Source organism: Protomyctophum bolini (genome assembly GCF_963924005.1).
Source record: "Protomyctophum bolini genome assembly, contig: SCAFFOLD_172, whole genome shotgun sequence".
Taxonomy (NCBI): domain Eukaryota; kingdom Metazoa; phylum Chordata; class Actinopteri; order Myctophiformes; family Myctophidae; genus Protomyctophum; species Protomyctophum bolini.
The window spans coordinates 39,706-111,794 of record NW_027665464.1 but is presented as its reverse complement, the minus strand read 5'-3'; the positions used below and the strand labels follow the sequence as shown (position 1 = coordinate 111,794).

Here is a 72,089-nt window from a genome sequence, read left to right as displayed (position 1 = left end):
GCACAAGGTGCGAGATCAATACAATGGGCCTGACAATACACCATATGCCCAGCGCCTAGACTTGGGCTGGGTAATCGTGGGAGAGATTTGTTTCGACAGAGCCCACCAGCAAACTGACATTAACGTATACAAGACCAGTGTGCTTCCCAGTGACCGTGATCCAATCCTCGCTCCATGCACTAACAGTGTTCCCGTTAAAGAGCAACTCAGTGCACCATCCCAGCAGTATGTGCCTGTCTCCAGTCATACAGAGAGCTTAAGAATCTCCAGCACTGATTCAGACAGCCTGGAAGTCACCCTACAGCAAACACTCCCAAAACACTTTAACACGCCTTCAGGACATTTCACTCAGCCACACCTTATCCAGACCACATTTCTGCCTACCCTCCTGAAGACCCATCACTCGTCCGTTGGCCCCATGGTCCTGAATGCCAACGTACAACAAGACCATCCACAACCAAACACAGCTCCTCTCCAACCCAAGCCTACACAAGTTTCATCATCTCACCAGCGACGCCATCCACACTCCAGCTATCTAATGGTCCAGTCACTGGGTCAGCAATGGATTCCATCTACTCCATTCGGCCCTCCAGGCCATCGCCATCAGAACAGCCGATCCCCTCACATCTCACAGACACATGTTATAGACAGAGCAGGAACGTCCTCCCTCGCAGATCAAGCACACGTTTGGCCTACAGTCTCTGCAACTTCAAATGGATAGAATAACTAATAGTGGTATAATATTAATTATACCAAGCGGGGAGTGTTCTGTCTCCAAAAAAGGAGAAAAGCCAAAATATGTATTATGTTTTAAATGATCTTGGTGTTTTGTTGTAACAATCTTTGTGGAGGCGTTCAAGCATTATTGACGTTTTAACTGCGGTACCAAATCCTGTCAATAGATGGCAGTCTCGTCTGTCACTATACCTCACAGACGCTGTACTAGAGAGTTGCGTTCTCTTCCTGTCTGTCCGCCATTATTTCTGAGTCACGTTGAATGCAAGCAGTGTGTACAAGGTCCCAGAGTTGTTTTCTGCGTCCCAACCTTGGAGCAGATTTATTCGTGAGTGTGATACACAGTGCAAATGTGGATTGTTTCAGAGTGTAAAATATTAGTTTTACTGAAGAGATTTCTTGTTGTTATGTTGCCATATCTCACAGTTACTCTTTATTTTATCATTGCTGCTGGTAATGATTACCTATGATGGATGTCCTTCTGGACTCTTGGAAATATAATGTATTTACAGTATTTACATTATTCCCACTTCACACTATATTTTATTATGGTAAAATTATCCTGCCTTACGCTGTTCAGTGATATATGTATATTTTCTGTTTATGTGTTACAGTTTTACAATTTTATGAAGAACCTCCCAGTAAAGCCATACTTTGAGGAAAACGGTTGACTGGACCTTCATTTTGTTATCTGTCTGTCTAAGCCTTGCTAGGACGCAACTGCTAGGGCAGAACAATAATTAATAAATGATAAAAGCTCCATTCGAATGGCAATTTTAGCTTTCGAATATATATATCTTTTTTCATATTCGAATTTCTTTCATATTATGAAATTCATAATATGAAAGAAATTCATAGTTACTGGTCAGTGATAGTTACTGGTCAGTGATAGTTACTGGTCAGTGATAGAGTTACTAGTCAGTGATAGAGTTAATGGTCAGTGATAGTTACTGGTCAGTGATAGAGACATATTTACTGGTCAGTGATAGTTACTGGTCAGTGATAGTAGACAAAGTCATCAAACATAGGTATGGAAAATAACCCCGGGCAATTAGGGTGTATCGTTTGGCCAGGTGTGTATGAGGTCATTAACATGGTGTATCGTCCCACCAGGTGTGTATGAGGTCATTAACATGGTGTATCGTCCCACCAGGTGTGTATGAGGTCATTAACATGGTGTATCGTCCCACCAGGTGTGTATGAGGTCATTAACATGGTGTATCGTCCCACCAGGTGTGTATGAGGTCATTAACGTGGTGTATCGTCCCACCAGGTGTGTATGAGGTCATTAACATGGTGTATCGTCCCACCAGGTGTGTATGAGGTCATTAACATGGTGTATCGTCCCACCAGGTGTGTATGAGGTCATTAACATGGTGTATCGTCCCACCAGGTGTGTATGAGGTCATTAACATGGTGTATCGTCCCACCAGGTGTGTATGAGGTCATTAACATGGTGTATCGTCCCACCAGGTGTGTATGAGGTCATTAACATGGTGTATCGTCCCACCAGGTGTGCGGATGCTGCGCCAGGACCCCACGGAGTGCCTCTTCTCCTTCATCTGTACGTCCAACAACCACATCTCTCGTATCCAAGGCATGGTGGAGAGGCTGTGCCAGGCTCTGGGCGGCTCTGCCCTCGCCACCCTGGACGGAACCAGCTACCACCACTTCCCCCCCATGGAGGCCCTGGCAGGTAGGTGGCGCTGTGCCAGGCTCTGGGTGGCACTGTGACTGTCCCATGGAGTGTATGGACTGTAGGTGTGGAGGTTTAACTGTGTTATTATATTATCTAGGGGTAGGTGTGGAGGTTTAACTCTGTTACTATATCTAGGGGTAGGTGTGGAGGCCAGTCTCAGGGACCTGGGGTTCGGCTACAGGGCTCGGTTCCTCCAGCAGAGTGCCCAGAACATGGTTCAGCTCCATGGAGGAGCTCAGTGGCTCCACAACCTACGAGATGTTCCCTACCTGGAGGCCAGAGACGCCCTGAGGACCCTGCCTGGGGTGGGGGTCAAGGTACCTACTCTACCCTACTACCCCTAAACCTACCCTAAAACTATAACCCTGGGCTGGGGGTCAAGGTACCCATAGTAATCTAGTAAGAGAGTGGCGGACACTATCGTTGACTCCCATTGTAACAATGGAATGCTGGAAGTGCTCATTCTATCTCAATGGGATAGTTCCAGTTATTGTAACAATGTGTGGAACTATAGCCCATAGGGAGATCAAAGTGTGTCGCTGCTCTCCTACTCTACAGTCTGGGTAACCCTAAACCTAACCATAACCCTCCTAACGCTGCCTACGAGAGGTTCCGTACCTGGAAAGGTTAAATTACATTTAGATAGCATGTTATTTAGACACCTGGCGTTCTATACTTTCTGGATCTTCAATGCACAACTTATTATCTGTTTTGAGGCGCACTAGCCCCTCCCCTAGCCCCTCCTATATACAGCTTGTGGTGTTTGTCCACAGAATGTGTCCTACACAAAGATTAACTTCCCGTTGACAATTAATGGAGAACTTTACGTCATTCATTGAGGCCTGTTCGAGCAACCACAACCACAGGGTTAATCGTAGTTGTTTATGTCTGTGTACGGATGTCAGGATGGACAGTTCACTTCAGGAAAGAATAATTACTTTTTCTGTTTGTGCGTGTGTGCGTGCGTGCGTGTGTGCGTGCGTGTGTGCGTGCGTGTGTGCGTGCGTGCGTGCGTGCGTCTGTTTGTGCGTGTGTGTGCGTGTGTGCGTGCGTGCGTGCGTGCGTGCGTGTGTGCGTGCGTGCGTGCGTGCGTGCGTGTGTGCGTGTCCAGGTGGCAGACTGTGTGTGTCTGATGTCTTTAGACAAGGCTGAAGCCGTTCCCGTTGACACGCACGTCTGGCAGATCGCCAAGAGAGACTACAGCTGTTCTGGAGGAGGCGGAGCCAAGACTCTGACTGACCGAGTCCACAGAGAGATAGGTTAGTTACTATAACCCTAACCCACAGAGAGATAGGTTAGTTACTATAACCCACAGAGAGATAGGTTAGTTACTATAACACACAGAGAGATAGGTTAGTTACTATAACCCTAACCCACAGAGAGATAGGTTATAGTTACTATAACCCACAGAGAGATAGGTTAGTTACTATAACCCACAGAGAGATAGGTTAGTTACTATAACCCACAGAGAGATAGGTTAGTTACTATAACCCACAGAGAGATAGGTTAGTTACTATAACCCACAGAGAGATAGGTTAGTTACTATAACCCACAGAGAGATAGGTTAGTTACTATAACCCACAGAGAGATAGGTTAGTTACTATAACACACAGAGAGATAGGTTAGTTACTATAACCCACAGAGAGATAGGTTAGTTACTATAACCCTAACCCACAGAGAGATAGGTTAGTTACTATAACCCACAGAGAGATAGGTTAGTTACTATAACCCACAGAGAGATAGGTTAGTTACTATAACCCACAGAGAGATAGGTTAGTTACTATAACCCACAGAGAGATAGGTTAGTTACTATAACACACAGAGAGATAGGTTAGTTACTATAACCCACAGAGAGATAGGTTAGTTACTATAACCCTAACCCACAGAGAGATAGGTTAGTTACTATAACCCACAGAGAGATAGGTTAGTTACTATAACCCTAACCCACAGAGAGATAGGTTAGTTACTATAACCCACAGAGAGATAGGTTAGTTACTATAACCCACAGAGAGATAGGTTAGTTACTATAACCCACAGAGAGATAGGTTAGTTACTATAACACACAGAGAGATAGGTTAGTTACTATAACCCACAGAGAGATAGGTTAGTTACTATAACCCTAACCCACAGAGAGATAGGTTAGTTACTATAACCCACAGAGAGATAGGTTAGTTACTATAACCCACAGAGAGATAGGTTAGTTACTATAACCCACAGAGAGATAGGTTAGTTACTATAACCCACAGAGAGATAGGTTAGTTACTATAACCCACAGAGAGATAGGTTAGTTACTATAACCCACAGAGAGATAGGTTAGTTACTATAACACACAGAGAGATAGGTTAGTTACTATAACCCACAGAGAGATAGGTTAGTTACTATAACCCTAACCCACAGAGAGATAGGTTAGTTACTATAACCCACAGAGAGATAGGTTAGTTACTATAACCCTAACCCACAGAGAGATAGGTTAGTTACTATAACCCACAGAGAGATAGGTTAGTTACTATAACCCACAGAGAGATAGGTTAGTTACTATAACCCACAGAGAGATAGGTTAGTTACTATAACCCTAACCCACAGAGAGATAGGTTAGTTACTATAACCCTAACCCACAGAGGGATAGGTTAGTTACTATAACCCACAGAGAGATAGGTTAGTTACTATAACCCACAGAGAGATAGGTTAGTTACTATAACCCACAGAGAGATAGGTTAGTTACTATAACCCACAGAGAGATAGGTTAGTTACTATAACCCACAGAGAGATAGGTTAGTTACTATAACCCACAGAGAGATAGGTTAGTTACTATAACCCACAGAGAGATAGGTTAGTTACTATGGCCCTCATTTATCAATCGAGTGTAAAATCTGCCACAGATTCGAGTGCAGGTTTCGTAGTACACCCACGTCGCCACGGCATTTATAAAGTGATCGCAAACCGCTGATCCTTCCTTAATTTCGTTCTGACGTTAATAAATGTGACGGCTGAAATCTATCTGGCACGCCCTATGAAATCAAGCCTCGCCCTCGTTTTTGCGACATGAACAATTGCAATACGACGGCTGGTAAGTTTGGTAACCAGGGTTACAGGAAAAAATAAGTTTCTCCCGTGCCTTGCTGCCCGCCTCACCCCCCTCTCTCATACACACACACACACACACACACACACACACAGACAGACGCACACAGACGCACACGCAACTTGCAAGCCCAACTAACTGGTGTCTTGTTAAATAAATAAAGAACGAACACCTGCATGAATTAAATAAAGTTGTAGGCCTACCCTGTCTGTTTCCCTCTTACCTCGCTTGCCTTGCTGTCATGTCCACGCACGCACACACCTACATGACACATCGACATCGCCATGAATGGAATTAGTTTGTAGGCTGGCCTATATTAATTTTACCCATTCGTGCGCAGTGCACGGCGAAGACTGCGCACTGCTGTGATATTAAAGTCCTGTAAGTGACTCAGTGATGCCTGCATGAGAGAGGCTATCATGTCGTCAAGGCAGTCATAATCAACGTTTATGTAGTGATTTGATCATTGATGAACGAATCATAAACATATGGATGAAGGCTTGCCGCGGTCCCGTCCTCCCGACCCCCGAAAATTATCTCGCTTTTATCTGAACTGTCAAAGCACTTATTTAAATGGTGAATGATTAAGCCCCTTACACCTATAGCCTGCTACTTGCAAATAGGCAAAGACCTCCATATAATTATGGTCCATGCCTGTGTGAAAAGTGGGAGTGATTGGTGCAGCCAATGATGAGATAACGCTCTGTCAGTGACAGACATTCAGACATTCGCTGAATTATAGTATGATGACAATACCATGTCATACAACAAATGAAAGCTAGAATCCTCTACTTTCACCAGGAAAAGAGATAACATTTCTATCGTTTTCAGTTTTCAAAATATAGGCTTTTGAATGAGTCCAACACTTTAGAAAAACATCTCAAAGTTTTGACCAGTCACATTTATATACACATAGCATATTTTTGTAATAATGTGAACATGTCACGGAATATACAGCATATACAGAGCATTTCCTCTTTACCCAGAAAAAACAATGTTTGTGTGTGTGTGTGTGTGTGTGTGTGTGTGTGTGTGAGATAGATAGAATGTAAAACACGTTGTTTCAAAGTCTTTATAGTTTTGACCAGATTTTAGTTTGTGTGTGTGTGTGTGTGTATGGGGGGGGGGGGGGGGGGGGGGTTATTGTCACGTCACTATGGAGCAGACAGCCGTGCTGCTGAAGCAAGTCCAGTCTGAAATTCACATCGGAATATTAATATAACGGTGCGTGAGCCCCGCCCGGCCCACGGCCCGTTGGTCAGGGACAGAGACGGCCCGGCCCGACGGGCCTGCAGGTCTCTACTATTATGGGGTCCTTATTACTCACACTGTGCTCAATGTATTTCTACACAGGCGATTTCTTCAGACAGCTATGGGGTCCTTACGCCGGCTGGGCTCACTCGGTGAGTTTTTCCTTCACATCCTACTGGTTGTCACGGCGATAATTATACTGGTGACCGCAGGTCGCATTCACTATGCACAGTGGTTCAATCTGGTCCTTGGTCTGCCCGGGGTCTCCTCCCAGTGGAGATATAATCCATCTGGTCCTTGGTCTGCCCCGGGGTCTCCTCCCAGTGGAGATATAATCCATCTGGTCCTTGGTCTGCCCGGGGTCTCCTCCCAGTGGAGATATAATCCATCTGGTCCTTGGTCTGCCCGGGGTCTCCTCCCAGTGGAGATATAATCCATCTGGTCCTTGGTCTGCCCCGGGGTCTCCTCCCAGTGGAGATATAATTCATCTGGTCCTTGGTCTGCCCCGGGGTCTCCTCCCAGTGGGACGTGCGTCGAGGACCTCCCCAGGGAGACGCCCGAGAGGCATCCTAACCAGATGCCCGAACCACCTAAGCTGGCTCTGTACAGAAGCTAAGCTGTGCATAAATGAAATGAAGTGTTTTTGTTCTCAGGTGTTGTTCTGCGCAGACCTCAAGAAGTTCCAGAAGATGAAGGAGAGTGTGTCTGTGAAGGAGGAGGAGGAAGGAACCAGGAAACAGAAGAGAGAAGGAACCAGGAAACGGAAGAGGGAAGCAGGGGAGACGATTCAGAAGAACATGAAGAGAGAAGATAAGAGAACAGTGAAGAAAGAGAGAACAGTGAAGAAAGAGAGAAGAGACAGAACGGTGAAGAAAGAGAAAGTGTGAACGTGCACAAATAGACATCAAAGGGGGCTTCAGCCCCTGCCCTTTTACCCGTCTGTAAAACAACTGCTCTCTCCAGACTAGAGACTGACACGGGAGTGGATTTCCACTCCTGTCCTGTCCCAATCCTGGACCAGGGTTAAAAAACTAATCCTGTCCTGTCCCACTCCTGGACCAGGGTTAAAAAACTAATCCTGTCCTGTCCCACTCCTGTAGAATGATCCCATCCCGCTCCCACTCGAGATGACTCCCACTCCTATCCCGCTCCTGTTTTTTTTTCCCTGATGGATTATGGGTATGTGTAGTTCTTTTGACTTGTTAACGCAAGTCAAAAGAGCGTTGTCTCACTGAAAGATGACTACAAATATGGGTGCTTCTGTTTTTTTGGTTGGCGCCACGACCAGCTGAAGATGATCATTATGATTCTAGATAGATGTCATTCCCGCTCCTGCACGCTCCCGTTGACTTTCATTCCCGTCCCGTCCCGATCACGGGATTAATAAAAATGTTAATCCCATCCCACGGGAATCCCGACAAAATGTCACTCTCTACTCCAGACCACGAATGAAGCATTTACTACATGGTGGAAGAAATGCAAAATGCCCTCCTCTCCTCTCCTCTGTTCTCCATGCCATGCCAGAAAGGCATTCAGGAGATTTGCTTCTGAACTTGGAACGCAGTATTTTGCGTTAAACAAATTTTACAAGACGACGTTTCCATGTGTCGTTACGTCTTCGTCAGACGTCAATATCGCTGTATACTCACAGTACGGTTGGGGTTCTACTTTTACATTATATTATATATTATAATATTATATTATAATATATCTGTATACTGTATTCAGTACCAAAGCAAATGTTCAACATTGTTTTTGAAACCTTTTCTTTTAGTAATTTAAATCTACGTCGAATAGTTGAGTAAATGAACTTGGTTGTTTTGATCAATACTTCATGTTGTAAATTATAACATGAAGTACTGATGCTGTATACTATTATAACTTATAATACTATAGTGTAGTATTATAACTTATAATAGTATAGTATAGTATTATAACTTTTAATACTAAACTAAACAGCATAAATAATTTATGTTATAATGCTCTCAACTGTATCTTAATCTCATAAAATATCTCTACAAATGTACAATTTTCTATAAACATATAAAGCATTTCTAATGGTTTTGTATCATAAAATATGAGTATTTTCTTATAGGTGGACTGTGTGTTCCTAGATCACTCCTTAGAATCATCAGATTGTATAGATAATATAATGTACAGTTTTATTTTATTGATGCAACTTTTCAGTCCTAGGCCCAATCCCAAATGGCTCCCTTGCTGACTCAATGAGCCCTCACTGACTTAGCTGCGCGTTCACGTGAAGTCTGCGAGGGCTTGAGGGGTGTCCCATTTGAAATCGGTAAGTCAGTGAGGGCTCAGCCCCGCCCCTTTATGTGCCCTTTGCCAAAGTCAGCATCGATGCTGACTTTGGGCTGACTTTAGCAAAGAAATTACCCACAGTTCATAGCGTTACCAGGGGAATGAGGGGGATCCTCCAAACGTCAATCATTTAAATATGCAAATTAGTTATGTATCGCGATTAGAATGTCAACAAACACAATAGTGCTTTCTCACTGTTCTTAAAAGGAGACGGAATGGAAGGATATAGGCTATATATTTAATAACGATAATAATAATAAGGGAAACATGATGAGAAATGACTAATGAGCAAAGTAAAATAATATGGAAATGAAATGTATAATGAATATTATTATATATGAATATTACAACCCATATCACACAGGAAAGTGTATTTATGAAACTAATAATAATAAAACGATCAGCTTAAATACTAAAATAGACATGATAGACATGTATAAATAGGCCAAGCATGTAGGTAGGCACTGGCTGTGAATATGGAGATTTTTTATAAAGTGTCATGGACTCATGAATGGCGGACTCATCTTCAAAGTGCTGTCCCATTTCTTTCACAACAATGTGGAGCCCTTGCAGCCTCTCACCCTCAAGCCCTTACAGCTGACGTCACTAAAGTCAATGAGGGTCCAGGGCTCAGGGCTTGAGGGAGGCATTTGGGATTGGGCCCTAGTATGAACTACCATAGACTTCCACTTGTATTGACTAATTTTGTCCACACGAGGGAGACAAATCATAGGTCATAGATCACAGGTCAAGTCACATGTATTTATTTAGCACAGGGTGGCCACACTTTTATGACTTGACTACTACTTTTAAAATGACCAAAACATTATATTATATAATTAATATTAATTATCCCATTGCTGAAAATACTGTGAATTGTAAATGGTGTGTAAATAGTAGTCTCCGGTTTAGTAATGACAGATGTCGCTGTGAGGTGAGATTCAAAAACAAAGAAACATCAGTGTTTTAAAGATGCAGTAATTTATATCCTATCCTGTATTGAATCCTAGATTCCTCCTATTTCAGATTAACAGCCTTTTTTTATGATATTTTTTTGCGGCTTACACCTTTTATTCTTTTTTTTGAAGGGACAGACAGTAGGCTGACAGGAAACGGGAGAGAGATGAGGGGGAAGACATGCAGTAAAGGCCGTGTCGGGCTCCGGAGTCGAACCCACGGCACACTGCGACTGGATTACCAGTCGGGTGCCCAGACGGTTACGCCACCGCCTGGGCCGATCAACAGCTTTATTAACAGGTCTGTAGATGCAGTTCACAATTTAATCATAATCCAGAGCGCTTACTGTACGTACAGTAAGCAAGAACAACAACATGGTAACGCATCATGAATCATACGTAAGCTAAGAACCCAACAGTGAAATATAATGGAACTATGAGTCTGCTGTGTCTAATGGTAAATTCATTCCATAGTTTAGATTGGGAGTGAGTGCAGTTCTGACTGCAATGGGAAGTGCATTCCATAGTTTTGGAGCCAGATGGGAGAAGAGTTTGGGATGTGTTGTCCCGGCGTTTTTAGTGAAGGTACTTCCAGCTTCCCTGCGTTGGCTGATCTGAGTGCGCGGGAGGGTTTCTAGGGTTCGATCAGACATTGAAGATACGGGGGAGCCATACCTTTGGTTGCATCAGGGTTAGGGTCAGAGTTTTGTACTCCCAATGGAGGGAGCGGAGAAGGGGGGGAGGCATGTCCATGCTGTTCATAACAGCCTATCCTATATTGAATCCTATATTTATCCTATTTTAGATGGCTTAGTTACAAAGTTACAATTACAATTCAGGCAGCTGACCATGCTGTTAATATAATATAGACATCTAAAACAGGATTAGCTAATGCTCTTGTGGTTTGTGATTCCCAGCACAGTAACACCCTACATTTAAATAGGCCAACCATAGTAGGCCATGCTGTCTGTCTGTACATAGCATCTATATCTATATGCGTAATTATTTGGCAGTGTCAGCTTGGTCTGTTTATAGCCCAGGGTTGCACTTATCGTCCTCAGTGGCCTGACTGGGCGAGAGGCACCCAGGGGTGCTATTGGGCTGTCACTGCTGTGACTGTCCCCCATGTCAACATGCTGTGACTGTCATCCATGTCAACATGCTGTGACTGTCCCCCATGTCAACATGCTGTGACTGTCATCCATGTCAACATGCTGTGACTGTCCCCCATGTCAACATGCTGTGACTGTCCCCCATGTCAACATGCTGTGACTGTCCCCCATGTCAACATGCTGTGACTGTCCCCCATGTCAACATGCTGTGACTGTCATCCATGTCAACATGCTGTGACTGTCCCCCATGTCAACATGCTGTGACTGTCCCCCATGTCAACATGCTGTGACTGTCCCCCATGTCAACATGCTGTGACTGTCCCCCATGTCAACATGCTGTGACTGTCATCCATGTCAACATGCTGTGACTGTCCCCCATGTCAACATGCTGTGACTGTCCCCCATGTCAACATGCTGTGACTGTCCCCCATGTCAACATGCTGTGACTGTCCCCCATGTCAACATGCTGTGACTGTCCCCCATGTCAACATGCTGTGACTGTCCCCCATGTCAACATGCTGTGACTGTCATCCATGTCAACATGCTGTGACTGTCCCCCATGTCAACATGCTGTGACTGTCCCCCATGTCAACATGCTGTGACTGTCCCCCATGTCAACATGCTGTGACTGTCCCCCATGTCAACATGCTGTGACTGTCCCCCATGTCAACATGCTGTGACTGTCCCCCATGTCAACATGCTGTGACTGTCCCCCATGTCAACATGCTGTGACTGTCCCCCATGTCAACATGCTGTGACTGTCATCCATGTCAACATGCACTTGTCTTAACACATTTAGGCCTGACGTCGAAATAAAAAGAAATGTCTTCTAATAAAATCATGACAATTTTCTGAAAAACCTCCCTGTAGCCTAAGGTTGAATATTAGACGGAGTCTCACGGACAGCAGAGAGACAGTATAAATACCAGCCTGCTCACAAACAGGAACACTGACCACTTAAACCCTTAGTTAGTTACTGACTAACTACTGACTAACTACTGACCACTTAAACCCTTAGTTAGTTACTGTGAGATTCTAGCCAACATCATGAAATAAATAATACAGAATACATAAGTAAATCATATTGTAGACTAAATGTTTTACTTATAATGCATGAAATAAATAATACAGAATACATAAGTAAATCATATTGTAGACAATTTACAATTTACAATTACAATTTAGGCATTTAGCAGACGCTCTTAATCCAGAGCGACTTACATTAAGCAAGAACAAAAAAAAAACATGGGAATACATCACATAAAGACATTTATCATGAAACATGCGTAAGCTAAGAAAGTAACAGTGGAATATCTATAATGAAACTATACATATAAGCTATACATCTATACTACTATGCTACACATATGTACTATGACGTGCTATGACTACATACAATGCACTAGACTAAATGACTAAAATAGACTAAAAGACTAAATGTTTTACTTATAATGTAACGTAATGTAATCTAACCATAATGATGTCATGTCCAAATAAGGACGGTCGGTAGGAAGTGCTGCAGTTTGTCACATCTGTGTTTGTGTGTTTGTGTGCATGAGCATGACATGCATGTCGCCCTTTATTAGTGGCTGTGTGCGTGCGTGTGTGAGTGTGCGTGCGTGTGTGTGCGCATGCGTGTGCGTGCAGCCGTGTGTGTGTGTGTGTGTGTGTGTGTGTGTGTGTGTGTGTGTGTGTGTGTGTGTGTGTGTGTGTGTGTGTGTGTGTGTGTGTGTGTGCACGCGCGCGTCTGTGTGCGTGCAGCCATGTGTGTGTTAATGAATATGTGAGTCATCTTTCAGTTGGACACAAACAACCTCAGGCCGAGAAGATATAAATAGAGAAATGAAAGGATGAGCAACATGTGAAGATGAACAGATAGACGTAAAGGGGTCAGTTCACCCTGTCACGACAACAGACAACTACACAACCCTTTGTAGAGGGTTTATTAAGGGGTCAGTTCACCCTGTCACCAGGGCTGGGACAACAGACAACTACCCAACCCTTTGTAGAGGGTTTATAAAGGGGTCAGTTCACCCTGTCACCAGGGCTGGACTGGGACAACAGACAACTACACAACCCTTTGTAGAGGGTTTATTTGTCACTCACTGATACAGGTATACAGTGACATTATCATGATGGCACTGGCAGAATGGCCTGCCGCCTATTGGCCATTTGGTCTGCCTGTCCAAAAATAAAATAAAAACATGGCGGCCCCCTACGGTCGCGGCCCACCGGCAATATGCCCGGTATGACCTGTGGCCGGTCCAGCCCTGCCCACTAACCACTGTAGAGCACGGGTTCCCAAAGTGGGGTCCAGGGACCCCTAGGGGTACTTGAGGGAGTTCCAGGGGGTCCCTAGCTCAATTAGAGATATAAGGAACCAAATGGACCCTTATGAGTCTGTAACTCAGAGGGTGTACAAATGGACCCTAACGGGTCCATTTGGTTCCATTTGTACACTCTCAGAGTTAAATTAACAGTGGTTTTACAACATAAATTGGGGTACCAGAGATAGAAATGCCATTAAATCAGGGGTCCGTAGCATAATGCGTGTGAATTTGGTAGTCCATTAAATGAATGTGTTTCGGAATCACTGCTAGAGCCGTAAAGATCCTCCCTTATGTTGGTCACTGCTGGCATTATGTTTTCAAATGGGGGTCCGTGGTCTGATTTTGATTGATTGATTGAAATCTTTATTAACAGTTTGCAGAATTACAGTACATTTCAAGCACAAACTCAATACAAAGACTGTTAACTGTGAGTGGACGACCCAATTAAGCCTTACACTTGTTTACAACAGGGTCCACATTGTTCAATTCATCAAAACATTTAGAGACAAACAAATAGACACTTCTATGTAGTTAAAGAACAGAACAGGAATTCATCATATAGGAAGCGAAAAGGGAAAAAAAAGTATATATACAGTGAGGGGAACAGGGGGATAAAAGAAAAGAAAACGAAAGACAGAGTGTAGGGCGCCTGCACACAACACCATGCGTTGATGCCATGTGTGCATATGTGCAGGCACCCAACACCACGTCCATACAAAAACATAGTACAATCCATAGTACAAAGACAGAGTGTAGGGCGCCTGCACACAACACCATGCGTTGATGCCATGTGTGCATATGTGCAGGCACCCAACACCACGTCCATACAAAAACATAGTACAATCCAGATACAAATTCAGCTTTTACAGAGGCCAGTTTCGAATTGCAGCCATCCGTAGGTGCCCTTTGAGAGCAGTTTTGAAGGAGCCAAGGGATTCACATGTCTTAATGACTGTTGGTAGGGCGTTCCACATTTTGGTCGCATAGGAGCGAAAAGAATTTAGTCCCTTGTTTGTGCCGAATCTGGGTTGTACATGGTTTGTTGCACTCCCTCTGGTGTTGTGGGTGTGGACTTCGTTTACATTAAGGAAGTATTTAGACAGGTACATGGGTATCTTGGTGGTGTATCTAATCTTGTGGACCAGACCCATTGCAAGATGCTGTACTCTGTCGTCGACCCTAAGCCATCCCAGCCTGTCAAAGTGGGCAGGGGTGAGGTGGGTTCGGGGGGTGAGGCCAAGTAGGAGCCTGACCAGTTTGTTTTGGGAGGTCTGGAGCCTTGTTTTAAGGGCCTTTGAGGTGCTGTGGTACCAGGAGGTGGATGCATAGTCAAAGAAACCTTGTACAAGGGCTCCTGTTAAGGTCTTCAAGGTGTTTTTGTCGACCAGTGAGGAGATCCTGTAGAGGAATCTTGTTCTTTGATTGACTTTTTTGATTACGTTGGTGGCCATCTTATCACCGGAAAGATTGGCCTCCAGGATGGAACCTAGGTAGGTAATTTGATCCTTCCGTGTGATAATATCATCACCAACTCTAACCAAGAAGCCATCTGCCTTTTTGAGATTACTATTTGATCCGAAGAGAATGGATTCAGTTTTTCCCAGGTGTAAGGATAGTTTGTTATCAGCGAGCCAGGTGCAGATTCTACCGAGTTCAGAGCTGAGGGTCTTTTCAACCTGCAGTTTGTTCCTGTCCGAGACCAGCAGTGCTGAGTCGTCTGCGAACAGGAACAAGTTGCAGTCACAAGCTGAAGTCATGTCGTTTACATATATTAGGAACAGTAAAGGCCCTAGTATGCTTCCTTGTGGGACGCCACAGCTCACTGGGAGGGGGGGGGACAGTGTTCCGTTCACTTCCACCATCTGTTCTCTCCCCTCCAGGTAGGATTGCATCCAGCTCACTGATGTGCTATCAAAACCAATAGCTTTAAGCTTGTTAACCAGTATGGAGTGGTTCACGGTGTCAAAAGCCTTTTGGAGGTCCAGCATGACCATGCCGCAGTATTTTCCAGCATCCACCTCGTGTTTGATGTGGTCGCTCAAATAGAGAAGGCATGTGTCAGTGGAGTGGGATGTTCTGAAACCAGATTGGAACTCGTACAACAATTTATTAGTGGCAAGATACTTTTCAACCTGTTCATAGACTATTTCTTCCATCACTTTCGAGATGGAGCTTAGAATAGAAATAGGGCGGTAGTTGCCGGGTTCTAATTTGCTCCCTTTTTTGTACAGGGGGGTTACTTTGGCCAGTTTAAAATCTCTGGGGACCTGTCCTTGTTTGATGGAGAGGTTAACTATGTGGGTGATGACTGGAGCTATGGAAATGGCTGAGTCTCTGAGAAATTTGGATTTGATAAATGTTGATTTGGGGGTCCTTGATACGGAACCACTGCTATGAAGACGTTGATCTACAAGCTCGTAGATCAGCTATTTTTGGGGCACAAACCAGCACTCTAGCCAGTGGAGATGCGGTGTGTAACAACATGGATTTCTAAACAAATGTGTTCAAAGCAAAATGCTGTGTTCAAGTTCAGGAGACTTTGGAGGGGGAAAAAATCTATTCTCCTGGAATGCTGCCTTCCAGTAGCTTATGGCATGGAGAGGGGAGAACTGTTACATGGTACATGTTCTGCCTGCAGCAGAGAGTGAATCATGCTAAAGAAAGGCCAGTCATTGAACAGAGCTTCATGTTACATAAAGGAGACGAATGACTCCAGGCAGGACTTACTGTACGTCACAGCCTGATAGAAATGATTATATTATTCTGTAGTTCCAGGCCAGCGCTTTGACCCAATCCAACACCTGGGATCCAAACCCTATGGGGTTCTATATAACCCTGCATTATTCTGTACTTCCAGCTCGGCTTTGACCCAATCCAACACGATTATATTATTCTGTAGTATTCTGTATTTTGACCCGATCCAACACGATTATATTATTCTGTAGTATTCTGTATTTTGACCCGATCCAACACTATTATATTATTCTGTAGTATTCTGTATTTTGACCCAATCCAACACTATTATATTATTCTGTAGTATTCTGTAGACTTTGACCCGATCCAACACTATTATATTATTCTGTAGTATTCTGTAGACTTTGACCCGATCCAACACTATTATATTATTCTGTAGTATTCTGTAGACTTTGACCCGATCCAACACTATTATATTATTCTGTAGTATTCTGTAGACTTTGACCCGATCCAACACTATTATATTATTCTGTAGTATTCTGTAGACTTTGACCCGATCCAACACTATTATATTATTCTGTAGTATTCTGTAGACTTTGACCCGATCCAACACTATTATATTATTCTGTAGTATTCTGTAGACTTTGACCCGATCCAACACTATTATATTATTCTGTAGTATTCTGTAGACTTTGACCCGATCCAACACTATTATATTATTCTGTAGTATTCTGTAGACTTTGACCCGATCCAACACTATTATATTATTCTGTAGTATTCTGTAGACTTTGACCCGATCCAACACTATTATATTATTCTGTAGTATTCTGTATTTTGACCCGATCCAACACGATTATATTATTCTGTAGTATTCTGTATTTTGACCCAATCCAACACGATTATAATATTCTGTATAGTATTCTGTAGACTTTGACCCGATCCAACACGATTATATTATTCTGTAGTATTCTGTAGACTTTGACCCGATCCAACACTATTATATTATTCTGTAGTATTCTGTAGACTTTGACCCGATCCAACACTATTATATTATTCTGTAGTATTCTGTAGACTTTGACCCGATCCAACACTATTATATTATTCTGTAGTATTCTGTAGACTTTGACCCAATCCAACACGATTATATTATTCTGTAGTATTCTGTATTTTGACCCAATCCAACACTATTATATTATTCTGTAGTATTCTGTAGACTTTGACCCGATCCAACACTATTATATTATTCTGTAGTATTCTGTAGACTTTGACCCGATCCAACACGATTATATTATTCTGTAGTATTCTGTATTTTGACCCAATCCAACACGATTATATTATTCTGTATAGTATTCTGTAGACTTTGACCCGATCCAACACGATTATATTATTCTGTAGTATTCTGTAGACTTTGACCCAATCCAACACTTGGGATCCAAACCCTCTGAGGTTTGGGATCTTCTGGGATTCTAAATATAACCCCGATATAAATGATCATATTATTCTGTAGTTCCAGCTATAGGCTTTGACCCAATCCAACACCCCTCTGTGTCATTACCCCGGGCAGACAGCAGAGGGCAGAGACACTAGACTAGAGTTCCAGCTGTATCTAGTATATGATTATGAAAATGTTTGAATGATGTTGAAAAACATTTAACACAAACCTTCTCTTCTAGCCGAGATGGGGGTCCCCGGGGGTCCCTGGCTTCAGATGGGGGTCCCTGGGGGTCCCTGGCTTCAGATGGGGGTCCCTGGAGGTCCCTGGCTTCAGTTGGCGGTCCCTGGGGGTCCCTGGCTTCAGATGGGGGTCCCTGGGGGTCCCTGGCTTCAGATGGGGGTCCCTGGGGGTCCCTGGCTTCAGATGGGGGTCCCAGGGAGTCCCAGGGAGTCCCTGGCTTCAGATGGGGGTCCCTGGCTTCAGATGGGGGTCCCTGGCTAGGGGTCCCTGGCTGGAACAAAACTTTTTCAGATGGGGGTCCGCGGGCAAATACATAATTACCGCAAAACAGTAGTCAAGTCATTGGTCCAAAAAGAGAAGAATGACGTTGCGCTGTGGCCTTGTCTGTCTAAGGTATACTAAGGTATACTATGTTTACCCAGGGTAACTGGAGCCAACCTATGCTATCAGAGGAGAGTCATCCTGGGCCCTAGGCCTGGAAGGAGGCGTATTAGTTTGTTTTGGGAGGTCTGGAGCTTATTTATGATGATGTTGGAGAGGCATATAGTCAAATAAGGGTTAGGGCCGATTCATACTCTGGAGCTGGAGCTTATTTATGATGATGTTGGAGAGGCATATAGTCAAATAAGGGTTAGGGCCGATTCATACTCTTATAACAGTCGGTTCGGCTCTGTAGAGCCTACAATGTGACGTCATTTGGCTCTGTAGAGCCTACAATGTGACGTCATTTGGCTCTGTAGAGCCTACAATGTGACGTCATTCGGCTCTGTAGAGCCTACAATGTGACGTCATTCGGCTCTGTAGAGCCTACAATGTGACGTCATTTGGCTCTGTAGAGCCTACAATGTGACGTCATTTGGCTCTGTAGAGCCTACAATGTGACGTCATTTGGCTCTATAGAGCCTACAATGTGACGTCATTTGAGGTTCGGGGGGGGGGGGGGGGGTCCTAAAGTCATCTCTTCGGTGCTACTGAAGATTTCTGGCGAGCCGAAATCATTTCGGCACTACAGCGCCGAAACAGCGGTAAAATAGGACTATGAATCGGCCCTTAGGGTTAGGACATTGAGATGATGTTGGAGAGGCATATAGCCAAATAAGGGCTGAATAAGATGACGTGAAAAGCATTGAGAACCATTAATGGTTTAGAGACTGTAGACTTTGACCCAAGACTTCTTTCATACTATAACATTCTGTAGTTCCTCATTTAATCACTCACTACTTCCCCCCACCCCCCCCCCCCCCCACACACACACACACACACACACACACACACACACACACACACACACACACACACACACCCACACCCACACCCACACACACACACACACACACACCCTGGAACAACAGGCCATACGCACAAACAGCCCAAATATGGAGACTCCTCTCTGCGCGGCTATTGCATCTTTACCTATTAGAATATGATCCATTCCATCTTTACCTGATGTAATCCATTCCATCTCTACCGAATAAGCTAATATAAACCAAGTCATGGGCTAATATTGTTGCACATGTTCCACATTACATACGTGTGCAGTTTAATAGGATGTGTATCTGCTCTGCACTGCCTTAGATGGATAAAGACACAGAGATGGTCTTATTGCTTAATGAAGGAGGGCTTATTATCAAATGAATCACTATTCATCACAGTCTGATGGATGGCCCCGCAAGCACGCACACACACACACACACACACACACACGCACACGCACACACACCAGCACCATGTGTAGGCTGGGAGGAAGGAAGGGTTATTTAGACAGCCTTTTATGTAGACACAGCATTCTATAGTGTATAAACTGTATAGTCATATAGTTTCATTGTACAGATATTCTACTGGTGATAGGTTCATATGTTTATATATTCTACTATTATGTTCTATAGTTTACTGATGATCCTAGAGGACTATTTATATGTTTATATATTCTACTATATGTTCTATAGTTTACTGATGATCCTAGAGGACTATTTATATGTTTATATATTCTACTATATGTTCTATAGTTTACTGATGATCCTAGAGGACTATTTATATGTTTATATATTCTACTATATGTTCTATAGTTTACTGATGATCCTAGAGGACTATTTCCAAGTATTTGATGTGTTCTTGCTTTATACTGTAAATCCCTCTGGATTGAGAGCGTCTGATAGATTAATGCCTACATTGTAAATTGTAACTTGTTATTCCAGGGTCCAGTGAAGGGTCCATGTGGTTAAATAAAGCGTGAACCCTGATATATGCTCTAGATTTACTATTATTAGCGCTGGTTGCTCGTGACTCTGAAACATATAGAAGTTGTAACTCCAGACAGGCTGACATGTCTGAGTGGTGAGTCAGACGGGTTCGGGTGTCACCTTAAGGGTGACTCAATTCAATTCAATTCAATTCAAAGGGCTTTATTGGCATGAGAAAACATACGTTTACATTGCCAAAGCAGAAAACACAATACAACAATACAGCAATACAATCAAAACAAAAATGATGTACATTTGAAGGTCAGAATCTTCAATAGATCAACTTCTGTGTACCAAGATCAATCGATGCAGGTATAGTGCAGGAATATACACAATGATTAGTCTTTAGGGTGGTTGTATTCCATTTGATATCCTTCTGCTATCACAGCAACTCACAAATCGTGCTGCTGTGTTTGCACATTGTTGTACTTCGCCCAGCAGACATGGGAGTTTTTTGTCATTGGTCATGTTTTTCAAAATCTCTGTGTGTGGTTGTAATCTGTGGGAAGTATGTGTCTCTGATGTCTTGGTACAATGGACAGATGGTTAGGAAGTGTAGCTCGGTTTCCACTTCGTTTAGTGTGCACTGGGTGCATAGTCTGTCTTCTCTCGGGATACAGGTCTGCCTATGACGGCCTTTCTCGATCGCGAGACTGTGCTCACTGAGTCTGTACCTAGCTAAGATTTTTCTTTGTTTTGGGTCGGTCACGGTGCTCAGGTATTCTGTGGTATTCCCTATGGGTGTCACCTTATGGGTGACTCACAGAGGCTCTGGTAAAGGGTCACCCTATGGCTGTCACCTTATGGGTGACTCATAGATGACATCTATGATCACATTTGGGAACTATTTTTTTAAAATCTGATTCAATGTTAATGTTAATAATTCTGCCACCTGGAGCAGAAATGTAATTCTATGAAACATTTTCAGAACCGAGAAACCTTTGATGTCTTGGTGAGAGAGAATTACGCAAGAACAGTTTTGTGAAAAACGATTTCATATCAGTTGTGCGCTTTCATGTCAAGGATTGAAGGGCCCCCGACCGACCAGCACGCTGCCAAGGGACCCCCCACAAGCAAACATTTGAGTCCAAATTTCCCCTTCAAAAATAGCAGATCTACAAGATCATAGCGCAGCACCAAAGTGATGCAATGTGAGCTTGTAGATCTGCTAAAATAGCCAAAGTGTATGAAATGAAACGGATGCTTTGTGTTTTTAACAAATTAAATGAAGTCGTGTTTCCTCACTAACACTGCAGGGAGCGTCTTTGATTTGAGCTGAAATTATATCATTTAATTCATCAGATCATATTTAAATGATATCAGATCCTATTTAAATTATATCAGATCATATTATCATCCTCACTCTTTGATTTGAACATCAGTCTTTATGTTCAGAAATAGACATAATTATATTATCTATAGAAAAGAGATAGAATTCAGTCTGTATAGAACCCCTGGTCTAACATCATTCATCATCTCCATTCATTACCATTCATCATCTCCATTCATCTCACTATGAACCCCTGGCTGGTCTGGCTAGTCAGCCAGCCAGTCAGTCAGCCAGCCAGCCAGCCAGTCAGTCAGTCAGTCAGTCAGTCAGTCAGCCAGCCAGCCAGCCAGCCAGTCAGCCAGCCAGTCAGCCAGTCAGCCAGCCAGCCAGCCAGTCAGTCAGCCAGTCAGCCAGCCAGTCAGCCAGCCAGCCAGTCAGCCAACCAGCCAGCCAGCCAGCCAGCCATCCAGCCAGCCAGTCAGTTTATCTAACATACAGTAAGCCTGTGATGCAGACAGAATGCCAACCAATCCATGATGGTCCTAAAGAGATGGATAAGTAATGATTTCTAGAGGTACAGTAAACTAAATGCTTTCTAGAGGTACAGTAAACTAAATGATTTCTAGAGGTACAGTAAACTAAATGATTTCTAGAGGTACAGTAAACTAAATGCTTTCTAGAGGTACAGTAAACTAAATGATTTCTAGAGGTACAGTAAACTAAATGATTTCTAGAGGTACAGTAAACTAAATGATTTCTAGAGGTACAGTAAACTAATGTTGAAATGAATATCAATTAGTTTAGAGACAGAGGAAGACATAGGATGGAAACGGGTCAATACAGATGTAATGAACAAGCTCTCACAGCACATCACATGGTGATCTTGTAGATCTGCTATCTCCACAAGCTCTCACAACGTTTCACTTGTAGATCTGCTATCCGCCGAATGTGAGCCCAGAATAAATAGGAATACACACACACACACACACACACACACACACACACACACACACACACCCACGCTGCCATGGTGAGAGAGAGTGTGTTTATGTGTATTTGTGGGTAGGGGGGGGGGGGGGGGGGATAAGGAAGGTTGGCACGGTGCCAGCTGGGTATAGGCTCTGAGGCCAAGAACATGGCAGTGGCTCTCTCTCTGCCAGAGAGAGAGAGAGAGAGAGAGAGAGAGAGAGAGAGAGAGAGAGACAGAGAGAGAGAGAGGAGAGAGAGAGAGAGACAGAGAGAGAGAGAGGAGAGAGAGAGAGAGAGAGAGAGAGAGAGAGAGACAGGAGGAGGCTAGTTTCACCCTCAGAACACTGTTGTAGTCTACATTGTACTGCACAGACAGACAGACAGACAGGCAGGCAGGCAGGCAGGCAGGCAGGCAGGCAGGCAGGCAGGCAGGCAGGCAGGCAGGCAGGCAGACAGACAGACAGACAGACAGACAGACAGACAGACAGACAGACAGACAGACAGAATGTAAGTAAATCTGCAGTGTGGAGTCAAGTTGTCAGTAGGACTGCTATGACATCATTCTATGGCATCATGCAATAAATATGAGTTTATTTTTGGATTTTGTTTCATTTTAAGGGTAGGGTTTAGGAGCACATGAACCAAATGGACCCCATATCCACCCTAGGGTTACCCTAGGCTCATTATACTCATGCTACACTGGGAAAGGAAAGGTACCATGTTTACCCAGGGTAACTGGACTAAAGGTATACTATGTTTACCCAGGGTAACTGGACTAAAGGTACCATGTTTACCCAGGGTAACTGGACTAAAGGTACTATGTTTACCCAGGGTAACTGGACTAAAGGTACTATGTTTACCCAGGGTAACTGGACTAAAGGTACCATGTTTACCCAGGGTAACTGGACTAAAGGTACTATGTTTACCCAGGGTAACTGGACTAAAGGTACCATGTTTACCCAGGGTAACTGGACTAAAGGTACTATGTTTACCCAGGGTAACTGGACTAAAGGTACCATGTTTACCCAGGGTAACTGGACTAAAGGTACTATGTTTACCCAGGGTAACTGGACTAAAGGTACTATGTTTACCCAGGGTAACTGGACTAAAGGTACTATGTTTACCCAGGGTAACTGGACTAAAGGTACTATGTTTACCCAGGGTAACTGGACTAAAGGTACTATGTTTACCCAGGGTAACTGGACTAAAGGTACTATGTTTACCCAGGGTAACTGGACTAAAGGTACTATGTTTACCCAGGGTAACTGGACTATAAGGAAAGGAAAGGTAGCCTATATGTTTACCCAGGGTAACTGGACTAAGGAAAGGAAAGGTACTATATGTTTACCCAGGGTAACTGGACTAAGATCAATAACTTGTTTACAGCCAGGCCCTGCTCATAGAACATTTAACGTATACATTTAACTGCTCTCAAAGGGCACCTACGGATGGCTGCAATTCGAAACTGGCCTCTGTAAAATCTGAATCCCCCCCCCCCCCCCCTTTCCCCTCACTGTATATGTATCCTTTCCCTTTTTGCTTCCTACATGATGAATTCCTGTTCTGTTCTTTAACTACATAGAAGTGTCTATTTGTATAAATGTTTTGATGAATTGAACAATGTGGACCCTGTTGTAAACAAGTGACAGTGGGTCGTCCACTCACAGTTAACAGTCTCTGTATTGAGTTTGTGCTTTAAATGTACTGTAATTCTACAAACTGTTAATGAATATTTCAATCAATCAATCAATCAAACCTGTCCGGGGATACGAACTAGCGACCTTCCGATATCAAGACCGCTCCGCAAACCGTTCGGCCACCGCTGGGCATCACTTTGGTTCACTAGGTTTACGAGGGAGGGGGAGAGACCGTGAGCGTGCGCGCGCACACAAACACACACGCACACACACACACACACACACACTCACACAGCTAGCTGCTCGATCATTGCTATAGTGAGAAGTAAGTAGAAGAATGCGAGAAAAATGAGCTCTGAGAAAGTTGAACTTAATTGTACCTCCGGGTTTAATGTAATTGGTTAAAGCTGTTTATGATCAACACTTAATTTTCATTAGGATATGCAGCGTGTTTGAAATATGTTTCATTCATTACCACACACACACACACACACACACACACGAGGGGGCGTTCCGAGAGAGAGAGAGAGAGAGAGAGAGAGAGAGAGGACAGTGTTTCGGAGTGTTTGCATCATTCCAGCTCACCAGTAGACAGGAGACGTTAATATATCTCTATGCTGACCTGCTTGCTGCCTTCCTGCAGTGAACGGACATCTATAATAATATCTTATTCCTACTGCAGTGCTGCTAACCTCTCATAGCAGCAGCTAGCCTGCATTCATCTGCCTTCAGTCGAAGAACCTAAAGGATTACAACATTAACATGTCGACTCAACCCTGTGTCTGACAGAGAGACCTGCGGGCAACAGACATCTATATCTATCTGTTCCAGCAGCCCTGCCTGTCCTGGCGAAGAAAGGAATACACTAATGTCCTACACTCAACCCTGACGCAGAGAGAGAGGGAGAGAGAGAGAGAGAGAGAGAGCACGTCATCCGACAGAGAGAGAGAGAGAGAGAGACGCGTCATACGTAACTGCAGGTAAGATAATACAGATAGCCTATTGTGTTAGTGTTTGTTTTGTTGGTATATTGGATCATGGAAAGAATATGTAATATAATCTACCTATGCTGCGGTGACGTAATGGTAATGCTGTTACCTGCTACGGTATGCTGTCTGTCTGTCTGTCTGTCTGCCTGCCTGTCTGCCTGTCTGTCTGTCTGTGGACTAGACATTATGATAAAATCATAAATAAATTTCGTTTTATTCCAGTTTATTTAAGGTTTGGTTGGTGTGTTTATAGTTGTATCTGCAGACGCTTTGATCTTTGCTACTTTGTAATTAGCCTCAGCTTGGATCAATAACGCCGCTAGACGAATATTCTCATGGATGTAGCGGATTGTATCGAGTGAGTCTGACTTTTACTACAGCCTATATGTCAAATGTATATAGTGCCTGTTTTAGGATGTGTAGAATATCTGTGAGACGTAGCCTATAGGGTGAGATAGACCCTAACCCTAACCCTTATAGTGCCTGTTTTAGGATGTGTAGAATCTGTGAGACGTAGCCTATAGGGTGAGATAGACCCTAACCCTTATAGTGCCTGTTTTAGGATGTGTAGAATCTGTGAGACGTAGCCTATAGGGTGAGATAGACCCTAACCCTAACCCTTATAGTGTCTGTTTTAGGATGTGTAGAATCTGTGAGACGTAGCCTATAGGGTGAGATAGACCCTAACCCTTATAGTGCCTGTTTTAGGATGTGTAGAATCTGTGAGACGTAGCCTATAGTCTGGTGAGGATGAGTAGATCTATATCTACTGTAGACATGCACCATTATACTGTATAGCTGTACTGTAGTCTAAACTGACCCTGGTCCAGTCCTTAAGCCAGTCTCTGGACCAGATAACTGTAGACTAGTCTGGACCTGGTCCAGTCCTTAAGCCAGTCTCTGGACCAGATAACTGTAGACTAGTCTGGACCTGGTCCAGTCCTTATAGAGTCTCTGGACCAGATAACTGTAGTGAAGACTAGTCCTGGACCTGGTCCAGTCCTTATAGAGTCTCTGGACCAGATAACTGTAGTGAAGACTAGTCCTGGACCTGGTCCAGTCCTTATAGAGTCTCTGGACCAGATAACTGTAGTGAAGACTAGTCCTGGACCTGGTCTAGTCCTTATAGAGTCTCTGGACCAGATAACTGTAGTGAAGACTAGTCCTGGACCTGGTCCAGTCCTTATAGAGTCTCTGGACCAGATAACTGTAGTGAAGACTAGTCCTGGACCTGGTCCAGTCCTTATAGAGTCTCTGGACCAGATAACTGTAGTGAAGACTAGTCCTGGACCTGGTCCAGTCCTTATAGCTGCTTCTGCTCTGAATGTTTCTACTTTCTAGACCTACTGGTTGAAAACGTTGAGCTATAAATGAATGAATGAATGAATGGATTAATGGATGAATGAATGAATTATTATTATTATTATTATTATTATTATTAGTCCAGTTTGTGGATTTATTATCTGCTCTTTAAAGCATAGAGCACCGAAGCATGCTTATAGACTGTTTTAAGACCAGCCCATGTTATTCTCCATAGAGAAATTACTTCCGTGAACCAGGGGAATAGAAGGGATGAGTGAGTGACGTCAGGACTCTAGAACCAGGGGATGAGCGAGTGACGTCAGGACTTTAGAACCAGGATGAGCGAGTGACATCATGACTTTAGAACCAGGATGAGCGAGTGACATCATGACTTTAGAACCAGGGGATGAGCGAGTGACGTCAGGACTTTAGAACCAGGGGATGAGCGATTGACGTCAGGACTTTAGAACCAGGGGATGAGTGAGTGACGTCAGGACTTTAGAACCAGGGGATGAGCGAGTGACGTCAGGACTTTAGAACCAGGGGATGAGCGAGTGACGTCAGGACTTTAGAACCAGGATGAGGCGCTATCTTGCTTTGCCAGCAACAAGTTGTTCACACCTCTTAATGTCCTGTTGTTTTTCATAACCTCTTTATGTCTTGCTCTCTAAAAACATCTTATTCTCAATCTGGTGGTAATTATTGCCTATGGCACGTGTCTGCGTTTACGAGGTGTGTGTGTGCGTGCGCGTGTGTGTGTGTGTGTGTGTGTGTGTGTGTGTGTGTGTGTGTGTGTGTGTGTGCGCGCGCGTGCGTGTGCGTGCGCGTGTGTGTGTGTGTGTGTGTGTGTGTGTGTGTGTGTGTGTGTGTGTGTGTGTGTGTGTGTGTGTGTGTGTGTGTGTGTGTGTGTGTGTGTGTGTGTGTGTGTGTGTGTGTGTGTGTGTGTGTGTGTGTGTGTGTGTGTGTGTGTGTGTGTGCGTGCGTGCGTGCGTGCGTGTGTGTGTGTGGGAGGGGGAGCTGCTGTTGGAAATTCACATTCACCTGTTTCTCATCAACGATCAACCGCAGCCTTGGGAGGGGGGGGGAGGGGGGGGACAGTATAACTGTCTGACTCTGAACGCAGCAATAAAGTTCTGTTCCAAATCGCTACTGGGTTTAATTATCTATAAACTAAACTTATTTTCGTTTATAGAGAATGAAAAGTTTAGTTTGTAGAGAATGAAACGTTTAGTTTGTAGAGAATGAAACGTTTTGTTTGTAGAGACTGGCTGGTCTTTAGTTCATCATGTTCAGGGTTAGGGTTAACCCTGTAGAGACTGGCTGGTCTTTAGTTCATCATGTTTAACCCTGTCATGCTGTTTGTTTGTGGATCTGGGTGACAGGAACAGACAGGAATAAGAACATCCTCTGGTTGAACGGATGCCAACAATGAACCTCTGCCCCAAAATGTCCAGAGCGGACGGTTTATTTTGCTCCTAAACATTTTGCCAAACATCCCACACACTCCTATCCTCCTGAGACCTGTGCCCAGAAGGGCACTTTTTCTAGGGTTAGTTAATTAGTTTCTTATATTTAGGGACTCTAAACCGCCTCATGGAGGGCAACAGTCTGGGGGTAGAACCAGGGGGGCAGTCTGGGGTAGAACACACGGTTCTGCCTCATGGAGGGCAACACGAGGCTGATGGTAGAACCAAGGGGGGCAGTCAGGGGGTAGAACACAGCGTTCTGAATAGTGACAATAGTTCTGAGAATGCACGCTTCTTCTACTTTAAACCCACTGTAATAACAGCATTTTATGACATGCAGGTGTAGCAGTTTGTTGTGAATATAACATGCAGGTGTAGCAGTGTGTTGTGAATATAGCATGCAGGTGTAGCAGTGTGTTGTGAATATAACATGCAGGTGTAGCAGTGTGTTGTGAATATAACATGCAGGTGTAGTGAGTAGTAGAGACAATGTTTATTAACAGTGTGTGTTTTGTATACAAATACAATATCACCGTGCCGTGACCTCATGTAGTTTTAGTAAAAACAGAGCGGTGTGTTTGGGTGAGCGGTGAGTCTCTTACCACCGCGGCTCAGTGACGTCATGTTGTAGTTTTAGTAAAAACAGAGAGATGTGTTTGGGGTGAGCGGTGAGTCTCTTACCACCGCGGCTCAGTGACGTCATGTTGTAGTTTTAGTAAAAACAGAGAGGTGTGTTTGGGGTGAGCGGTGAGTCTCTTACCACCACATACTTCATACTGCAGTAAAACACAGATCTTCAAGCTCTCAACACGTTGCGATGAGACACATTGTTAGCTTGTAGATCTGTTGTGCTCTTATAGCAAAAGTTAACACTAATAGAAGCTGAAATGTAACTAGTACTAATATAATAATATTAATACTTTCTAAAAGAGTATAAGTACTCTTTATGTATTTCTCTTCCTGCCCTACACTGATTGGTCGTTTGATGTTGTTCATCTTGGAACCAACCAATCAGGTGTAGTTAAAATGACCCACCCTTCATGTATGACCCCTGACCTTTTGAACTGGGGCCTGTGATGCGTCTCAACTCAGAACGCACGCACGCACGCACACGTACACACACATGTGCACGCACACACACATGTGCACGCAGTTGTTGGATGGAAATCCGTCTCACGGAACAAAAACCCTCCAGCCAGGATTTGGTGGTGACCCTGTTGCCCCCCCCCCCCCCCCACCCTGTTGACCTCCCTGTGTGGTCTGTAGCTCTACGGGACAGAGTTATGACCCCCCCCCCCACTGTTACAAGGCTTTGGTCAGACTTACTGCCATAACAAGAGACAGACCTTCCCTCTCTCTCTCTCTCTCTCTCTCTCTCTCTCTCTCTCTCTCTCTCTCTCTCTCTCTCTCTCTCTCTCTCTCTCTCTATATAAATAATATATATATATTACAATTTAGGCATTTAGCAGACGCTCTTAATCCAGATCGATTTACATGAAGCAAGAACAGAAAATATATAAGAAAACATAACAATTATAATATATCATCCTCTATATACATATACATATAAAACATAACCATTATAATATAATCTAACCCAATCAGTGAATTAGACTATAAGCAGTAAACATATTAATGAGTACAGTTTACTGCTCTCATGTTGGTCGTTGGGAACCAATGGAGGGTCAGATATCGTTTATTAAATTAATATAAATATGTCTGTATGTTAAATTAATATAAATATGTCTGTATGTTAAATTAATATAAATATGTCTGTATGTTAAATTAATATAAATATGTCTGTATGTTAAATTAATATAAATATGTCTGTATGTTAAATTAATATAAATATGTCTGTATATAAATGAACCCAGACCTTCTGAAAGGAACGGAATGTTTAACGGTGGAACCCCCCCCCCCCCCCCCTCTCAACCCCCCCCCCCCCTCCCTGCGGAAACATGCCAACATAACCACACACACACACACACACACACACACACACACACACACACACACACACACACACACACACACACACACACACACACACACACACACACACAGCCATACATACAGTAGTACAGTGAGCTCATAGTCTCACTTCTCCCCTACAGGGTTCAGTACAAACAGGCCTCTGTCTGTCTGTCTGTCTGTCTGTCTGTCTGTCTGTCTGTCTGTCTGCTCGCTCTAGCTGAGGAATGAATGCACTAATACCAGTAGTGCTTTAGAGAAGGGAGAAGAGTCTAGGACGTGTGGAGCGTTGTCCAGGGTGTTTTAGAGAAGGGAGAAGAGCCTGGGACGTGTGGTGCGTTGTCCAGGGTGTTCTAGAGAAGGGAGTAGAGTCTAGGACGTGTGGAGCGTTGTCCAGGGTGTTTTAGAGAAGGGAGAAGAGTCTAGGACGTGTGGAGCGTTGTCCAGGGTGTTTTAGAGAAGGGAGAAGAGTCTGGGACGTGTGGAGCGTTGTCCAGGGTGTTTTAGAGAAGGGAGAAGAGTCTAGGACGTGTGGAGCGTTGTCCAGGGTGTTTTAGAGAAGGGAGAAGAGTCTGGGACGTGTGGAGCGTTGTCCAGGGTGTTTTAGAGAAGGGAGAAGAGTAGGACGTGTGGAGCGTTGTCCAGGGTGTTTTAGAGAAGGGAGAAGAGTCAGTACAACAGTATCAGACTGTGGTTGTACTAGTGGTCAGTACAACAGTATCAGACTCTGGTTGTACTGGTCAGTATAACAGTATCAGACTCTGGTTGTACTGGTCAGTATAACAGTATCAGACTGTGGTTGTACTGATCAGTCAACAGTATCAGACTCTGGTTGTACTGATCAGTCAACAGTATCAGACTGAGGTTGTACCGGTCAGTACAACAGTTTCAGACTGAGGTTGTACTGGTCAGTACAACAGTATCAGACTGAGGTTGTACCGGTCAGTACAACAGTATCAGACTGTGGTTGTACCGGTCAGTACAACAGTATCAGACTGAGGTTGTACTGGTCAGTACAACAGTATCAGACTGAGGTTGTACTGGTCAGTACAACAGTATCAGACTGAGGTTGTACTGGTCAGTACAACAGTATCAGACTGAGGTTGTACTGGTCAGTACAACAGTATCAGACTGAGGTTGTACTGGTCAGTATAACAGTATCAGACTGTGGTTGTACCGGTCAGTATAACAGTATCAGACTGAGGTTGTACTGGTCAGTACAACAGTATCAGACTGAGGTTGTACTGGTCAGTACAACAGTATCAGACTGAGGTTGTACCGGTCAGTATAACAGTATCAGACTGAGGTTGTACTGGTCAGTACAACAGTATCAGACTGTGGTTGTACTGGTCAGTACAACAGTATCAGACTGAGGTTGTACTGGTCAGTATAACAGTATCAGACTGTGGTTGTACCGGTCAGTGCAGTATCAGACTGAGGTTGTACTGGTCAGTATAACAGTATCAGACTCTGGTTGTACTGGTCAGTACAACAGTATCAGACTGTGGTTGTACTGGTCAGTACAACAGTATCAGACTGAGGTTGTACTGGTCAGTACAACAGTATCAGACTGAGGTTGTACTGATCAGTACAACAGTATCAGACTGTGGTTGTACCGGTCAGTACAACAGTATCAGACTGAGGTTGTACCGGTCAGTGCAGTATCAGACTGAGGTTGTACTGGTCAGTACAACAGTATCAGACTGAGGTTGTACTGGTCAGTACAATAGTATCAGACTGAGGTTGTACTGGTCAGTACAACAGTATCAGACTGAGGTTGTACTGGTCAGTACAACAGTATCAGACTGAGGTTGTACTGGTCAGTACAACAGTATCAGACTGAGGTTGTACTGGTCAGTACAACAGTATCAGACTGAGGTTGTACTGGTCAGTACAACAGTATCAGACTGAGGTTGTACTGGTCAGTACAACAGTATCAGACTGAGGTTGTACTGGTCAGTATAACAGTATCAGACTGTGGTTGTACCGGTCAGTATAACAGTATCAGACTGAGGTTGTACTGGTCAGTACAACAGTATCAGACTGAGGTTGTACTGGTCAGTACAACAGTATCAGACTGAGGTTGTACTGGTCAGTATAACAGTATCAGACTGTGGTTGTACCGGTCAGTGCAGTATCAGACTGAGGTTGTACTGGTCAGTACAACAGTATCAGACTGTGGTTGTACCGGTCAGTGCAGTATCAGACTGAGGTTGTACTGGTCAGTATAACAGTATCAGACTGTGGTTGTACCGGTCAGTATAACAGTATCAGACTGAGGTTGTACTGGTCAGTGCAGTATCAGACTGTGGTTGTACCGGTCAGTGCAGTATCAGACTGAGGTTGTACCGGTCAGTGCAGTATCAGACTGAGGTTGTACTGGTCAGTATAACAGTATCAGACTGAGGTTGTACTGGTCAGTACAACAGTATCAGACTGAGGTTGTACCGGTCAGTATAACAGTATCAGACTGAGGTTGTACCGGTCAGTATAACAGTATCAGACTGTGGTTGTACCGGTCAGTGCAGTATCAGACTGTGGTTGTACCGGTCAGTACAGTATCAGACTGTGGTTGTACCGGTCAGTGCAGTATCAGACTGAGGTTGTACTGGTCAGTATAACAGTATCAGACTGTGGTTGTACCGGTCAGTATAACAGTATCAGACTGAGGTTGTACCGGTCAGTATAACAGTATCAGACTGTGGTTGTACTGGTCAGTATAACAGTATCAGACTGTGGTTGTACTGGTCAGTACAACAGTATCAGACTGAGGTTGTACCGGTCAGTATAACAGTATCAGACTGTGGTTGTACTGGTCAGTACAACAGTATCAGACTGAGGTTGTACCGGTCAGTATAACAGTATCAGACTGTGGTTGTACCGGTCAGTGCAGTATCAGTCTATCAGAATGTACTTTAAATAAAGGGGAAAATTAATGAATGAATGGTGTGCAAGGTTAGTGACAGGTGTAGTGAATGTGGGCGGGGTTAGTGACAGGTGTTGTGAATGTGGGCGGGGTTAGTGACAGGTGTAGTGAATGTGGGCGGGGTTAGTGGCAGGTGTAGTGAATGTGGGCGGGGTTAGTGGTAGGTGTAGTGAATGTGGGCGGGGTTAGTGACAGGTGTAGTGGATGTGGGCGGGGTTAGTGACAGGTGTAGTGAATGTGGGCGGGGTTAGTGGCAGGTGTAGTGAATGTGGGCGGGGTTAGTGACAGGTGTAGTGGATGTGGGCGGGGTTAGTGACAGGTGTAGTGAATGTGGGCGGGGTTAGTGGCAGGTGTAGTGAATGTGGGAGGGGTTAGTGACAGGTGTAGTGAATGTGGGCGGGGTTAGTGACAGGTGTAGTGAATGTGGGCGGGGTTAGTGGCAGGTGTAGTGAATGTGGGCGGGGTTAGTGACAGGTGTAGTGAATCAGAGGTTTTGTGATTTGTCAATCAGCAGGAAGTCATTCATAGCCGCTCGGCGTGTGTGTATGTGTGTGTGCGTGTGCGTGTGTGTGGATATTAATATCCTCGGGCATTTCCTGCTCTGGATAAAAGGAGTCATTGTGAGAATGACGACAGTGACCGCACGCACACACACGCACACACGCACACACACACACACACACACACACGCACGCATACCAAATGCAAATTAAACTGTGAAGGATGTTCAGAGCTGGTCTATACGTGTTTATGTGCAGCACAGATGTCAGATCTACAAGCATCCTGTCTGTCTGTCTGTCTGTCTGTCTGTCTGTCTGTCTGTCTGTCTGTCTGTCTATTTCTCTATTGCAGTTGTTAGTTTTCTTATTTTTTTATTTTTACCACTTTCTCTCCCCAATATGTAACACGTGCGTATTACATGCATTAGTATATAGTACAACATAGTATTACATGTCGTCGATGTTAGGAGATGGAGTCTGAAGGATTTTAGACTATGGTGGAAGAGTGGGAGTGAGTCTGTAGTTCTGACTGCAATGGGAAGTTCATTCCATAGTTTAGATTGGGAGTGAGTCTGTAGTTCTGACTGCAATGGGAAGTTCATTCCATAGTTTAGATTGGGAGTGAGTCTGTAGTTCTGACTGCAATGGGAAGTTCATAGAGTGGCCTTTCATAGAAGGTGATATAGTGAAGGTGATAGAGTAGTACATAGTCTGGATTTTCGGTGGTTAGGTGACCACCGAACTACAACATGACGTCACGAGCCGCGGTGAAGAGCAAACCACCGCCACCGCTCCAGCCCTTCTCTCTGTTTTTACTCACGACCACTCAACGTTATTTCAGCTCCGGTGGTCAGCTCACCACCGAAAATCCAGACTATGAATAAGCCTTGAAGGTGATAGAGTGAAGGTGATAGAGTGAAGGTGATAGGTGTGTTTAGACAGAAGGTGATATAGTGAAGGTGATAGAGTGAAGGTGATAGGTGTGTTTAGACAGAAGGTGATATAGTGAAGGTGATAGAGTGAAGGTGATAGGTGTGTTTAGACAGAAGGTGATATAGTGAAGGTGATATAGTGAAGGTGATATAGTGAAGGTGATAGGTGTGTTTAGACAGAAGGTGATATAGTGAAGGTGATAGAGTGAAGGTGATAGGTGTGTTTAGACAGAAGGTGATATAGTGAAGGTGATAGGTGTGTTTAGACAGAAGGTGATATAGTGAAGGTGATAGAGTGAAGGTGATAGGTGTGTTTAGACAGAAGGTGATATAGTGAAGGTGATATAGTGAAGGTGATATAGTGAAGGTGATAGGTGTGTTTAGACAGAAGGTGATATAGTGAAGGTGATAGGTGTGTTTAGACAGAAGGTGATAGAGTGAAGGTGATAGGTGTGTTTAGACAGAAGGTGATATAGTGAAGGTGATATAGTGAAGGTGATAGGTGTGTTTAGACAGAAGGTGATATAGTGAAGGTGATATAGTGAAGGTGATATAGTGAAGGTGATAGGTGTGTTTAGACAGAAGGTGATATAGTGAAGGTGATATAGTGAAGGTGATAGGTGTGTTTAGACAGAAGGTGATATAGTGAAGGTGATAGAGTGAAGGTGATAGGTGTGTTTAGACAGAAGGTGATATAGTGAAGGTGATATAGTGAAGGTGATATAGTGAAGGTGATAGGTGTGTTTAGACAGAAGGTGATATAGTGAAGGTGATAGAGTGAAGGTGATAGGTGTGTTCAGACAGAAGGTGATATAGTGAAGGTGATATAGTGAAGGTGATAGGTGTGTTTAGACAGAAGGTGATAGAGTGAAGGTGATAGGTGTGTTTAGACAGAAGGTGATATAGTGAAGGTGATATAGTGAAGGTGATAGGTGTGTTTAGACAGAAGGTGATATAGTGAAGGTGATATAGTGAAGGTGATAGGTGTGTTTAGACAGAAGGTGATAGAGTGAAGGTGATAGGTGTGTTTAGACAGAAGGTGATAGAGTGAAGGTGATAGGTGTGTTTAGACAGAAGGTGATAGAGTGAAGGTGATAGGTGTGTTTAGACAGAAGGTGATATAGTGAAGGTGATATAGTGAAGGTGATAGGTGTGTTTAGACAGAAGGTGATATAGTGAAGGTGATATAGTGAAGGTGATAGGTGTGTTTAGACAGAAGGTGATATAGTGAAGGTGATAGGTGTGTTTAGACAGAAGGTGATGTAGTGAAGGTGATAGGTGTGTTTAGACAGAAGGTGATATAGTGAAGGTGATAGAGTGAAGGTGATAGGTGTGTTTAGACAGAAGGTGATATAGTGAAGGTGATATAGTGAAGGTGATATAGTGAAGGTGATAGGTGTGTTTAGACAGAAGGTGATATAGTGAAGGTGATATAGTGAAGGTGATATAGTGAAGGTGATAGGTGTGTTTAGACAGAAGGTGATAGAGTGAAGGTGATAGGTGTGTTTAGACAGAAGGTGATATAGTGAAGGTGATAGGTGTGTTTAGACAGAAGGTGATAGAGTGAAGGTGATAGGTGTGTTTAGACAGAAGGTGATAGAGTGAAGGTGATAGGTGTGTTTAGACAGAAGGTGATAGAGTTACGGTATTAGGTGTGTTTAGTATGTATAGAGTTAAGGTTAAGGTGATATGGACACCTGGGCTGACCTCACTGCAGCTACGTGCACTTTACTTTACTTATGCAACCCCAGGCACGCGCACATGCACGCACACACGCACATCCACACGCGCACACACACACATGCACACGCGCCCGCGCACACACACACACACGCACACGCACACAGTCTTTCAAACACACAAATGAATCACAGCTTAAAAATGAATTAATCATGTTTAATCACCAATTCAAACTATGTCCAAAGTATGCCATGTTTCTGATTCTGTATATTCTGTATATTATGGTTGTGGGAATGGAAGGCAATGACAATGACCTTGAAGGTGAATTATCTCCCTACAACGCAGGGAAGCTGGAAGTACCCTCACTAAAAACGCCGGGACAACACTCCACACGTCCCAAACTCTTCTCCCTTCTGGCTCCAAAACTGTGGAATGCACTTCCCATTGCAGTCAGAACTGCAGCATCACTCCCAATCTTCCGCCGTAGTCTGAAAACCCACCTTTTCAGACTCCATCATGGCCCATAGCACTTACCCCACCCCCGTAGATAGCAATTCTGTAGACTTAGATAGCATTTGATACAGACTTATAGCATGTTATGTAGACAGCATAAGTGCATTGTATGTGCTATTGTCATAGCACGTCATAGTACATATGTATAGCATAGTAGTATAGATGTATAGCTTATGTATAGTTTCATTATAGATATTCCACTGTTACTTTCTTAGCTTACGCATGTTTCATGATAAATGTTTTTATGTGATGTATACCCATGCTTTTTTGTTCTTGCTTAATGTAAGTCGCTCTGGATTAAGAGCGTCTGCTAAATGCCTAAATTGTAAATTGTAAATTGTACAACGACCACCTAGCCAGACATTATCCCTTACATAAAGGAGGTGAATTATCTCCCTACAACGACCGCCTAGCCAGACATTATCCCTTACATAAAGGAGGTGAATTATCTCCCTACAACGACCAGCTAGCCAGACATTATCCCTTACATAAAGGAGGTGAATTATCTCCCTACAACGACCACCTAGCCAGACATTATCCCTTACATAAAGGAGGTGAATTATCTCCCTACAACGACCAGCTAGCCAGACATTATCCCTTACATAAAGGAGGTGAATTATCTCCCTACAACGACCACCTAGCCATACATTATCCCTTACATAAAGGAGGTGAATTATCTCCCTACAACGACCACCTAGCCAGACATTATCCCTTACATAAAGGAGGTGAATTATCTCCCTACAACGACCACCTAGCCAGACATTATCCCTTACATAAAGGAGGTGAATTATCTCCCTACAACGACTACCTAGCCAGACATTATCCCTTACATAAAGGAGGTGAATTATCTCCCTACAACGACCACCTAGCCAGACATTATCCCTTACATAAAGGAGGTGAATTATCTCCCTACAACGACCACCTAGCCATACATTATCCCTTACATAAAGGAGGTGAATTATCTCCCTACAACGACCACCTAGCCAGACATTATCCCTTACATAAAGGAGGTGAATTATCTCCCTACAACGACCACCTAGCCAGACATTATCCCTTACATAAAGGAGGTGAATTATCTCCCTACAACGACTACCTAGCCAGACATTATCCCTTACATAAAGGAGGTGAATTATCTCCCTACAACGACCGCCAGTAGCCAGACATTATCCCACGTATTACACGGCTACCTAATGGATACATTTATTAAATTGACCCAAAACACAACAAAACGAGTTATTTCCTAACTTACGCTATAGTGAAATGAATCAAACGAGGTATTTCCTAGCTTATGCAATTAAATGAAAGTATTCCATATCGCGCTGGCTGGCTTCTGCCCAGCGGAAAACAAGGAAGTGAGTTGATCAAATAGATTCCTTTTTTGGGTCTATTTCTCGCGTGTTTTCAAAAAACATTTTTTTTTGTTATAGAGCAGAGCGGTCTGTTCTAGAGCGGTCTGTTATAGAGCAGAGCGGTCTGTTATAGAGCGGTCTGTTATAGAGCAGAGCGGTCTGTTATAGAGCGGTCTGTTATAGAGCAGAGCGGTCTGTTATAGAGCGGTCTGTTATAGAGCGGTCTGTTATAGAGCGGTCTGTTATAGAGCGGTCTGTTCTAGAGCGGAGCGGTCTGTTATAGAGCGGTCTGTTATAGAGCGGTCTGTTATAGAGCGGTCTGTTCTAGAGCGGTCTGTTATAGAGCGGTCTGTTATAGAGCGGTCTGTTATAGAGCGGTCTGTTATAGAGCGGTCTGTTCTAGAGCGGTCTGTTATAGAGCGGTCTGTTATAGAGCTGTCTGTTATAGAGCTGTCTGTTATAGAGCGGTGATCTGTTATAGAGCGGTCTGTTATAGAGCGGTCTGTTATAGAGCGGTCTGTTATAGAGCGGTCTGTTATACAGCGGTCTGTTATAGAGCGGTCTGTTATAGAGCAGAGCGGTCTGTTATAGAGCGGTCTGTTATAGAGCGGTCTGTTATAGAGCGGTCTGTTATAGAGCGGTCTGTTATAGAGCGGAGCGGTCTGTTATAGAGCGGTCTGTTATAGAGCGGTCTGTTATAGAGCGGTCTGTTCTAGAGCGGAGCGGTCTGTTATAGAGCGGTCTGTTATAGAGCGGTCTGTTATAGAGCAGAGCGGTCTGTTATAGAGCGGTCTGTTCTAGAGCGGTCTGTTATAGAGCGGTCTGTTATAGAGCAGAGCGGTCTGTTATAGAGCGGTCTGTTATAGAGCGGTCTGTTATAGAGCGGTCTGTTATAGAGCAGAGCGGTCTGTTATCCAGAAATAAGTTACACCGCTGAATTCAGCGATTGACCAATCGTCCGTGTGTAATTCAGGGTTGCGTAGTGTGTGGATATAAGTAGTGAACAGAAAGATAAGATCAGTGTGAGTACGCTTTCATTCACACGCGCGCAAGCACGCAAGCATGCACGCGCGCACACACGCATTCTTTGCATATTCGTATAGTGTGTGTGTGTGTGTGTGTGTGTGTGTGTGTGTGTGTGTGTCACAGACAGAAAGCAAAGTGTGTGCAGGGGATATATTTTCTCTGACTCACCATAGAGCTGGAGGAGGAGGTGTAGGAGAATAGGAGGTAAGGGAATAGGAGGTGAGGGAATAGGATAGGAGATGAGGGAATAGGAGGTGAGGGAATAGGATAGGAGATGAGGGAATAGGAGGTGAGGAGATAGGAGGTGTAGGAGAATAGGAGGTACGGGAATATGGAATCCTCCTCATGAGTGAAACCATCTGGCTTCCTTTCTGCCATGCATGGTCAGACTGGGTTACGCAACACACAGGTTAGTGCGCGTGTGTGTGTGTGTGTGTGTGTGTGTGTGTGTGTGCGTGCGTGCGTGCGTAACTGTACACCGAACCACCACACCCTGTCCTGAGTCACATGTTGTACTTCAGTACAAGTATCAATATTACTATAAGGTATAAATACTTTGTTACAACACGTAGAATCCTGTAGTCAGAATGACCTCATCATCAGATACGGCTTGTAGATCTGCTGTTATACATCTTTATATCAGAACAGCAGATCTACAAGCGTGCAGGTCTTGAGTACTCGGTTACTTTCTGCTACAGGAGGAGGAAGGACCATATATGGACGTCAGGGTGTTGGACTTGACCTTATGACCTCTGAGTCAGGCATTACATAAGCTCACTGTCCCTGATTATCTGCATGCCGTAGGTTGCTTATTACAGTTGTTTTTACAGCCGTAGGTTACTTATTACAGCCTTGGGTTGCTTATTACAGCCGTAGGTTACTTATTACAGCCTTGGGTTGCTTATTACAGCCGTAGGTTACTTATTACAGCCTTGGGTTGCTTATTACAGCCTTGGGTTACTTATTACAGCCTTGGGTTACTTATTACAGCCTTGGGTTGCTTATTACAGCCGTAGGTTACTTATTACAGCCTTGGGTTACTTATTACAGCCGTGGGTTACTTATTACAGCCTTGGGTTACTTATTACAGCTTTGGGTTACTTATTACAGCCTTGGGTTACTTATTACAGCCTTGGGTTACTTATTACAGCCTTGAGTTACTTATTACAGCCTTGAGTTACTTATTACAGCCTTGGGTTACTTATTACAGCCGTAGGTTACTTATTACAGCCTTGAGTTACTTATTACAGCCTTGAGTTACTTATTACAGCCTTGGGTTACTTATTACAGCCTTGGGTTACTTATTACAGCCTTGGGTTACTTATTACAGCCTTGGGTTACTTATTACAGCCTTGGGTTGCTTATTACAGCCTTGGGTTACTTATTACAGCCTTGGGTTACTTATTACAGCCTTGGGTTACTTATTACAGCCTTGAGTTACTTATTACAGCCTTGGGTTACTTATTATAGCCGTAGGTTACTTATTACAGCCTTGGGTTACTTATTACAGCCTTGGGTTACTTATTACAGCCTTGAGTTACTTATTACAGCCTTGGGTTACTTATTACAGCCGTAGGTTACTTATTACAGCCTTGAGTTACTTATTACAGCCTTGGGTTACTTATTACAGCCTTGGGTTACTTATTACAGCCTTGGGTTACTTATTACAGCCTTGGGTTACTTATTACAGCCTTGGGTTACTTATTACAGCCGTAGGTTGCTTATTACAGCCTTGGGTTACTTATTACAGCTTTGGGTTACTTATTACAGCCTTGGGTTACTTATTACAGCCGTAGGTTGCTTATTACAGCCTTGGGTTACTTATTACAGCTTTGGGTTACTTATTACAGCTTTGGGTTACTTATTACAGCCTTGGGTTACTTATTACAGCCGTAGGTTACTTATTACAGCCTTGGGTTACTTATTACAGCCTTGGGTTACTTATTACAGCCTTGGGTTACTTATTACAGCCTTGGGTTACTTATTACAGCCGTAGGTTACTTATTACAGCCTTGAGTTACTTATTACAGCCTTGAGTTACTTATTACAGCCTTGGGTTACTTATTACAGCCGTAGGTTACTTATTACAGCCTTGGGTTACTTATTACAGCCTTGGGTTACTTATTACAGCCTTGGGTTACTTATTACAGCCTTGGGTTACTTATTACAGCCGTAGGTTGCTTATTACAGCCTTGGGTTACTTATTACAGCTTTGGGTTACTTATTACAGCTTTGGGTTACTTATTACAGCCTTGGGTTACTTATTACAGCCGTAGGTTACTTATTACAGCCTTGGGTTACTTATTACAGCCTTGGGTTACTTATTACAGCCTTGGGTTACTTATTACAGCCGTAGGTTACTTATTACAGCCTTGGGTTACTTATTACAGCCTTGGGTTACTTATTACAGCCTTGGGTTACTTATTACAGCCTTGGGTTACTTATTACAGCCGTAGGTTGCTTATTACAGCCTTGAGTTACTTATTACAGCTTTGGGTTACTTATTACAGCCTTGGGTTACTTATTACAGCCGTAGGTTGCTTATTACAGCCGTAGGTTACTTATTACAGCCTTGGGTTACTTATTACAGCCGTAGGTTACTTATTACAGCCTTGGGTTACTTATTACAGCCTTGGGTTACTTATTACAGCCTTGAGTTACTTATTACAGCCTTGAGTTACTTATTACAGCCTTGGGTTACTTATTACAGCCGTAGGTTACTTATTACAGCCTTGAGTTACTTATTACAGCCTTGAGTTACTTATTACAGCCTTGGGTTACTTATTACAGCCTTGAGTTACTTATTACAGCCTTGGGTTACTTATTACAGCCGTAGGTTACTTATTACAGCCTTGAGTTACTTATTACAGCCTTGAGTTACTTATTACAGCCTTGAGTTACTTATTACAGCCTTGGGTTACTTATTACAGCCTTGGGTTACTTATTACAGCCTTGGGTTACTTATTACAGCCTTGAGTTACTTATTACAGCCTTGAGTTACTTATTACAGCCTTGGGTTACTTATTACAGCCTTGGGTTACTTATTACAGCCGTAGGTTACTTATTACAGCCTTGGGTTACTTATTACAGCCTTGGGTTACTTATTACAGCCTTGGGTTACTTATTACAGCCTTGGGTTACTTATTACAGCCTTGGGTTACTTATTACAGCCTTGGGTTACTTATTACAGCCTTGGGTTGTTATTACCAGTTTAGATCATCCTGTAGAAACATGAATACCAGTTTAGATCATCCTCTAGAAACATGAATACCAGTTTAGATCATCCTCTCGTCGTCTCCGTCAACAGAGAGAGGATCTCCGCATGGGACCCGCCCACCCTTGGAAGCTCCGCCCCTCAGAGGAACAACATGGCCGCCCTCCTCATCCTCTTCCTCTCCTCGCTCCACCTCGGCTCCTCCCACTCCGTCGTCAGCCCCTCCCCCCATCCCTCCCTAGCCCCGCCCACCGGTTACACCCCCATCGATGACAACGAGGTTCCTGAGGAGCCCCGAGTGGGGCTGGCCCCGCCCACCGCCTCTCAGCCAATCAGGACTGAGGTGGCGTTCAGCCGGCCTACGATGGGGCCATCCGGTGATGTCACTAGTAAGACTGTTACATGATTGGTTGATTGATTGAATACTTTATTAACTCATAACCCACCACTAAAACCCGTGGGGGGGCGCTGTTGCTACCGCCACCATAGACTGGCTTTATTTCACATGAAGAAGAAGACCATTTCTGGTCCAACAAAAACAGTTAGCGACGATCGGCTAAAGCTAACGTGATCATCGTCTATTTAAGAGTCTTAGAAGCATTCATATGTTAAGCCACTAACATGGTTGCGTTGTTCAATCCAGCTCAATCTGAGACGTTATATAAAGGCAGCATTGTGTCGGGATGGAGCTCCATAACTGATACCCGAAAAAATCAGATCCAGTACCCGTTATCAATACGTTTTGGGCTTATCCAGTACCCGGTATCAATAAGCTTTGGGCTTATCCAGTACCCGGTATCAATACGTTTTGGGCTTATCCAGTACCCGGTATCAATAAGCTTTGGGCTTATCCAGTACCCGGTATCAATAAGCTTTGGGCTCATCCAGTACCCGGTATCAATAAGCTTTGGGCTTATCCAGTACCCGGTATCAATAAGCTTTGGGCTTATCCAGTACCCGTTATCAATAAGCTTTGGGCTTATCCAGTACCCGTTATCAATAAGCTTTGGGCTTATCCAGTACCCGGTATCAATAAGCTTTGGGCTTATCCAGTACCCGGTATCAATAAGCTTTGGGCTTATCCAGTACCCGGTATCAATAGCTTTGGGCTTATCCAGTACCCGGTATCAATAATTCTCATGGTCTCTTTAATACAGTTTGATTAATTGATATCTTCTGATACAATCTAATCAAATTAATTCTACCCCCATGCAGTGACGGCACCGATCGGCTCAGAGGCCCGGCCACGCCCACAGAGAGAGGAGGAGGAGGGGGGCTCAGGGCCACGCCCACAGAGAGAGGAGGAGGAGGGGGGCTCAGGGCCACGCCCACAGAGAGAGGAGGAGGAGGGGGGCTCAGGGCCACGCCCACAGAGAGAGGAGGAGGAGGGGGGCTCAGGGGGAGCAGCGGAACCCGAACCCTCTGGGTTTCAGACCGCTCGTCCGCACCGAGGCTCCTCAATAAGAATGGCTGCAGCCCAGAAGCCGACGGCGCTCGCTGTGACCGTGAAGCCAAGCCCGTCTGGCCGTACCGGAGCCGGCACGACAACCATCACTCCGTCAGCCTCTGGGCCTGAAACCAACGCTACGTTTCACCCTACGACTGCACCGTTTCACCCTACGGCTGCACCCTTTGACCCTACGGCTGAACACACAACGGCACGGGCAGGACTACTGACAGGTTAGACATTTACTTCATGATTCAAATGCAGGCAGTTTAGAGACCAGGATTACTGCATGTTTTTCTGAGGGTACCTACCCTAGGGGACACGGGGAGAACATGCAAACTCCACACAGAAAGGCCCTTTCGCCAACCCCGCCTTCGGGTATGGGCACTGATGACGTGGAGGAGGAAACACGCCGCCAGCACCCACAGTGCCCCGAGCGGGAATCGAACGCTATGCTATAAATAGATCTGTATTACCAAGAGAAACCGTTTATTTGTAGAGTAAATGTGTTCAGTAACGACTAGGGTTTGGCTAACGCTAACACTAAACCGTTTATATGTAGACTAAATCTGTTCAGTAACGACTATGGTTTGGCTAACGCTAACACTAAACCCTTTATATGTAGACTACATGTGTTGAGTAACGACTAGGGTTTGGCTAACGCTAACACTAAACCCTTTATATGTAGACTACATGTGTTGAGTAACGACTAGGGTTTGGCTAACGCTAACACTAAACCGTTTATATGTAGACTAAATGTGTTCAGGGTCTCCCGAAGCCCAAACCACACCGATATGTCGAGACGCAACAAAACGGTTTTAGCGTTTGTCCCAGTGGTGTCCTGATGTCCTGAATCCTGATGTCCTGTTGCATGTCAGCGCATGGTGGCTAAATGTCATCAGATGGTGATGTCATCAGATGGTGATGTCATCAGATGGTGATCCGTGGCTCAAATGATGAATAAATAATGGCCTTGATGTGAACAGGGTTGAAAACAAGTCCTTTATAGCAATGATTACTATCAGAATAATAGCTTCTATTTATGGTTCGATGAGGTTGATTATTACTTGCGCAAGCAGAGCGCGCAAGTAATCGTTTCGCTTGGTCTCTTCGAAGTGAAGCCAAGTTTTCTTCAACGGTAAATCTGTGCCTGGTTTGCTGGGACTAGTTACAACATTACGTCATCCTTGAGAGAGTACATGGTGTGTATATGACGTAATGTTACAAGTTACAAGTTACAAGTTACAACATTACGTCATATACACACCATGTACTCTCTCAAGGATGACGTAATGTTGTAACTAGTCCCAGCAAACCAGGCACAGATTTACCGTTGAAGAAAACTTGTCTTCACTTTTTGGAACCAAGTAACCACAGTATACTGCTAATCAAATTACAACTACATACTCTGTATGTAGTTGTAACTAGAACAACTACATACAGTCTGTGCCTGGTTTGCTGGGACTAGTTACAAGTTACAAGTTACAACATTACGTCATATACACACCATGTACTCTGGTCCCAGTATCTATATGACCTAGCAGAGTGGTTCCCAAACTTCTTCATGTCAAGGACCCCCAAAATTACACTAATTAATTTAGTTTAATTTCAAGGACCCTTAGTTTGACCTGCATTAGTCTACGGACCCCCACGCATTTATATCTCTGAGACCCCAATTTATATTGTAAAATCAATGTTAATGTATAACTCTGAGAGTGTACAAATGGAACCGTCGCTTGGTCTCTTCAAAGTGAAGCCAAGTTTTTTTCAACCGTAAGTCTGTGCCTGGTTTGCTGGGACCAGTTACATATATGTAACTGGTCCCAGCAAAGTAACTGGTCCCAGCAAACCAGGCACAGACTTACGGTTGAAAAAAACTTGGCTTCACTTTTTGGAACCAAGTAACCACAGTATACTGCTAATCAAATTACAACTACATACTCTGTATGTAGTTGTAATGTGATTTGTAATTTGTATTTTAAAACAATTGACAATTTACAATAAGTAATAAAATAATTATACTGTATAATATATCTTAATTCAGTTTATATACCTTTTTTTTCATCACATATCAATGATTCATTTTTCTGTAAAAAAGTAGTTAGGTAGCAAATAGTTACACGTAATGATTATACATTTCAAACGTTCCTTCACAGAGATACTGAGATGTGATAGTTTCCAGCGGTCGAAAGTACTTGCGCGCTCTGCTTGCGCACTAGTAGGCCATTTATGGCCTACTAGTGTGCAACAAGCAAGTATGCACTCGGCAGAGTGCAGTTCTAGTTGTCATAATGCATCCATCTGTATTGTAGGTGAACTTACAGCCAACACTCGCTCAACAAGGCAGGAATCCTCCAGTAGCACCGTTGGACCCCCAACCTCCAAACCCACCTCCTCTAGCACCGTTGGACCCCCAACCTCCAAACCCACCTCTGAGGAGAAGGCTTCACCCAGTCCCCACATCAACACCACCTCCTCCACACAGAGAGAACCCGACAGTCCCAGCTTTGACCCACAGCCCAACACCACACAGGTACTAGGATTATAATCAGTCCAACACCACACAGGTACTAGGATTATAATCAACCCAACACCACACAGGTACTAGGATTATAATCAACCCACACCACACAGGTACTAGGATTATAATCAACCCACACCACACAGGTACTAGGATTATAATCAACCCAACACCACACAGGTACTATAGGATTATAATCAGCCCAACACCACACAGGTACTAGGATTATAATCAGTCCAACACCACACAGGTACTAGGATTATAATCAGTCCAACACCACACAGGTACTAGGATTATAATCAGCCCAACACCACACAGGTACTATAGGATTATAATCAACCCAACACCACACAGGTACTAGGATTATAATCAACCCACACCACACAGGTACTAGGATTATAATCAACCCAACACCACACAGGTACTATAGGATTATAATCAGCCCAACACCACACAGGTACTAGGATTATAATCAGTCCAACACCACACAGGTACTAGGATTATAATCAGTCCAACACCACACAGGTACTAGGATTATAATCAGTCCAACACCACACAGGTACTAGGATTATAATCAGTCCAACACCACACAGGTACTAGGATTATAATCAGTCCAACACCACACAGGTACTAGGATTATAATCAGTCCAACACCACACAGGTACTAGGATTATAATCAGTCCAACACCACACAGGGACTAGGATTATAATCAGCCCAACACCACACAGGTACTATAGGATTATAATCAGCCCAACACCACACAGGTACTAGGATTATAATCAGTCCAACACCACACAGGTACTAGGATTATAATTAGTCCAACACCTCACAGGTACTAGGATTATAATCAACCCAACACCACACAGGTACTATAGGATTATAATCAGTCCAACACCACACAGGTACTAGGATTATAATCAGTCCAACACCACACAGGTACTATAGGATTATAATCAGTCCAACACCACACAGGTACTAGGATTATAATCAGTCCAACACCACACAGGTACTAGGATTATAATCAACCCACACCACACAGGTACTAGGATTATAATCAACCCAACACCACACAGGTACTATAGGATTATAATCAGCCCAACACCACACAGGTACTAGGATTATAATCAGTCCAACACCACACAGGTACTATAGGATTATAATCAGTCCAACACCACACAGGTACTAGGATTATAATCAGTCCAACACCACACAGGTACTAGGATTATAATCAACCCACACCACACAGGTACTAGGATTATAATCAACCCAACACCACACAGGTACTATAGGATTATAATCAGCCCAACACCACACAGGTACTAGGATTATAATCAGTCCAACACCACACAGGTACTAGGATTATAATCAGTCCAACACCACACAGGTACTAGGATTATAATCAGTCCAACACCACACAGGTACTAGGATTATAATCAGTCCAACACCACACAGGTACTATAGGATTATAATCAGTCCAACACCACACAGGTACTAGGATTATAATCAGTCCAACACCACACAGGTACTATAGGATTATAATCAGTCCAACACCACACAGGTACTAGGATTATAATCAGTCCAACACCACACAGGTACTAGGATTATAATCAGTCCAACACCACACAGGTACTAGGATTATAATCAGTCCAACACCACACAGGTACTATAGGATTATAATCAGTCCAACACCACACAGGTACTAGGATTATAATCAGTCCAACACCACACAGGTACTATAGGATTATAATCAGTCCAACACCACACAGGTACTAGGATTATAATCAGTCCAACACCACACAGGTACTAGGATTATAATCAACCCACACCACACAGGTACTAGGATTATAATCAACCCAACACCACACAGGTACTATAGGATTATAATCAGCCCAACACCACACAGGTACTAGGATTATAATCAGTCCAACACCACACAGGTACTATAGGATTATAATCAGTCCAACACCACACAGGTACTAGGATTATAATCAGTCCAACACCACACAGGTACTAGGATTATAATCAACCCACACCACACAGGTACTAGGATTATAATCAACCCAACACCACACAGGTACTATAGGATTATAATCAGCCCAACACCACACAGGTACTAGGATTATAATCAGTCCAACACCACACAGGTACTAGGATTATAATCAGTCCAACACCACACAGGTACTAGGATTATAATCAGTCCAACACCACACAGGTACTAGGATTATAATCAGTCCAACACCACACAGGTACTAGGATTATAATCAGTCCAACACCACACAGGTACTAGGATTATAATCAGTCCAACACCACACAGGTACTAGGATTATAATCAGTCCAACACCACACAGGGACTAGGATTATAATCAGCCCAACACCACACAGGTACTATAGGATTATAATCAGCCCAACACCACACAGGTACTAGGATTATAATCAGTCCAACACCACACAGGTACTAGGATTATAATTAGTCCAACACCTCACAGGTACTAGGATTATAATCAACCCAACACCACACAGGTACTATAGGATTATAATCAGTCCAACACCACACAGGTACTAGGATTATAATTAGTCCAACACCACACAGGTACTATAGGATTATAATTAGTCCAACACCACACAGGTACTAGGATTATAATCAGTCCAACACCACACAGGTACTATAGGATTATAATCAGTCCAACACCACACAGGTACTAGGATTATAATCAGCCCAACACCACACAGGTACTAGGATTATCCAATCCAATCCAACACCACACAGGTACTATAGGATTATAATCAGCCCAACACCTCACAGGTACTAGGATTATAATCAGTCCAACACCACACAGGTACTAGGATTATAATCAACCCAACACCACACAGGTACTAGGATTATAATCAACCCAATACCACACAGGTACTAGGATTATAATCAGTCCAACACCACACAGGTACTAGGATTATAATCAGTCCAACACCACACAGGTACTAGGATTATAATCAGTTCAACACCACACAGGTACTAGGATTATAATCAGTCCAACACCACACAGGTACTAGGATTATAATCAGTCCAACACCACACAGGGACTAGGATTATAATCAGCCCAACACCACACAGGTACTATAGGATTATAATCAGCCCAACACCACACAGGTACTAGGATTATAATCAATCCAACACCACACAGGTACTAGGATTATAATTAGTCCAACACCTCACAGGTACTAGGATTATAATCAACCCAACACCACACAGGTACTATAGGATTATAATCAGTCCAACACCACACAGGTACTAGGATTATAATCAGCCCAACACCACACAGGTACTAGGATTATAATCAGCCCAACACCACACAGGTACTAGGATTATAATCAGTCCAACACCACACAGCTACTAGGATTATAATCAGTCCAACACCACACAGGTACTATAGGATTATAATCAGCCCAACACCACACAGGTACTATAGGATTATAATCAGCCCAACACCACACAGGTACTAGGATTATAATCAGTCCAACACCACACAGGTACTAGGATTATAATTAGTCCAACACCACACAGGTACTATAGGATTATAATCAGCCCAACACCACACAGGTACTAGGATTATAATCAGCCCAACACCTCACAGGTACTAGGATTATAATCAGTCCAACACCACACAGGTACTATAGGATTATAATCAGTCCAACACCACACAGGGACTAGGATTATAATCAGCCCAACACCACACAGGTACTATAGGATTATATTCAGTCCAACACCACACAGGTACTATAGGATTATAATCAGCCCAACACCACACAGGTACTAGGATTATAATTAGTCCAACACCACACAGGTACTATAGGATTATAATCAGCCCAACACCACACAGGTACTAGGATTATAATCAGCCCAACACCTCACAGGTACTAGGATTATAATCAGTCCAACACCACACAGGGACTAGGATTATAATCAGCCCAACACCACACAGGTACTATAGGATTATATTCAGTCCAACACCACACAGGTACTAGGATTATAATCAGCCCAACACCACACAGGTACTAGGATTATAATTAGTCCAACACCTCACAGGTACTAGGATTATAATTAGTCCAACACCACACAGGGACTAGGATTATAATCAGCCCAACACCACACAGGTACTAGGATTATAATTAGTCCAACACCACACAGGGACTAGGATTATAATCAGCCCAACACCACACAGGTACTAGGATTATAATTAGTCCAACACCTCACAGGTACTAGGATTATAATTAGTCCAACACCACACAGGTACTACTAGGATTATCCAATCCAATCCAATCCACTTTATTTTTATAGCACGTTTCAAAACTCAGAGTTTACAAAGTGCTGTACAGGAGAAAAATAAAAACAAATGCACTACAGCTACCACACAGAAAAACAACAGCGAGAAAACAAAGTACAAACAGTGAAAACAACTGAGACACATTACAGAAAAACAACAGAAAAGCATCACAGTGAGACAAACATATGTCTCACTGTGACAAACATTATACAAGGACCGAAGGAATCAAGCGGGGTTAAAAGCCAGGGTATAGAGGTGGGTCTTTAGGCGAGATTTAAAAGTCTCGATGGAGGGGGCCAATTTGACGTGGGAGGGGAGTGCGTTCCATAGTTTAGGGGCTACAACGGAAAAGGCTCGGTCGCCTCTGGACTTCAAGCGGGTCTTCTTTGTGACCCTGAGGTTTAGCTGGCCCTCAGACCGCAGTGACCTAGTAGGAGTATAAACCTCAATAAGTTCAGACAAATAAAGAGGGGCCAGACCATTTATAGATTTAAAGACAAATAAAATAATTTTAAAATCCACTCTGAAGCGGACAGGGAGCCAATGAAGGGAGGCCAAGACAGGTGTGATATGCTCACGTCTGATTATAATCAACCCAACGCCACACAGGGACTATAGGATTATAATCAGTCCAACACCACACAGGGACTATAGGATTATAATCAGTCCAACACCACACAGGGACTATAGGATTATAATCAGTCCAACACCACACAGGGACTATAGGATTATAATCAACCCAACACCACACAGGGACTATAGGATTATAATCAGTCCAACACCACACAGGGACTATAGGATTATAATCAGTCCAACACCACACAGGGACTATAGGATTATAATCAGTCCAACACCACACAGGGACTATAGGATTATAATCAGTCCAACACCACACAGGGACTATAGGATTATAATCAGTCCAACACCACACAGGGACTAGGATTATAATCAGTCCAACACCACACGGGGACTATAGGATTATAATCAACCCAACACCACACAGGGACTATAGGATTATAATCAGTCCAACACCACACAGGGACTATAGGATTATAATCAACCCAACACCACACAGGGACTATAGGATTATAATCAACCCAACACCACACAGGGACTATAGGATTATAATCAGTCCAACACCACACAGGGACTATAGGATTATAATCAGTCCAACACCACACAGGGACTATAGGATTATAATCAGTCCAACGCCACACAGGGACTATAGGATTATAATCAGTCCAACGCCACACAGGTACTATAGGATTATAATCAGTCCAACACCACACAGGTACTAGGATTATAATCAGTCCAACACCTCACAGGTACTAGGATTATAATCAGTCCAACACCACACAGGTACTATAGGATTATAATCAGTCCAACACCACACAGGGACTATAGGATTATAATCAGTCCAACACCACACAGGTACTATAGGATTATAATCAGTCCAACACCACACAGGGACTATAGGATTATAATCAGTCCAACACCACACAGGGACTATAGGATTATAATCAGTCCAACACCACACAGGTACTATAGGATTATAATCAACCCAACACCACACAGGGACTATAGGATTATAATCAGTCCAACACCACACAGGTACTATAGGATTATAATCAACCCAACACCACACAGGGACTATAGGATTATAATCAGTCCAACACCACACAGGGACTATAGGATTATAATCAGTCCAACACCACACAGGTACTATAGGATTATAATCAACCCAACACCACACAGGGACTATAGGATTATAATCAGTCCAACACCACACAGGGACTATAGGATTATAATCAACCCAACACCACACAGGGACTATAGGATTATAATCAGTCCAACACCACACAGGTACTATAGGATTATAATCAACCCAACACCACACAGGGACTATAGGATTATAATCAGTCCAACACCACACAGGGACTATAGGATTATAATCAACCCAACACCACACAGGGACTATAGGATTATAATCAGTCCAACACCACACAGGGACTATAGGATTATAATCAGTCCAACACCACACAGGGACTATAGGATTATAATCAGTCCAACACCACACAGGGACTATAGGATTATAATCAGTCCAACACCACACAGGGACTATAGGATTATAATCAGTCCAACACCACACAGGGACTATAGGATTATAATCAGTCCAACACCACACAGGGACTATAGGATTATAATCAGTCCAACACCACACAGGGACTATAGGATTATAATCAGTCCAACACCACACGGGTACTAGGATTATAATCAGTCCAACACCACACAGGGACTATAGGATTATAATCAGTCCAACACCACACAGGGACTATAGGATTATAATCAGTCCAACACCACACAGGGACTATAGGATTATAATCAGTCCAACACCACACGGGTACTAGGATTATAATCAGTCCAACACCACACAGGGACTATAGGATTATAATCAGTCCAACACCACACAGGGACTTTAGGATTATAATCAGTCCAACACCACACAGGGACTATAGGATTATAATCAGTCCAACACCACACAGGGACTATAGGATTATAATCAGTCCAACACCACACAGGTACTATAGGATTATAATCAGTCCAACACCACACAGGGACTATAGGATTATAATCAGTCCAACACCACACGGGTACTAGGATTATAATCACATTTATTCTTTTCGATAATCACATTGTTTTTCATAATCGTCAATCATTTACATGTTGGATTTCTTTTTTAAATGGAAGAACTAGCAGATCTGCACAATTTTGTGCAAGAAAAAAAAAGTACATGTCAGTGATTTTGTTGTCTATTTAAAGCTGCTAATATGTCAAAATTGTAATGACCTTTTTTTGGTATTCAGACACAGCCAGCTTCTAGGAACATCTTTGAAACGCAGGTTGTGGCCCCTGTGTGGAATGTGTGGAACTATAGCCCATAGGCACCCCTCTTTGTCTCAATGGGATAGTTCCAATGTGTGGAACTATAGCCCATAGGCACCCCGCTTTGTCTCAATGGGATAGTTCCAATGTGTGGAACTTTAGCCAATAGCACCCTGCTTTGTCTCAATGGGATAGTTCCAATGTGTGGAACTATAGCCCACAACACCCCACTTTGTCTCAATGAGATAGTTTCAATGTGTGGAACTATAGCCCACAGCACCCCACTTTGTCTCAATGAGATAGCTCCAATGTGTGGAACTATAGCCCACAGCACCCCACTTTGTCTCAATGAGATAGCTCCAATGTGTGGAACTATAGCCCACAGCACCCCACTTTGTCTCAATGAGATAGCTCCAATGTGTGGAACTATAGCCCACAGCACCCCACTTTGTCTCAATGAGATAGCTCCAATGTGTGGAACTATAGCCCATAGCACCCCGCTTTGTCTCAATGAGATAGCTCCAATGTGTGGAACTATAGCCCACAGCACCCCACTTTGTCTCAATGAGATAGCTCCAATGTGTGGAACTATAGCCCACAGCACCCTGCTTTGTCTCAATGAGATAGCTCCAATGTGTGGAACTATAGCCCATAGCACCCCGCTTTGCGGTGAGATGAAAGCGTGTCGCCACTCTCTTACTATTCCCCTCGGGAACCACCACGCCTGCAATGACAGATAATATTACATTTGTAATTGTTACAGCCCAACATACGAGGAGGAACCACCACTCAGCCATACACCTCCACCATACAGGGAGGAACCACAACGCCTGCAGCCTATCTAAACATTACTCTGCATCCCACCGGGACCAACACTCAGCCCAGTGGGACCTCCACTCAGCCCAGTGGGACCTCCGCTCAGCCCAGTGGGACCTCCACTCAGCCCAGTGGGACCTCCGCTCAGCCCACCAGAACCTCCGCTCAGCCCAGTGGGACCTCCGCTCAGCCCAGTGAGACCTCCGCTCAGCCCAGTGGGACCTCCGCTCAGCCCAGTGGGACCTCCGCTCAGCCCACGAACGCTACGCAGCCACGAAGAACTACCACAACCACAATCGCACAGTCAACAAAGACGGGTAAGAAAAGAGGCTTCTGGGTTTCTGTAGTTTTCGTGTCAAAATGTTAAATCAATAATGATTAAATTTCAATTCAAACTTTATTCAAGACACTCACAGGGGGGTCTGACTAGTCTAAACTAAGTATGCACCCCGACTTGCTCTCCAACATGTTGTGGCTTTGAGCAGCAGTCTCATGCAGTCGTGCTTCCATAGCGTTCAAAAACAGCAGCTCTACAAGCTTGCAGCGTGGCATGAAGTGACACTCTGTGATCTTGTACATCTGCTGTTTTTTTTTAGAAACGCTGTTCTAAAATCCTCAGATTTCTGTTTCTAAAACGACACAGATGCTTTAATAAAGTTTAATGGGTAATTAAAAAACAAGAAGAAAAACAACGTCTTCATTGAGGAGCTGGAGTTTCCTCTTCCTGTGATCAGGAGGAAAGGAAGTATTTTCACAGCTGGAATATATTATTTATTTATGTTTCTGGAAGGAGAAGGAATGAGACGGCGTGGGCGAGAAGTCAGGCTCAGATTAGTTTTATTATTACTCTTTTACAAAAGTAAAAAGGAAGGTATGAAGTGGAGGAGAGAGAGGGCTGACAGAGAGAGGGGGGGGAGTGGGGTAAGATGAGAGAGAGAGAGAGAGAGAGAGAGAGAGAGAGAGAGAGTGCTGACAGAGAGAGAGGGGGGAGTGGGGTAAGATGGGGGGGGCAGGGGGTAAGGGGGGGTAGGGGGTAAGGGGGTCTACTCAGGGTGGCACGAAATATGGTCCACAATGTGCTCAGAGAGAGAGAGAGAGAGAGAGAGAGAGAATAATGGAAACCAGATGGAACAACATGGGGAGAGAGAGAGGGGGGGGGGTGGTGGTGCTGTGGAAATGTAGACAGAAAAGGAAAATTATGACACATAGAAGCACGTCAGTCTGCAGCATTTTTTCATTTCAATGCTCAGTATTTAGATATTAATTTTAATTCTAACTGCCCCGCTCCCTTCATTCCTTATTACAAACCCGCTCAGGTTGTCTTCACAGTGTTACAGATATCTACAGTTATAATAATAATAATAATAAAACTTTATTTGTAGAGCACCTTTCATGACATGAAATGCAGCTCAAAGTGCTTTACAGAGCAATGGAGAATAAAAGAAAAGCATGGCAACAACATTAAAAACAAGCAGTAATGCAATACAGTGAGGACATGAATAACAAAAAATAAAAATAAAAGATCAATTAAAAGCAATGTTGTAGAAGTGGGTCTTGAGCTGAACTTTAAAAATGTCTACAGAGGCTGCCTGTCGAAGGTACAGTGGGAGTTTGTTCCATGCTGACGGCCCGTAGAAGCAAAAAGCTGCTTCCCCGTATTTTTTAGTTGCCATTTTTTTGGCAAAGCGAGCAGGCCAGCAGTGGAAGACCTTAGGGGGCGGTTTGGGACATATTTAGGCAGGCAGTCATGTAGGTAGGAAGGTGCGAGACCATTGAGAGCTTTATAGACAAGTAAAATAATTTAAAAATCAATCCTAAAAACAACCGGAAGCCAGTGCAGTGATGCCAAAACTCCAGTTTTGGCATCACTGCACTGGCTTCCGGTTGTTTTAACTAGAACTAAGATGAGAGAACATATTATGTTCTCTCATCTTAGTTCTAGTTAAAACTCTGGCTGCTGCATTTTGGACAAGTTGTAATCTGTCAGTTGTTTTCTTAGGCAGTCCTGAAAAAAGTGCATTGCAGTAGCCGAGAAAAAACAAAGGCGTGGATTAGCGTTTTTGCATCGTTTTTGCATCGTTATAACAACTCAGGTTGTCTTCACAGTGTTACAGATATCTATGACCATAACAACGGTGTCGGGGCTGTCTTGTCCTAACAGCCACATTTAGTACTATCCCACCGCCAGACGGTTCCTCCTGCCAAACGGACCTGATTCTACATTTAGTACTATCCCACCGCCAGACGCTTCCTCCTGCCAAACGGACCTGATTCTACAAGCTAACTTGGCTCAGAGCCTTATATAGACAGAGTTACGCACACTGCGTTCGCTTCATGGGGCTTCAGTCCAATGGAGGCTCTCCTACATATTAGACTTCTATTGGCTTCAGTCCAATGGAGGCTCTCCTACATAGACTTCTATTGGCTTCAGTCCAATGGAGGCTCTCCTACATAGACTTCTATTGGCTTCAGTCCAATGGAGGCTCTCCTACATAAACTTCTATTGGCTTCAGTCCAATGGAGGCTCTCCTACATAGACTTCTATTGGCTTCAGTCCAATGGAGGCTCTCCTACATAGACTTCTATTGGCTTCAGTCCAATGGAGGCTCTCCTACATAGACTTCTATTGGCTTCAGTCCAATGGAGGCTCTCCTACATAGACTTCTATTGGCTTCAGTCCAATGGAGGCTCTCCTACATAGACTTCTATTGGCTTCAGTCCAATGGAGGCTCTCCTACATAGACTTCTATTGGCTTCAGTCCAATGGAGGCTCTCCTACATAGACTTCTATTGGCTTCAGTCCAATGGAGGCTCTCCTACATAGACTTCTATTGGCTTCAGTCCAATGGCGGCTTTCCTACATAGACTACACATTGAGCGTGGGGACCATAGATATTATAAAAATCACACCTGTGTGAACCGAGTGGTGCAACTCCCCTCTCTCTCTCTCTCTCTCTCTCTCTCTCTCTCTCTCTCTCACACACATTAGCAGGCAACAGTGCAGTACTACAGCACCCCTACTGGCCCCTACTGGTACATACTGGTGCTCATTAACGTCACATACGTAGGTGCATGACCAACACATAGACGAACACGGACATTGCTGGTTGTAGGAGTGGTTGCACCGCTCAAAAATAGATGCCGTTCATTGGAGCGCCGTGTATCCCAATGAAGGCGGAAGTGCAGTGCTGAAGGCTTTTCTTTATGTTTTTAACAAATCTTTATAACAGTCATGACAATACATTACAATACAAAACAAGACAAACAAACACAAACAACAAAGTTATTAATACAACAACACAACAATCAGAGCCAGGGGGGATTAGATTACTAACAGAAAACATTACAGAGTGAACACAAAGCAACAGTTCTCCGCAGCTTTCTTATTTAGAAGAGCTGTTGGTAGTGCTGTCGCCTCACAGCTAGAAGGTCCTGGGTTCGATTCCCGCTCGGGACGCTGTGGGTGCTGGCGGTGTGTTTCCTCCTCCGCGTCATCAGTGCCCATACCCGAAGGCGGGGTTGGCGAAAGGGCCTTTCTGTGTGGAGTTTGCATGTTCTCCCCGTGTCCCCTAGGGTAGGTACCCTCACAAAAAACATGCAGTAATCCTGGTCTCTAAACTGCCTCCCCCTGGCCAGCCGGGGCGCCTGATGGAGGGGAAAGGAACTGGTTGGAATAACGTGTTCCTTCCACGCGCTACGTCCAACCAGGGAAACTCCCCCCTGTCAGGTGTAAAGGAGCAACTTGGACACTCAGGCATGAATGAAGCATGAGTTCAAGTCCGTTGCTCTCCCCTTGTCCCCCATATATGGGGACTAGGTTGGCGGAGGGTGTGTAGAGCCCAGGATCACATTAGATGATTGACACAGGGGTGAAAAATGGGCTACAAAATTGTGGGATAAAAAATATATTTAAAAAAAAAGAAGAGCTGAAGGCGTTTGCTGAAGGCACGCTGTCTCGCTGCCCAAAGTGACCTCACTCATGCGACTCCTCCCATGTCTCTCGCTGTCACTCAAAATTGTGCCTTCAATGGTGACACACGCGCGCCTCATAGCCGGAAAGGGCGTCTACGTATATAATGTCTATGGTGGGGACAACCAACTGGGACAAGTCCTGGACCGGAAGGATGCAGAAATGCATTGGACTCTGAGCTTTAATGATCTTAAATCCCTTTATTTTAAATTGTTTTGTAGTAATGGTACAACATAAACATTAAAGACACTTTAGTTGTTACTGTGCAATACTTTAAAACAGTTGTCATGTTGCACACATGCCTAAAATAGCTCTTGTTTGCGCCGCCCTCGTTGAAAACAATGTATTTCCAACTCCAGCTCGGCTCAGTTCAGGCTGCAGGAACAGCGCTCGGGGGCTCCGTTTCTGCCCCCTGGATGTCCTAACTCTTCTATTCGACGGCTCTGACTTGGCTCATAGAATCGGAGGTTTTTTTTGTTGGCTCATAGAATCTGGTAAAGTGTTTTCTTGGCAAAGCGACGCCCGTCCTAATACGGAGAGGAAGGCCTCCTTCCTAACCCTAACCCTAATACGGAGAGGAAGGCCTTCTGTTAGTGACTCATAGTAATTATGATGTCATATGATGTGTGTTTATTAACCGACCTGCGGTTTTCAGGACGTTTGACAACAGTGTAGTTGGACTATGATGTGTTTATTCACTAGGTTAGACAACAGTGTAGTTGGACTATGATGTGTTTATTCACTAGGTTAGACAACAGTGTAGTTGGACTATGATGTGTTTATTCACTAGGTTAGACAACAGTGTAGTTGGACTATGATGTGTGTTTATTCACTAGGTTAGACAACAGTGTAGTTGGACTATGATGTGTTTATTCACTAGGTTAGACAACAGTGTAGTTGGACTATGATGTGTGTTTATTCACTAGGTTAGACAACAGTGTAGTTGGACTATGATGTGTTTATTCACTAGGTTAGACAACAGTGTAGTTGGACTATGATGTGTGTTTATTCACTAGGTTAGACAACAGTGTAGTTGGACTATGATGTGTTTATTCACTAGGTTAGACGACAGTGTAAAGGTCATTACACACTGGCGAATTAGCGACGCGATATATTCGTGCGAATAATTCGCATTTAAAAAAAAACAATTGAAGTCCATGCAAGCTTCCACATCAGTGGCGAATGTGCGAAAATGCGACCGTTTTCGCTCTTTATTTGTTCGCTCTGGTGTCGTATTTTGCAGAGATTCGCAGGCGAACTGCAACATGCAATATTTCGCATTTTCAGATCGCTTATTCGCATCGCGTCGCTAATTCACCAGTGAGTAATGACCATTACTGTTTGAGAAGGAGATCCAAGAATGAAGCTTTTATTTGTCTACCATTCATAGATGAGACACACTGTTCTACAACAACAAAGACAATAGAATAATAAGAAAAAACATTACATAATATAAGATAGACTAAATCAAACCCCTGCTAGAGTCCTCACTAGTAGCTAAACATCTTAACGTCAACATAACATCTAACAACCCTGCTGCAGAATGCTATTGCAGGTTCTGCTACAGAATAGAGTCCTCACTAGTAGCTAAACATCTTAACGTCAACATAACATCTAACAACCCTGCTGCAGAATGCTATTGCAGGTTCTGCTACAGAATAGAGTCCTCACTAGTAGCTAAACATCTTAACGTCAACATTATAACATCCAACAACCCTGCTGCAGAATGCTATTGCAGGTTCTGCTACAGAATGTCCTTCAACCTGAAATGAGATCTTTATGAGTTGTTCCTGTCCAGGAACGTGTGCGCGTGCGTGCGTGCGTGCGTGCGTTAGCTGGAGGGTCGGGACTCAGGGTAGAGGTGTGTACAAAGGGGGGGGGGGGGGGGGGGGGGGGGGCGGGGTTAAATGCATCCAGCTGTGAAATCTGATCGGCACATCTGGGACGCGTCTGAGCCTCGCTGTGCTGCGAGAAGGAAGTGGAATATGTACACTACACGTGTGTGTGTGTGTGTGTGTGTGTGTGTGTGTGTGAGTGATATACAGTAGAGTACTGAGGAAGTGTATTATATGATTATTGATTATATTATTGCTGGATTTATACGTCGTTGCACTCCAGGGTCTGGCGCCGGAAATAGCGCCACGTTGTGACGCTGTGACGCTGTGTGAGCTTGTAGATCTGTGAAACGTTCTAACATCCCATAGGCTGTGGAACGTTATAACATCCCATAGGCTGTGGAACGTTATAACATCCCATAGGCTGTGGAACGTTATAACATCCCATAGGCTGTGAAACGTTATAACATCCCATAGGCTGTGAAACGTTATAACATCCCATAGGCTGTGGAACGTTATAACATCCCATAGGCTGTGGAACGTTATAACATCCCATAGGCTGTGGAACGTTATAACATCCCATAGGCTGTGGAACGTTATAACATCCCATAGGCTGTGGAACGTTATAACATCCCATAGGCTGTGGAACGTTATAACATCCCATAGGCTGTGGAACGTTATAACATCCCATAGGCTGTGAAACGTTATAACATCCCATAGGCTGTGAAACGTTCTAACATCCCATAGGCTGTGGAACGTTATAACATCCCATAGGCTGTGGAACGTTATAACATCCCATAGGCTGTGGAACGTTATAACATCCCATAGGCTGTGGAACGTTATAACATCCCATAGGCTGTGGAACGTTATAACATCCCATAGGCTGTGGAACGATAATAATCAGAAGAATAATCTGAAAAAAAATCTGAAAAATAATAATAATAATAATGGTAAAGGGGTGAGTTGGTAAAGGGGTGAGTTGGTAAAGGGGTGAGTTGGTAAAGGGGTGAGGTGGTAAAGGGTGAGTTGGTAAGGGGTGAGTTGGTAAAGGGGTGAGTTGGTAAAGGGGTGAGGTGGTAAAGGGTGAGTTGGTAAAGGGGTGAGTTGGTAAAGGGGTGAGTTGGTAAAGGGTGAGTTGGTAAAGGGGTGAGTTGGTAAAGGGGTGAGTTGGTAAAGGGGTGAGGTGGTAAAGGGTGAGTTGGTAAAGGGGTGAGTTGGTAAAGGGGTGAGTTGGTAAAGGGGTGAGGTGGTAAAGGGTGAGTTGGTAAAGGGGTGAGTTGGTAAAGGGGTGAGGTGGTAAAGGGGTGAGTTGGTAAAGGGGTGAGGTGGTAAAGGGGTGAGGTGGTAAAGGGTGAGTTGGTAAAGGGGTGAGGTGGTAAAGGGGTGAGGTGGTAAAGGGGTGAGTTGGTAAAGGGTGAGTTGGTAAAGGGGTGAGTTGGTAAAGGGGTGAGTTGGTAAAGGGGTGAGTTGGTAAAGGGTGAGTTGGTAAAGGGGTGAGGTGGTAAAGGGGTGAGGTGGTAAAGGGGTGAGGTGGTAAAGGGGTGAGTTGGTAAAGGGGTGAGGTGGTAAAGGGGTGAGGTGGTAAAGGGTGAGTTGGTAAAGGGGTGAGTTGGTAAAGGGGTGAGGTGGTAAAGGGGTGAGGTGGTAAAGGGTGAGTTGGTAAAGGGGTGAGGTGGTAAAGGGGTGAGGTGGTAAAGGGGTGAGTTGGTAAAGGGTGAGTTGGTAAAGGGGTGAGGTGGTAAAGGGGTGAGTTGGTAAAGGGGTGAGTTGGTAAAGGGTGAGTTGGTAAAGGGGTGAGTTGGTAAAGGGGTGATTCTAATAGTACCAGTTTGGGGTCCATCGAGCTCTGAGCATTGAGCTCCAGATGCATGAAATCTGAGAAGGTTATTCCATGTGGCGGGCAGTGGTTCACACACACACACACACACACACACACACACAAGGACACTCAGCTGCGTGCGTGCATGCGTGCGTGCACTTATTGTATTGTATTGTATGTACAATAAGTACAGACACATACAGCACTTGAGAATGTACAGAATACATGATTTGTTGAGAATGTTGAATTATAAGTCTACGACCAGGCAAGGGTCCTATGGTCCACTGCTGCCCTCTGGTGGCTTTTCAATGTAATGACAATAAGTGCCAGAAGCAAAGATTCATATACCGGTATTCAAAGATTTGCAATTTTTATATATTTTTATAAAAATAGCAGATCTACAAGCTCACGACGCACCTTGAGCTTGTGTTTCTGTTATTTCTGAATAGCCAAATAATAAAATAACAAGTGGTTAAAGTGGTTTTAATGGGTTAATAGGCCTACAATATATGACATCAAAAACATCACATTTCAGAATAATAGAATAAACTTTATTCATATATTTACTACATTCACATTTCAGACTGGACTAAAACTACAGGTCTCTTATTTCTACAGGGAACACTTTTCTCCGTAACACCGCCACTAAACTACAGGTCTCTCATTTCTATACAGGGAACACTTTTCTCCGTAACACCACGGGGGTCCCAGGTGGAAGAGTCGTTACCGCTCCGCTAGGCCGGCCGGCCCCTCCCCCCACTGCCCCTCCCCCCCCCAACGGCACCATGCTGCGCTGGGACGACCTCTCGCGGACACTGGCGTTCGCCTGGCCGCTGCACGTCTACGGCTCCGCCAGCCTCTTCCTGCTGCTGTTCGCTGGAGCCGCTCTGGGCCTGCTGCTGTCCCCCGGCATGAGGAGTCCCCACCGCGGAGCTCTGTGCCTGGCCAACGGCCTGCTGTTCCTGGCTGGAGGTCTGAGGTAATGACTATAGTCCCCACCGCGGAGCTCTGTGTCTGGCTGGAGGTCTTTGAGGTAATGACTAGTCCCCACCGCGGAGCTCTGTGCCTGGCTGGAGGACTAAGGTGGTCTCCACCGCGGAGCTCTGTGCCTGGCTGGAGAACTAAGGTAGTCCCCACCGCAGAGCTCTGTGCCTGGCTAACTGGCTAATATTAGTTAACTATAAAATCGTGCGTTTCCCGTCAGTCAGTGTGTCACTCAAAATCCCCATATATGGTGCCCAGGTCTCAACAGGCCCGAAAATGAATGCCCGTCCCTACCTGGGCCCTCATCAAACCCTGTACACTCAAGGGCCTACTGTCACCCTTAGGCCAGTACAGAATTCAGTACAGTACTTTAATGTCTGTGGGCGTGTCCCTTTAATGTCTGGGGGCGTGTCTCTTTAATGTCTGGGGGGCGTGTCTCTTTAATGTCTGGGGGCGTGTCTCTTTAATGTCTGGGGGCGTGTCTCTGTAATGTCTGGGGGGCGTGTCTCTTTAATGTCTGGGGGGCGTGTCTGGGGGGCGTGTCTCTCTAATGTCTGGGGGGCGTGTCCCTTTAATGTCTGGGGGCGTGTCTCTTTAATGTCTGGGGGCGTGTCTCTTTAATGTCTGGGGGGCGTGTCTCTTTAATGTCTGGGGGCGTGTCTGGGGGGCGTGTCTCTTTAATGTCTGGGGGCGTGTCTCTTTAATGTCTGGGGGCGTGTCTCTGTAATGTCTGGGGGCGTGTCTCTGTAATGTCTGGGGGCGTGTCTCTTTAATGTCTGGGGGCGTGTCTCTGTAATGTCTGGGGGCGTGTCTCTTTAATGTCTGGGGGCGTGTCTGGGGGGCGTGTCTCTTTAATGTCTGGGGGCGTGTCTCTTTAATGTCTGGGGGCGTGTCTCTCTAATGTCTGGGGGCGTGTCTGGGGGGCGTGTCTCTTTAATGTCTGGGGGGCGTGTCTCTTTAATGTCTGGGGGGCGTGTCTCTTTAATGTCTGGGGGCGTGTCTCTGTAATGTCTGGGGGCGTGTCTCTTTAATGTCTGGGGGCGTGTCTGGGGGGCGTGTCTCTTTAATGTCTGGGGGCGTGTCTCTCTAATGTCTGGGGGCGTGTCTGGGGAGCGTGTCTCTTTAATGTCTGGGGGGCGTGTCTCTTTAATGTCTGGGGGCGTGTCTGGGGGGCGTGTCTCTTTAATGTCTGGGGTCGTGTCTGGGGGGCGTGTCTCTCTAATGTCTGGGGGCGTGTCTGGGGGGCGTGTCTCTTTAATGTCTGGGGGCGTGTCTCTTTAATGTCTGGGGGCGTGTCTGGGGGGCGTGTCTCTCTAATGTCTGGGGGCGTGTCTGGGGGGCGTGTCTCTCTAATGTCTGGGGGCGTGTCTGGGGGGCGTGTCTCTTTAATGTCTGGGGGCGTGTCTGGGGGCGTGTCTCTCTAATGTCTGGGGGCGTGTCTGGGGGGGCGTGTCTCTTTAATGTCTGGGGGCGTGTCTGGGGGGCGTGTCTCTTTAATGTCTGGGGGCGTGTCTCTCTAATGTCTGGGGGCGTGTCTGGGGGCGTGTCTCTTTAATGTCTGGGGGCGTGTCTGGGGGGCGTGTCTATTTAATGTCTGGGGGGCGTGTCTCTCTAATGTCTGGGGGCGTGTCTGGGGGGCGTGTCTCTTCCAGGGCGTGTCTGTTCCTGATCGACCCGTACGGCTCTCGCCACCTCCTCCCCCGCCCGGCGGTCACCGCCCTCTACAATCTGCCGCTGCCCCTGCTGGTGTGGAGCCAGGCCGCGCTGGCGCTGCCCGCGCTGCGCCAGGTGGAGGTGGCGGCGCTGCCGCCCGCTCTGGAGCGCCCCCCGCTGGCCGCCGTGCTGGCCGTGCTGCAGTGCACCCTGCTGCTGGCCGCCGACCTGCTGTCACCCGCGCTGTCGCCCGCCGTACCCGTTACCCTACAGGTAGGACCTGGTACTGTACCCTAAACCTGACCCCTAACCCTAACCGTGGACCTGCCGTCACCCGCCCTGACTGATCTAATATACGGCAACCTTCCCTGTGTTTCTACACTAGTCCACCCATCGACTGATCTAATATACGGCAACCTTCCCTGTGTTTCTACACTAGTCCACCCATCGACTGATCTAATATACGTCAACATTCCCTGTGTTTCTACACTAGTCCACCCATCGACTGATCTAATATACGTCAACCTTCCCTGTGTTTCTACACTAGTCCACCCATCGACTGATCTAATATACAGCAACCTTCCCTGTGTTTCTACACTAGTCCACCCATCGACTGATCTAATATACAGCAACCTTCCCTGTGTTTCTACACTAGTCCACCCATCGACTGATCTAATATACAGCAACCTTCCCTGTGTTTCTACACTAGTCCACCCATTGACTGATCTAATATACGGCAACCTTCCCTGTGTTTCTACACTAGTCCACCCATCGACCGCCCCATACCCCAGGGTTCCCCAATAGGCGAGCCGCGGGCCATTTGCGGCCCGCCCCCTTGTGGCCTCTGGAAGAATTTAAAAATAAATACATTTGGCTGGTACGCTAGTCAAAATATGGCCCTTGAGGAAAATTAATTGGGGAACCCTGCCATACCCCATACCCTCTACTCTACAGGTTCTGTCTCTGGTCTAACCCATACCCTCTACCCTACAGGTTCTGTCTCTAACCCATACCCTCTACCCTACAGGTTCTGTCTCTAACCCATACCCTCTACCCTACAGGTTCTGTCTCTAACCCATACCCTCTACCCTACAGGTTCTGTCTCTAACCCATACCCTCTACCCTACAGGTTCTGTCTCTAACCCATACCCTCTACCCTACAGGTTCTGTCTCTAACCCATACCCTCTACCCTACAGGTTCTGTCTCTAACCCATACCCTCTACCCTACAGGTTCTGTCTCTAACCCATACCCTCTACCCTACAGGTTCTGTCTCTAACCCATACCCTCTACCCTACAGGTTCTGTCTCTAACCCATACCCTCTACCCTACAGGTTCTGTCTCTAACCCATACCCTCTACCCTACAGGTTCTGTCTCTAACCCATACCCTCTACCCTACAGGTTCTGTCTCTAACCCATACCCTCTACCCTACAGGTTCTGTCTCTAACCCATACCCTCTACCCTACAGGTTCTGTCTCTAACCCATACCCTCTACCCTACAGGTTCTGTCTCTAACCCATACCCTCTACCCTACAGGTTCTGTCTCTAACCCATACCCTCTACCCTACAGGTTCTGTCTCTAACCCATACCCTCTACCCTACAGGTTCTGTCTCTAACCCATACCCTCTACCCTACAGGTTCTGTCTCTAACCCATACCCTCTACCCTACAGGTTCTGTCTCTAACCCATACCCTCTACCCTACAGGTTCTGTCTCTAACCCATACCCTCTACCCTACAGGTTCTGTCTCTAACCCATACCCTCTACTCTACAGGTTCTGTCTCTAACCCCATACCCTCTACTCTACAGGTTCTGTCTCTAACCCATACCCTCTACCCTACAGGTTCTGTCTCTAACCCATACCCTCTACCCTACAGGTTCTGTCTCTAACCCATACCCTCTACCCTACAGGTTCTGTCTCTCTGTTGGGGTCTGGCGGTGTGTCTGGGCTTTCTCTGCTACGTGTTCCCACGGCTGCGCTGTCCGGCTGCCTCCGCTGGGGTCGTGTCCGATGGCGTGTCTGGAGGCGGGTCGGAGGCGGAGGGAAAGGCCTGGCCGCGCGGCGGGCGGACCGGGCTGGTTCTGGGCCGGGTGCTGGCGGTGTGCGCCCTCCTGGGGGCGCTGTGCTGCGGCCTGCACGTCCACGCCACGCTGTGGCTCTACGGCCTCCTGGGTAAGGATTTATTCACTATGTGACCCTTTTGGGTAAGGATTTAGTCACTATGTGACCTGTTGGGTAAGGATTTAGTCACTATGTGACCTGTTGGGTAAGGATTTAGTCACTATGTGACCCTGTTGGGTAAGGATTTAGTCACTATGTGACCCTGTTGGGTAAGGATTTAGTCACTATGTGACCCTGTTGGGTAAGGATTTAGTCACTATGTGACCCTGTTGGGTAAGGATTTAGTCACTATGTGACCCTGTTGGGTAAGGATTTAGTCACTATGTGACCTGATTTAAAAAAAATTGCAGACCTACAAGCTCATATCGCGGCACTCTGCTATTTTTCAATAGCTAAATTAGAACATAATGCTTAAAACACCAGAATGGGTTAAACTCTAACTCGTCCTTGTCCTCTCTAGGGGAGTGGAGGCGCTTCAACTGGGGTTGGTGGTTGGTCCACTTCTGGGCCCGTCTCCTGGAGCTGGCCTGGGGCTTCTCTCTGCTGCTGCTGGGGTCCTGGGTGTTCTGGAAGCCCGCGGGGGGTCCGGGTAGCGAGGACTGCGGGCCGGGAGACGGCCGAACCGGAGGAGAGCTCCCGTCGCCCGGCCAATCCGCAGCCTCGTCCCACAGGCACACCTGCTGGTCCAAGATAGTCCAGAGCCTGACAGGTACCGTAGCTCTGAACTGTCTGACTGGCTGACTGACTGACTGACTGACTGGCTGGCTGAGAGACTGACTGACTGACTGACTGACTGACTGACTGACTGGCTGACTGAGAGAATGACTGACTGACTGACTGGCTGGCTGTCTGGCTGGCTGTCTGGCTGACTGACTGACTGACTGACTGACTGGCTGGCTGACTGACTGACTGGCTGACTGACTGACTGGCTGACTGACTGGCTGGCTGGCTGGCTGGCTGGCTGGCTGGCTGACTAGCTGGCTGGCTGGCTGACTGACTGACTGACTGACTGGCCGACTCGCTGGCTGACTGACTGACCCTACCTAACCTCTTATCACTGACTGAAACCCTTCCTAGCCTCCTCACCTCCTAACATCCTAACCTCCTAACAGTGACTGAAACCCTTCCTAGCCTCCTAACCTCCTAACACTGTAAATAAATGTGTTACATCTTCACAGGGAAGTCCTGCAAGAAGTCCGACAGCAACGGGGTGCTGGGCGTGTCAGGGGGCGGAGCCGGAGGGGAGGCGCCCCCCAACAACTGGGCGGGCCTCCAGGAACGCCCTGCCCCTCCCGGAGGAGGCGGAGCCGACATCAGCAAGAGTCTGATCCGAAACCAGAGCAACCAACACGACGGAGGCAAGAACAGCAACCACGGACGCAACCTGAGGGCCCGCTCCGCGGACCGCGGGGACGGCTCCTCCACGGGCTCCCTGCTGCTGGGGGGGGCCCACGGGGCCCCTCCCCCCCCGCCCAAGGACCTGACGGAGCCCTCGTACTCCTCGCTGTCGCTGTACGACCTGCGGCCCCCCTCCCCCATCGACCTGGGCCGCAGCATCGACGACGCGCTGCACCGCGAACACCTCCTGGGGGCCGGCAGCCTGTTCCAGCCGCTGTCCCTGGGGCCCTCGTCCCCCTACCCCCCCCCCCTCGCCCCCCCACCCCCCGGGGGGCCCCTGGCTGCGGCGGAACAACAGCGACCCCCTGCTGCTCTCGGACAGCAGCAGCGAGTCCTCCCGGCCTCTGGGGGGCGGCAGCGTCATGAGCAGCGTGCCCAGCAGGCAGGTGACCGAGCCCCCCACGCCGTCCCACCAGGGGGGGGGCGGGGCCCTGCCCTCCTCCGCTTCCTGTCCCGTGTCCCTGCAGCGCCCCTCCCTGGGGGAGGGGGAGGAGGGGGAGGGGGGCGACGACACGCGGCCCTTCCTCACCCCGGACTCGGACCGCCTGCGGGCGGGCAGGGGGGGGAGGGGGGCGGCGTCACGGAGCTACCTGGAGGTCAGCCGATTGGACGACAGCAACAGCGTCAGCAGTGAAATCATAGACCTTTAACACTTCCATCGCCCCCTGGTGTTCATTTGAAATGACCGCAGGCAGCCAGCTGTGTCCCCTATAATATGGACCGGTTCCGTAGCGGGTCTCATGGTCGCAGCCTACGTAGTTCCTGTAGGCGGAGACGACACATCTGCGGTTTCCCCGCACCGAGCTTCCACTACAGTGAATGGAAAAGTGACTGATGTTAGTCTGCCTCAAACGTTACTCTTTTACCTGCTTTTTACTAACACTAACATTTAATGCTTATAGTATGAGGTATAAAGTACAGCAGCCTTGTGTTCCTAAAACAGAAAGATTGGGTATTGGGTAAGACTGACGTTATTGTTTTTGGAATGTTGCCACTACTGTTGGAGCAGCCATAAACTACACGGGTTCATCCCGATGTTCTGGAGCATCTTTGTAACGTTAGTGTTAGTAAAAAGCAGGTAAAAGAGTAACGTTTGAGGCAGACCAACATCAGTCACTTTTCCATTCACTGTAGTGGAAGCTCGGTGCGGGGAAACCGCAGATGTGTCGTCTCCGCCTACAGGAACTACGTAGGCTGCGACCATGAGACCCGCTACCGAGGTTCTATTTCCTCCCACACAGCCCAAAACAACGAGAGGAGGAGCAGCCGACATGTCTCAGGTTTCACAACAAGCGATGCGATCAGAAATCACATGTTTACGTCTGAACGCCGGGCGGTTTGGACTAAAACAACAACCTTGGAGTATTTTTCGGAGAAAACAAGCAGCAAAGAAGCGACAATGAGTGGATCCTTATTTGAGGCGCGCGCATTGTTCCTCACGATGGGAGGATGGGATGTCTAGCAGCCTGGGAGCCTGTCTAACAGCCTGGGGGCCTGTCTAGCAGCTTGGGGGCCTGTCTAGCAGCCTGGGGCCCTGTCTAACAGCCTGGGGCCCTGTCTAACAGCCTGGGGCCCTGTCTAACAGCCTGGGGCCCTGTCTAGCAGCCTGGGGCCCTGTCTAACAGCCTGGGGGCCTGTCTAACAGCCTGGGGCCCTGTCTAACAGCCTGGGGCCCTGTCTAGCAGCCTGGGGCCCTGTCTAACAGCTTGGGAGCCTGTCTAGCAGCCTGGGGCCCTGTCTAGCAGCCTGGGGCCCTGTCTAACAGCCTGGGGCCCTGTCTAACAGCCTGGGGCCCTGTCTAACAGCCTGGGGCCCTGTCTAACAGCCTGGGGGCCTGTCTAACAGCCTGGGGCCCTGTCTAGCAGCCTGGGGCCCTGTCTAACAGCCTGGGGCCCTGTCTAACAGCCTGGGCAGCTCGGAAACAGCATGGAATTGATATAACCCTTACAACCCGGCGACCTTAACCTCTTAAAATATCGGAGTTTGAACCCGAGACCTTGACCAGCCCCATTTTCCCGCTGAGAGCTGTTCATGAGGGGGACAGCCGCTGCCCCCGCCGGCAGGGGATTGGGGCTTAAGAGGTTAAATCTGAACCGTTCCGAAGCGTTTTGGCGTCCATGGTGTTAACCAGTGGAGTACCACAGGGCTCTCTACTAGTGTCTTTTCTGTTTTCTCTTATTGTGGCCAAAACCTTTACAACGCAGCCCCGCCCATCTGCAGCCCCGCCCATCTGCAGCCCCGCCCATCTGCTCATTAAATCTGTCAATCAGAAAGGAATTTTTCTGATTGGATGAATGGGCTGTCAATCAGAAAGGACTCTTCCGATTGGATGAATGGGCTGTCAATCAGAAAGGACTCTTCTGATTGGATGAATGGGCTGTCAAGGCCAGGAAATATTGTTTTGCCACTCGGCAGGCGTTCCAGCATAACTTCTGTTCTGGGTATGTTGATGATTTCACCTGATGATGTCACCTGATGATGTCACCTGCATACCGTCTATTGTTTTAATTATGACGATGATGTCACCCTCCATTGTTCTTTGGGACTTCTTTAGAGAAGTAACATTCTAGGGTGTTGATATCTTGAGGAACGTTACACAATTAATTAGTAATGATGTCTATCAGTGACTTCCATTTCTTTGATACTGTTACATGTTGCTGTTCGTTATATTTCATCCATTGTGCTTAATTAATGTGTATGTTATTTAAAACAAAAACACTCTGTGCCATATACATAACAATAAGTGCTTGTTTTCATGTTAATGTTTTAGATCTGTGTAAAACTCTTCCTTAGGGTCTATAGATCTGTGTAAAACTCTTCCTTAGGATCTATAGATCTGTGTAAAACTCTTCCTTAGGGTCTATAGATCTGTGTAAACTATTTCTGCAGGATAACTCTGCAACCCTCAGACCCCACGCAATAGAGTGCTGAAGTCCTGACGTCACTCGCTCATCCCCTGGTTTTAAAGTCCTGACGTCACTCGCTCATTCCCTGGTTCTAAAGTCCTGACGTCACTCGCTCATCCCCTGGTTCTAAAGCTGTTGCCTTTAGCATGTGGCTAAAATTATATGTAAGTACAAGATGAGATTCCACCACATTATGTATTGAGGTTGATGTGTTTTTCTTCATGATTATTCATTTTCTCCGTGAAAGTCTGTGAAAGATTTCACGTAAATTGCACGCTCCGTGCATGATTTGAGGCTTTTTGTTCAGAATGGGCCAATCCTGCCAACTTTGAAAGCCAATGTTGGCCAATTACGATGGAATCTGAAATATCGGACAGATCCGTCTAGAACACATGGCTATAGAGATAGTGTGTAATGATTTGCGGGATTTTTGGACAGAATCTGGAGGAGTAATATCAAAGAATGTGTTTTTCAAAAGTCGGCCTCCTGGTGGCGCTATAACAGGTCGTTCTGGAAATTTTGGGGCAGAGGTTCATCGTTGGCATCCAGGGAGTGTGTGCATCGACCGGGTTAACAGTTCTGGAGATTAGCTGTACACAGACGGACGGACAGACAGACACACGGACGGAGTGCAAAACATACTCTCTCCACCACGCCTTCGGCCTGGTGGAGACAATAAGTACACTAATCCCAAGGTGTTTTATATAACGTCTGTCGACTGGAAACCTCATATGTCCCAAACTGTTACGTATCAGGATTAAAATTGAATGAGCAAAAGTAGCAGATCTACAAAAATGAAGATCAGAGGTTTCTGCCCGACAGCAACGTTATGTGAATGCTACACAGAGCGCCCCCTAGTGGACCACACAACACGGCACACTGGCTTAAAGATGGAGGGCCACAATTGTTCCAGTTTTTCATGTGTCTATGAGGTGACAGTACTTCATTAGACACCCTGGAGTCTACTGTATGTGTCTATGAGGTGACAGTACTTCATTAGACACCCTGGAGTCTACTGTATGTGTCTATGAGGTGACAGTACTTCATTAGACACCCTGGAGTCGTTTTTATGTGCAGTGGTGTATTAACTTTGCATTTAGGGTGTCTTCCTGGAGGCTGAACCCTTGACAGTCAAACGGGCCAATGAAATAAACAGTAATATAGTGACATCACATTATCAGCCCCTCCCCTAACCCCTCCCCCTTTATCATACAACTACAGCTGTGGGTGCGGCTTCAGTTCAGGTGGATCACCACCCACCAGGCAAACCAGGCATACTTAATGAACTGGTGGGCGTGTCCACATAAAAACGACATTTTAACATGTACACCTTTTTGAAAAAATGATTCCTCCTCATATAACAGTAGGACCTGATGATCATGTTTTAGGGTGGAAAAAAAATCACTCCATCTTTAAAGCATTGGACCTCTTAAACTCCTGTTGTACGCAGAACTATACATTATAATACATGTTTTATTATAAACATGAACCCCATAAACTCCTGCAGAACTCTACACTATAATAAACGTATTATTATAAACATGAACCCCATAAACTCCTGCAGAACTCTACACTAT

At 45.2% G+C, this 72,089-nt stretch overlaps 2 protein-coding genes across 2 annotated transcripts in view; both read left to right on the top strand.

Annotated features, from left to right (window-relative positions):
- LOC308312270 (N-glycosylase/DNA lyase-like) overlaps positions 1–8,209 on the top strand; it is an 18,888-nt gene extending 10,679 nt beyond the window's left edge. Inside the window, exons 6-10 of the mRNA XM_080794645.1 lie at positions 2,249–2,431; positions 2,570–2,751; positions 3,546–3,693; positions 6,870–6,919; positions 7,421–8,209. Coding sequence (XP_080650771.1) covers positions 2,249–2,431; positions 2,570–2,751; positions 3,546–3,693; positions 6,870–6,919; positions 7,421–7,654 — 797 coding nt within the window. The 3' untranslated portion in view covers positions 7,655–8,209. The remainder of the gene's footprint in view (positions 1–2,248; positions 2,432–2,569; positions 2,752–3,545; positions 3,694–6,869; positions 6,920–7,420) is intronic.
- Positions 8,210–24,569: 16,360 nt separating this feature from the next.
- On the top strand, positions 24,570–69,295 carry LOC308312271 (uncharacterized protein). Its single transcript, XM_080794646.1, is given in 11 exon segments — positions 24,570–24,949; positions 41,931–42,226; positions 43,053–43,517; positions 45,597–45,817; positions 53,772–54,141; positions 62,124–62,427; positions 64,085–64,358; positions 65,998–66,259; positions 66,669–66,917; positions 67,387–67,856; positions 67,858–69,295. Coding segments are annotated over 10 exon segments (3,249 nt in total). The 5' UTR covers positions 24,570–24,949; positions 41,931–41,991; the 3' UTR covers positions 68,257–69,295.
- The last annotated feature ends 2,794 nt before the right edge of the window (positions 69,296–72,089 follow it).